We start from the raw sequence: 72,089 nt of genomic DNA, 5'->3' as shown, positions 1-72,089 counted from the left end.
CTAAAAAATTCAATTTATACTTTAGGAATGCGTTGTGGTGACTAAAATTAGGAGGATTCAAATTTATTCAAATCCAAAAGTGCAGCTGCTTCAAAGCCAACGTGATGCTCCATATTTCTATATCTTATCTATTGTGGCAATTATGCACGATGAAGAACATTGGATCATCATCTTAAATTCAAAAGTAACTCTAACAAATTTTAGAAGACTATGGACAACTTTTTAATTTTTAATTTTTTTATCGGACCTTGTTTTAAATTTTGATCATTTTTTAATATATCACAATGTTTAATTATTTAAATATGCACGAACCTTATATTGTAATTTAATTAATGAAAAACATTAGATTCTTAGTAATAAAAATATTACCTATTAACAAATTTATATATATATATATATAACAAAGTAAAATGCACGTTACTTTCACCTAGTGTTATAAAAAAAAAATTGATCAATCTTAAGTGTAGATTTAAATTTGATAAATTTTAAAAAAATAAAAATAATTATGAGTATTTTTTTATAAAATAAATTGTAAATCCTATAATTGGCATTTTTATAGAAATATCTTTTTCGTAAAAGATAAAATTAGTTGAATTAGTTGTTTCCCTTTATTATAATATTCAGAAATGTTTGTTTCCCTTTATTATTCTTTTCGGAAATATTTGTTTCCCTTTTGGTGAATTTTGGACAATAATATGCTTCCTTATTTAGCATATATTGTCTCTTTTTGTTTATGAAGGAAACAAAGTATATTGCAAATATTCGGTTCTTACCCAAAGTTATTTTTGGATAATTTGCTGATATATTTTCGTGCAGCTCAAGGATTGCAATCAGGAAACTGGTTCTTAATGTCATTAATTGTTGTTTCCTTTATGAGCTTATTTTGATCCAACACAGGTCTGAGCTGTCCCCACCGATATCGCATCTGTCGGATCAACATCTTCTAAATAAGGCAACTCTTCGACAATCAAGAATAACTTCTATGATTCTTACCTTTATTAGAAGAATTCTTTCTCTGCCTTTGTGAGCACGAAAACGACTCTATAAATAGGGCTCTAAAGGCAGTGAGAAAAGTGAACTCTTTGGTGCATTATTCGTGAGCTTTATTGTAATATTTGTGAGAATTTCTCTTTGTATTCAAGATCATAAGTATTCACGTGATCTTGTAGAATTATGTGTGTTTAGTTTTTAGTGGTGAGTTTATACCATATTCATGATTTAATACACATTGTAATTTGAACACAACATTTATAGTCTTCGGGAGAAGATTTTTACAAGCCTTGCATCGGGAGGATGCAAGCACTCGCTGGCCATTGAAGGGAGTTCAAGTGGTTGAGCGTTTCAATCAAGATCAGATTAGTGAAGAGAAGTACAACAAGTTGCGGCAAATCTCAAGAGGGAGTCTTGTTTTGTTTAAGTCAATGTTTTTGTACTTGTGATTCTTTATTAATTGGTTTTATTCTCTGGGCGTGGCCCCAAGGAGTAGATTATCCGAAAGGGTTTCTGAACCTTGTAAAAATTCGTTGTGTTCTTTATTGTTTTGCACTGTCTTTTTATTGTGTTCAGTTTTCGTCGTGATAAGTTTGGTTTCTGTCCCGACAGAACTGTAATATGTGTAAACAGTTAATTACCATTCTGCACTTTAATTAATTTACTTGGTTTAATTAATTTGGTAATTACTAAAAACGGAATTTCAATTGGTATCAGGGTGGGTCACTCATTTCTGAGTGTGATCTTGGTTTATTCCGTTTGTTGTTCTTGTTCTTGCAATGCCTTTTTTCACAGAAGGAGGTTCCATAACTCGCCGCTCTTTACTCAACGATTCAAACTATCCATATTGGAAAGTTAGAATGAGAGCCTTTATCAAATCTCAAGATGAAAAGGCTTGGAGAGCTGTTTTAAGTGGTTGGACTCCTCCAGCAGAAAGCGATGATATAACTAAGGTAAAATATGAACTTGAATGGACTGATGCTGAAGATAAACTGTCCAGTTACAACAATAAAGCATTACATGCTATTTTTAATGGTGTTGGTGAAGGTTACATTAAATTGATTTCTTCATGTGTTTCAGCCAAAGATGCTTGGCAAATTCTTCAAACTCAATTTGAAGGAGCTGCTGATGTCAAGCGTTCTAGGCTTGTTATGCTCACAACAAAATTTGAAAATTTGAAAATGAATGAATATGAAACCCTCACTAAATTTTATGAGAAATTGTCAGATATTGCTAACGAATATCTGCAATTGAAGAAGAATTGTTAGTGAATGTTTTGGTTCGAAAAATTGTTAGAGTTCTCCCTGACAGGTTTCAAACAAAGCCAACTGCAATTGAAGAAGCAAAAGATCTGGACAAAATAAAAGTAGAGGAACTGATGGGTTCACTTCGAACTTTTGAACTAAACCAACAAATTAGACAAAAAGGTAAGACAGAGTAAATCAAGGAAAAATCAATTGCCTTGAAATCCTCTAAAGAAAAGAACGAAAGCTCGGATGATGAGATGGCTCTGTTGACAAAAAATTTCCAAAAATACATAAAGAAATTAGGAAACAAAAAGGCCATATCCAAAAACCCAAAAGGTAATTTTTCTAAACCCTTTGAGACTAATAAAAAGGGTATTCAGTGCAGGGAATGTGAAAGATTCGGACACATTCAATCTGAGTGTGCAAATACCTTAAAGAAAAAGAAATTCATGATAGACAACCACATGGAGTGATCAAGACTCTGAACAGAGTGATGAGGAGGAAAATAGTGTTGCCTTAACCTCTGTTCACAAAGGTATTGTTTTTTCTTCAGTTGATTACAAGGATGTATTATGCCTTAATAATTCTGTTCAGAATAATGAGAATTATGACAGTGATTCTGATGATTCTGACTTAGATGAGGAGTCATTGAAAGAGTCTTATAAAATAATGTATGATCAATGGCTCAAAGTGTGTTATGAGAATCGTCTAATGGCTGGCAATAATAAAAATTTTGTTGAAAAAATTGAAAAACTTGAGATGATTATTTCTTCCAAAAATGATGAAATTATTTCTTTGAATATAGAAATTGAGCTTTTGCAAAAAGGTGTCAAAATGCTTAATCATATATCTGGAATTTTGGATGATATTCTTTCTGTAGGAAAAAAGGTTGGTGACTACAGTGGATTAGGATCTAATGGATCTGAGTTCTCAAGAAAAATGGTTTTTGTAAAATCTATGAATTATCCGTCTGTTGTGTCAACTAACCGTGTTGCAGGAACAAATCACACTGCTAAGAGGACAAAGTTGTCATCTGTTGCAACAGATCTACAACTAAAGAAAATTTCTCCAAAAAGAAACATTGAACATTTTGTACCAGTTTGTCATTTTTGTGGGATGAAAGGACACATAAGACCTAAGTGTTTTTCTCTGTTAAACTTGTTCAAAAAGAATTATGATAAACACTTTGGTAGTATGAATCAATTCTTGACCAAAAGAAATTCAAAATAAACAGTATGGGTCAAGAAAGTTAACTCTATTTGCTTGGCTACTTTTACCTGTCACAAAATGCATGCATCTAGTTCATGGTACTTTGATAGCGGTTGTTCAAGACATATGACAGGTAATGCCAACATACTTACCAACTTCAAATCCTTGAAGTGTAGAGTAGTAACTTTTGGGGATGGAATGACAGGGAATATTTTAGGTAAAGGTACTCTAAACATTGAAGGGTTACCGAAACTGAAAAATGTGCTTCTTGTTGATGGGCTGAAAGCCAACTTAATTAGCATAAGTCAAATTTGTGACCAAGGTTTTTATGTTAATTTTTCACATGATGAGTGTAATGTTTTAAATAAAAATGGTGATATTGTTCTCAAAGGTTCTCGTTCCTTGGATAATTGTTACACTCTCACACAAAAATTCACATGTCATGCATCTTCATCAAGTTTTAATATTACTGACTTGTGGCATGAAAAACTTATTGGTCATATAAATTTAAAAAACTTGAAAAAGATTGCTAATGAAGGTCTCATCCGTTGTATACCCAAGTTGGGTAAAGAATCACTTGGTAAGTGTTAATCATGCCAATTGGGAAAACAGTTGAAAATTTCCCATAAAACATTATCTGATATTAATACTTCAAATGTGTTAGAATTATTGCCTATGGATCTCATGGGTTCTATACAAGTTGAAAGTATTAATGGTAAGAGATACATTTTTGTTTGTGTTGATGATTTTTCTAGATTTACTTGGGTAGATTTCTTAAGAGAAAAATCAAATACATTTGAAGCTTTTCAAACTCTATGTACAAGATTGAGAGTTGAAAAAAATTGTAACATTGGAAAGATTGTACGAATAAGGAGTGATCATGGTAAGGAGTTTGAAAATTCTGTTTATGATGAATATTGTAAATCGTTTGGAATTTTGAATGAATTTTCTTCTCCCAAAACCCCTGAACAAAATGTGGTAGTGGAATGGAAAAATCGTACCTTGCAAGAAATGGCTAGAGTTATGCTTAACAGCAAAAAACTCACAAAGAAATTGTGGGCAGAAGCTATTAATACAGCTTGTTACACAATTAATCGTGTTTTTCTGCGTCCAGGTACAGACAAAAGTCGTTATGAAATCTGGAAAGGTAGAAAACCCAATGTTAACTACTTTCATTTTTTTGGGTGTCTATGCTATATTCTTAGAGATCGTGAGAATCTAGGCAAATTTGATGCCAAGAGTGATATGGGAGTTTTTCTTGATTATTCCACTAATAGTAGGGCTTATCGAGTCTATAATATGAGAACCCAAACTATTATGGAATCAGCTAATGTGGTTGTAGATGATTGAAAAGATTTTTCTGAGTACTCCCATGAGGAGGAAATTGACAGGCTCATTGATGTTCAACATCATAAAGAAATGGCGGATCCAACATCACAGCCTTCAGAGGGGACAACAGTCACTGCCGACGTCTTAAATGCCAATTCTGTCGAACACAACAACTGGGCAAACAGAAAAAGAAAATCCAGTTACTTCCTCTGACTCAGTTCAAAAAGAACCATCAACCAGAGTAAAAAAGAATCACCCTTCTGACCTTATTTTGGGAAATTTTGAAGAGAGTATGGTCACTCGAAAGAGGTATGTAAATTTGGTTCAATTTGTTTGTTTTACTTCCACTTTAGAACCTAAAAATGTGAAGGAGGCCTTAAATGATGAATAATGGATCAATGATATGCAAGAAGAGTTAGATCAATTCAAAAGGAATGAGGTATGGATTCTTGTCCTTAGACCGAGTCATACCAATGTTATAGGTACAAAGTGGATATTTAAAAATAAATCTGATGAATTTGGGACCATAATAAGAAATAAAGCTAGATTAGTTACACATGGGTACACTCAAGTTGAAGGAATTGATTTTGATGAGACATTTGCCCCTGTTGCAAGACTTGAATCCATAAGATTATTACTAGCTATTTCATGTGTTCTTGGTTTTAAATTGTTCCAAATGGATGTAAAATCTGCCTTTTTAAATGGATTTTTGAATGAGGAAGCTTATGTGGAACAACCTAAAGGGTTTGAGGATCCTTACAATCCTAATCATGTTTTAAATTGCAAAAAACTTTGTATGGGCTGAAACAAGCCCCACGGGCTTAGTATGAGAGACTAACTCATTTTTTGGTCTCAAAGGGGTACAAGAGAGGGGGAGTAGACAAAACACTGTTTATCAAAAATGTTGATGAAAATATTATGATAGCACAAATCTATGATGATGATATAGTGTTCGGTTCTACTAATGATTCTCTAGTGCAGGAATATGTGAAACAAATGCAGGAAGAGTTTGAGATGAGCATGGTAGGAGAACTCAATTTCTTCCTAGGACTTCAAGTGAAGCAGTCTGATAAAGGAATTTTCATTTCACAAAGCAAGTATGCAAAAAGTCTAGTGAAAAGATTTGGACTCGATGCATCTAAACCTGCTAAAACTCCCATGGGTACTACGGTCAAATTGTCTAAAGATGAAAGTGTGAAGAAAGTTGATCCAAATCTTTACAGGAGTATTATTGGGAGTCTTCTTTACTTAACTGCAAGTCGCCCTGACATAAGTTACAGTGTTGGAGTGTGTGCTCGTTTCCAAGGGAACCCCATGGAGTCTCATGTGACTGCTGTAAAAAGAATTATTCGTTACATCAATAATACTCTTGATTTAGGCATTTGGTACTCCAAAGAAACAAATTCTAACCTTGTGTGTTATAGTGATGCAGATTGGCCAGGAGACACTAATGATCGCAAAAGCACAAGTGGTGGTTGTTTTTACTTAGGAAACAATTTGGTCTCCTGGCATAGTAAAAAACAAAACTCCATCTCCTTGTCAACAGCCGAAGCTGAGTACATTGTTGTTGGAAGCTGTTGTACTCAACTTTTGTGGATGAAACAAATGTTGGCAGACTATGGGTTTGATGTTAATACTTTAACCATTTTTTGTGATAATACAAGTGCTATTAATATCTCCAAAAATCCTGTTCAGCACTCTCGCACCAAACTTATTGACATTCGTCATCATTTTATTAGGGAACTTGTTGAAAACAAAACATTGATTTTAGAATATGTTGAGACTAACAAACAAATTGCAGATATCTTTACTAACAAACAAATTGCTCCTCATCGTGTTTTTGGGGTATTGCTTCCTTTAGAGGAAAGAGGTTGGTTGCGATCCTTGTCTGGGTTTGATGGGTTTGTGCCTCAGGTTGTTATAGAATTTTATGAAAATTTGAATGATGAGTTATTAGAACAATATTCTTTTATGTTCCATAAATTTTATGTTAGGGGTCATTGGTATAATTTTAGTCCGTTCGAAATTGCTAAGGCTCTCAATCTCGTCCCTGTGGAGATTGATGATTCTATTGAATTTGCAAAGGACCAAGTTTTGTCTGAACTAGTTGGTCAGGCTATGGTGTGGGAACCGAGCACCTCTCTTCGAGTCACAGATCTCACTCATTATTATGGTGCTCTTTTTAAATTTGCTATGTTTAATTGGATGCCTACCACACATTCCTCCACCATCACTCAAGATATGGCCTTCCTGTTGTTCAAATTGGTAATGGAGTTGCCATAGATCTTGGAGCTGTTATTTTTTACCAAATCATGTCTCTAAGTGGTGCCAAACATAAGGGGCAACACTTGATGTTTCCACGGGTCATTTACAAACTTTTGGACTCTCAACGTCCTCTGAAGAAGTCTCATGAGACCTTGACTTCTCCCTTGGTTGGTCCCACCTATACAGTCAAAGATGATCATCCTCCATCCACAGCTCGGAAAGTCAAAGGAATTAATCTTGCTGGTCCTGCTTCTCGCAATGTTGTGACTGACTCACCTGCTGTCCCGACAGATCTTGCTGCTGTCCAGACAGGGATTCAAAGTCTTTCTGACCGGTTCTCTCAAATGGAGGAGACTCAGCGCAACATTCTCGATTCCTTGTCCATTTTCAATGCATCCAACTCTCCTGCCCCATGATGATCCTAGTACCTTTGATCTATTTTACTTTTGTTAGTTGTAAAGGAACACTTAATGTGTCTTTCTTTTGGTTTCATTTCCTTGTTCTTTGGCATTTTTTTTCAGACAATGAGGGGGAGAGAGTAACTCTATTTGTTTGGTACTTTGATTATGTTGATCTGCTGTTTCATATTGGTTTTTGTTAATTGTGCTTTGGTTATCTATCGCAGGGGGAGTCATTTTGTTTTGATCATTTTGTGACTCATATATTTTTTGAGCACTTACTTGTGTTTTGCAGGGATCTTTTAAAAATAGATATTCCTTGTCTATAAAATTGCCAAAGGGGGAGATTGTAAATCCTATAATTGGCATTTTTATAGAAATATCCTTTTCTTAAAAGATAAAATTTGTTGAATTAGTTGTTTCCCTTTATTATAATATTTGGAAATGTTTGTTTCCCTTTATTATTCTTTTCAGAAATATTTGTTTCCCTTTCGGTGAATTTTGGACAATAATGTGCTTCCTTATTTAGCCTATATTGTCTCTTTTTGTTTATAAAGGAAACAAAGTATATTGCAAATATTTGGTACTTACCCAAAGTTGTTTTTGGATTATTTGCTGATATATTTTCGTGCAACTCAAGGATTGCAATAAGAAAACTGTTTCTTAATGTCATTAATTGTTGTTTCCTTTTTGAGCTTGTTTTGATCCGACACAGGTCTGAGCTGTCCCCACCGATATCGCATTTGTCGGATCAGCATCTTCTAAATAAGGCAACTCTTCGAAAATCAAGTGTAACTTCTATGATTCTTGCCTTTATTAGAAGAATTCTTTCTCTGCCTTTGTGAGCACGAAAAAGACTCTATAAATAGGGTTCTAAAGGCAGTGAGAAAAGTGAACTCTTTGGTGCATTATTCGTGAGCTTTATTGTAATATTTGTGAGAGTTCCTCTTTGTATTCAAGATCATAAGTATTCACGTGATCTTGTAGAATTATGTGTGTTTAGTTTTTAGTGGTTTGTTTATACCATATTCATGAGTGAATACACATTGTAATTTGAAACACAACATTTATAGTCTTTGGGAGAAGATTTTTACAAGCCTTGCATCGGGAGGATGCAAGCACTCACTGGCCATTGAAGGGAGTTCATGTTGTTGAGCGTTTCAATCAAGATCGGATTAGTGAAGAGAAGTACAACAAGTTGCGGCAAATCCCAAGAGGGAGTCTTATTTTGTTTAAGTCAATGTTTTTGTACTTGTGATTCTTTATTAATTGGTTTTATTCTCTGGGCGTGGCCCTAAGGAGTAGGTTATCCGAAAGGGTTTCTGAACCTTGTAAAAATTCGTTGTGTTCTTTATTGTTTTTCACTGTCTTTTTATTGTGTTTAGTTTCTGTCGTGACAAGTTTGGTTTCTGTCCTGACAGAACTGTAATCTGTGTAAACAGTTAATTACCATTCCGCACTTTAATTAATTTACTTGATTTAATTAATTTGGTAATTACTAAAAATGGAATTTCATAAATTATTCAAGCTCGTCCAGCTAAAAATACTAATATGACCAAAATACTATATATTATAAAAAAAAAATATAATATTAAATAGGACTTTTATCTCTCGAACTATTATCACTATCAAATCGTGCTCCCCAAATTTGTTTGGTTGTTAAGAATTCCATTTGAACTATTACCAGTAGTAAATCGTGTCTCCTGTTCAAAATTTGGGGGGCAAGTTTTGGCAGTGGTAATTGTTCAGGAGCACAACTCTTAGGAGATACAACTCTAAAGTGATGATACTTCAGGGGGTGTGAAAAGGTTACGTGTCAATTCTTTAGCAAGCTACGTCAGCTCTTTTGGATATGGGGGCACAATTTGGTAGTAGCAGTAATAGTTCGAGGAGCATTTTTAACACAAAAAATCGGAGGACATAATATGGGGGAAAAATCCTATGTAATAAAAAATATAATACTTGTATGTCAAAAAAAAAAAAAAAATGTGAGATCACCTTGTTTTCAATCACCTTGTTTTCTTGCAATTCTACTCCTTAAGAATACAATCTCAAATTTTATAATAAATTGGAAAATAATTTATCCACTGGCCCTTACCTTGCACTCCAGAGAATAACCTATCCACCATAAAAATATTGTTTGTTACTAGTTGACTTAATTGTTAATTTTTTCAAGAATAAAATATTAGCGGCAAAAAAAAAGTCTTTTTGTTAAAAGTTATAGTTGTGTACTAAATTAAAATATTTGACGAATAAAATAGAGGGAAATTTTATAAATAAAGGAAAATTATAGGAAATTGCTTAATTTTAAAAAATCTTGTATTTCTCACAACCATTTGTTTCTTTTATCCCTCACAATAAACAAAGACGTCTCCACCGTTCAACTACCATCGATGAACATGCTCCATGGACATATCCCTTTTGCCAAATGAGCCTAACCCCATGGGGCATCTAGTTTGAAAGAGAGATTGGTTAGTCACCTTCTGTTCATTCTTACTCCCAACTATCGGACCCTATTGGTTAAGTTGGGGCAGGAATAGCTATTGGGCTACGATCATAGGGCAAGCCGACCCTCTTTTATTCTAGTCCATTTGGAGAGAGAAAAACCCTATTCGTTCAAGAAATTGGGATTTCATTGGATGATAACTTGTTGTGGATGAAAGTGGAGATTTTATCATTCATATGAGTTATTTCATCTAATCGCTAACGACAACAATGTGTCTTGCCAACACCAAGTCATATGAATTTTACCATTGACTAGAGCATGATCCATCCTTTGAATCAACTTCAATGATCATTGGAGAAGACAAAATATGGTTGCTAGGAAACCTCAAAATCGAAAACTTCTTTTCCTTATTCTACTTTTCTATTTGGGGTTAAACCATATTGCCTCCACATTGATACCATCATAAACATGGGCATTAAAACCTAATACTTCACTTCTACAATCGTCGAACTTTGCGGTGTTTTGAATCTCATTAAAATATATATATTGCCTCCACACTGATACCATCATAAACATGGGCATTAAAACCTAATACTTCACTTCTACAATCGTCGAAATTTGCGGTGTTTTGAATCTCATTAAAATATATATATAATCATTTTGTCTAATTTTCAATAAGAAACTACTACAATAAACCAACCAATAACACATTTATATATTTTACTTGCTAAAAGTGGTATAACAAACTAGTCAGGACCCTTTTTTTTATTGTTGTCTAACTTGCTTGTTCAAATTAGTATAAAATACCCATCAAAAGTTATTGGTTACTCACAGTTAAAAAAAATATTAATTTTAAGAGAATTATCATTTATGCAACCACCCAGTAATCTTCATTTATGATTTTCTTGCATAAACTTTAATAAAAAACCACTCGGTAACCATTTTACTCTTGTTGAATAAATGGCTTAAAAATACAGTGGTTGTTCAATCATTGCCAACTCTTTGCCAAATTTTGACAAAGAAAATAATGATTCAACAAAATGAGTCACCTAATAAATTAGGCAACCAACCATTTGTATGTCATGTCATGTTCACATATGAATGGGGTTCTATAAATTGAGCTTCATCCCTTCCATTTTGTAAGGGGCAAGAATAATAAATGTAGAGAGAGAACATAGACAAAATTTAGAAAGAAAATGCTGAGTGAGTGAGAGAGTTTCCTGTGAGTTTGGGAAACACCTGAGAGATATTATTAGTAAGTAAATATGTATCTGTATTCTGTATATTTCCTACCCAGAACAATAATATCTACAGCCTCCCGTGGACATAGGCAAATTGGCGAACTACGTAAATTTGTGTGTTTTATTTTACCAATTTGATATAATCTTATACTGCTATTTATTTCCGCATACAACAAATTGGTATCAGAGCCAAATATAGCGGTATTATATATCAAATCGAAGCTCTCAACGAGGCAAATCCAACACCACAAGAATTGTTCAAATCGGAGGTTGGACGCACCGCCAAGAAACGCCAGAGTGCTGCTGCCATTAACTGAGTCAACTTATCGAGTTGGAAAGAGTCAACTCACTGAGTTAAGCCACCAAGTTGTTGATTGAGCCATGAAGTTGTTGAGCAAGCTATTTGACCAAGCCGTCAAAGCCATTTGGTCGAGCCGTTGACCAAATTGTTTCGTCACTTTGACCGAGTCACTTAGCCGTTGACTTTCTTTGACCGAGTCATGGACTATTAACCAGCGAGTCAACTTAGTCAAAGTGAATTTTGGGCTGTTTTAGTACGTTTTTCATCTCTTTTCAACCGAGTTGAACCTATTCCTAGCTAATTGGACCATTTTGGATTCAACTACAACCTTCGTTTTTTTAAATAAGGTATAAAATTTTGGAAAAACCATATTTTAAGTTATAAGTACAAAAATTTTGTTATCTGTTTTTACTTATGGCTGACACCAGAGAGACCGAGGATGGTGCACAAATGGAGATTAGAAGTTATAAAGATGAACAATGTGAAATTAGAAGTTATGGCGAAATAAGCGATTCTACTCGAAGAACCATGTTATCCAACACAGAGTTTGAGGTGGAGAAATTTGATGGTACCAATAACTTTTATATGTGGCAATGTGAAGTGTTATATCTATTGTTCAAAGAGGGATCTAATATTGCCTTGGAGAGCAGGTTAGAAGATTATTCCAATGAAGACTGGAATTATGTCAACTGACAAGCTTGTGGCCCCATTCGATTGGATTTGGGAAAATATCAGAAGTACTTTTTCATGAAAGAGAATGTAGCCAAAGTTCTCTGGAAGAAACTCGAGGACAAGTACATGACGAAAAGTGTAACCGAATCTACCTGAAGAAGAAGCTTTTCTGTTTTCAGTATAAGAAAGGAACCCCTATAATTGAGCACTTAGATAATTTCAATAAAATGTTGGTTGATCTGCAAAATCTAGATGTAGAAATTATTGATGTAGATAAAGCTGTGTTGTTGCTTTATTCATTACCTGAGAGCTATGATCATTTAATAACAACTCTGTTATATGGAAAAGATGAAGTTAAATTCATTGATGTTTTTAATGCTTTTGTGAATAATGAGTGTTGGAATAAGGATCAACATGTTCACAGAGACTCAGCATCCAAAGCACTAACTGCAGCCAGAGGTCGGGCGAACAACAAGAAATTAGGCGGATCAAATAATAAGAGTCGATGTAGATCAAATTCTAGAGGAGAATAATCTAGAAGATGTGTTTGCGAAGGATGAGTGTGCCTATTGCTACCAGAAAGGTCACTAGAAAAAAGATTGTCCAAATAAGGACAAGTCGAATGCAAATGTTGTAATGAAAGTCGATGATGATGAAGAATCTGCCTTTACAATTTCATCATCAGACACATACTTAGACACATGAATCCTTGATTCTGGATGCTCCTATCATATGTGTTCGAACAAACATTGGTTCTCGAGTTTTGAAGAACTTGTTGGAGGAGTTGTGCTTATGGGCAATGAAATTCCTGTTAGACAAAAGGGATTGGAATGATACGATTGAAGATGCATGACGGTACAATCTGATGACATACAAATGTCAGGTACATTTAAGATCTAAAGAAAAACCTTATTTCTTTTGGTGTTCTTGATTTTTGTGGTTACATGGTAACATTGGAAAATGGATTCTTAATAGTTGTACAAGGTGCCTTTGTATCTATGAAGGGTACACAAAAGGCAAATTTATACTTCCTAGATTGGAGTATAGTTATAGGAAGAGCAGCTATCTCTATCAGTTCTACATAGAAGACGTTTGATTATTCCTGCCTTTGGCACATGCGCTTATGGCATGTCGGAGAGAAGGGTTTTCAAGGCCTAGTGAATCAATGTCTACTTAAAGGTGAAAAAACTAGAAAGTTTGATTTCTGCAAGCATTGTGTACTGTGAAAACAAATGAGAGTCAAGTTTGACACCATTATTCATTGCACTAAGGGAACATTGGATTACATTCACAGGAATGTTGGGGACTGTCCAAGAATGCTTCACTTGGAGGTAACACTAGTGTGTGACTTTTATTGATGATTTCTCTAGATATGTCTGGGTCTATACCATGAGTCAGATGAAGTTATGGATATCTTTCTTAAATGGAAGAAAATGATCGAGACTCAGATGGGAAGGAAGATCAAGAGACTCAGATCTGATAACTCTTAAAAGTCTGTCAAGATGAAGGGACAATAAGACACTTATCAGTTCTGTGTACGCCACAGCAGAATGGAGTTGTAGGATAGATAAATTGTTCTTTGGTTGAGAAAGTTAGATGTATGTTATCTTAATCCAAACTGAGCAAGGAATTTTGGCTCGAGGCTTTGTCATATGCAACAATTATCATCAACAGACTTCCTGCGACTGCACTAGATGGGAAAACTCCTAAAGAGGTATGGTCTGGACAACCTGCTTCTGATTATGATTCATTACAAATATTTTGATGCCCTGCAAATTTTCATGTTAGTGAATCCAAAATGGACCCTAGAGCAAATAAATTTGTGTTCTTAGGCTTTAATGAATGAGTTAATTAAAGGTTTTCGACTTTTGTGTGGTGAATCCAAGAAAATTGTCTTGATCCGAGTGTCACATTTGACAAGTTTGTCATGCTGAGATAGACAACTTAAGAGAAAGAGAATGAAAATATGAATGCTCTTTCTATGGTGGAGCTTGAAACACCAGAAATTCCAAAAAAAAAATAGTTCCAATTGCCAATATTGGTGAAGATGAAAGTGAAGATCCAGAGGAGATCTCATTCGAGGTGGAGGTTCCCTCAAATTTGTTCTGATTAATCAGCAGCTAGAATCTATTGTCGCCTTTCGAATGAGAAGGGAGATTAGAAAGTCGGCAAAATACACAAACATGGTAGCATGCACACTTCTAGTAATTGATGATGATGTCCCATACATACAAAAAAGTTGTGCAAAGAGTTGATAGTCAAAAGTGGAAGATGGCAATTGATGAAGAGATGAAGTCTCTACACTAGAGTCAGACTTGGGAGTTAGCTCAACTTCCCAAAGGAAAGAAAACTATTGGCTGCAAGTGGGTCTATGCCGAGAAGGAAGGATTTCCAAGTAATGACAACATCCAATACAAAGCCAGACTGATAGCCAAAGGCTATGCTTAGAAAGAAGGAATAGAATACAATGAGGTATTCTCACCTCTTGTTAAGCATTCATTTATTCGAATCTTGTTGGCTTTGGCAGCGTAGTTTGACCACGAGTTAGCTCGACTTGATGTCCAGACAAATTTTCTCCATGGTACTTTGAAAAAGGAGATCTACATGTATCAATCTGTTGGCTTTAAAGATCCAAGACGTGAGAATTGGGCTTGCAAGCTGAGCAAGTATTGTATGGTTTGATGTAATCACTGCGACAATGGTATAAGCATTTTGACAGATTCACCAAAGAGCAAAAGTACACCCGCAACCAGTTTGATCAATGTGTTTATTTTTAGAAACTCCAAAATGTTACTTTCATTTATTTGCACATATATATATATGTTATTGATATGTTAATTGCAAAGAAGAAGAAGGTAGACATTGACAGGCTGAAGGCTCTGTTGAGTTCAAAATTTGAAATGAAAGATCTGAGAAAATCTAAGAAAATTATTGGGATGGAGATCACAAGAGATAGAGTTGCAAGCACAGTCTATCTGACATAGACTCTGTATTTAAAGAAAGTACTTCAAAGGTTTGACATCGATGAGAAGACCAAACCAATAAGTACACTTCTTGCTCCTCACTTTCATTTAAGTGCATTAATGTCACCCAGCATTGCCAATGAGAAAAAAAAACAAAGGGAGAGTATTCCATATGCAAATGTGGTTGGTGCCCTGATTTATGCAATGGTGTGCACCAGACCTGATATTTCGCATGTCGTTAGTATGGTGAGTCGATACATGAACAATCTGAATAAAGGGCACTGGCAAGTAGTGGAATGGATTCTACGGTACATCCATCTTATGATTGGTTAAATACAAAGTGAAATTGGCTAGGCATGAAGAGGTGCAAAAACCATAACGGTTTCACTAAAGTCAACATGCGAGAGTTGACTTTTGGTATAGGCATTTATAAATAAACTTTTGGGGACGAAAGTGTTACTTTGGAGTCTATAAGAGTACCCAAAAAGTTTGGAGGCATTTAGGGATGTTTTGTGACAAGTATTGGTGTGCCAAGTCAAGGGGACCTACATGGCATCGTCTCTGGAAGGCGATGCATCACAGGCACTACTAAACCCTACACAGGCGACACGTCGATTGGGTAGTGTCTCCTGGGTCGTTTGTACGAGTTTGTACATTGACGTGTTTTTGGCTCCAAAAAATAAAACAAAAGCTTTAATCTCATTTGTTGTCCCTAATGAGGGTTGCTATACTATTTAAAGGGGCCACTTCAATTTTTGGTTAATTTATCACTGACATCTCTCTCTCTCTCTAGCTCTCAAGATTACTAGTTTTCTCCAAGATCTTCATCAAGAAAGTTTGAATTGTATGAAGATTCAAGGCTTGTGAATCCCAATCTCATTCCAAAGTAGTAGATTCAAGCAATCTCAAGGAGAAAGCTAGGAATAGAGATTTTTGGACAATAAATCTTCATTTGTGCCAAGCCTTTGTTTCATTTTGTGTTTCACATAAAATCATAGACTTGTGATTTTATGTATCAAGGTTCTTCAATAGCAAATTTCAATTCAATCACCTTTTTATTTGTGTTACGTTCTTTGTGTTATTCCCCAATTAGAGTACATATTGTTCTTGTTTAGTCTATTGAGTTGTTATATACAAAACTTGATTTATCTAGCCTAACCCCCAACAATAAAAAATATCTAACCCCAAACCTAAGTTTTATACAAAAGATTGTCCGTCTCTAAGGTTTATCTACTTGCCAAGACTATGGAAGAAAGCTCCTCAATCTCAGCCCTCAAGTTCATGTCACAAGATCTTGTGAGATTAGATCAATTTGATGGCTCAAAATTTGTCCGATGGCTAGATAATATAAAATTCCTCCTCACAACATTTAAGGTTCACTACATCCTTGACAAATATTTGAAGGCTTTGGATGCTCCAAACTATGATGATACTCAAGAGGCAATCAAAGAGAGGAAGAAAAGAGAAGAAGATGAGCTAATATGTAGAGGACACACAGTCAACACTCTCTTGGATCGTCTTTATGATCTCTACACCAATAAAAATTGGCAAAGGAGATATGGTATGCACTTGAGAAGAGGTACAAAACCAAGAAGAAAGTGTTGGGGTTTTATTCCCTAATTAAAACCCAATTTCTTTGTCATCTCATTTTATTTTCAATAAAAGAATAGAAATCATTTTTTGACTTGGTCAATCACTTTGCTCACATGTTTTATTTTCATGATTATTTATTTATTATAAACTTTTGTTAAATCCTGAGCATATAGCTAATTATATTTATAGTGACGTAATCATAGTGGAATATAAATATGATTATATGTTTAAACTTATGTTAGTCCTAAGATTAGTCAGTTCACATGATTTACACTGACATGACAATCTACAATATCATCTACTTACACATTGTAGTGTTATGTTCTTTCCAAAACATTAGAAAAGTAGGTAAGATCGGATGTATTTGTTACATCGGATTGGACCGATATTGACAGTAGATAAAATAAGTAAACATACTGTTATTATCTATTCTAGTCATATCATATAGTTGACCATATGTCAATTCAATCTAAATTCTGAGTGGTTAGTATTCTAATTGATTGTATTATTTGAGTTATTTGATTTGTTCGTTGCCAACTTACCTTACGTTATAGCCCATACTTACTTCTTGGGAACTCGGTAGTATAATTGAGTGGGAGTGTTAATCATAGATATGAACATCTATAACTTCTAATGAAGAAGTAAAATGATGGATTCCTTTTAATTTGGTTCAAGGTACTAAATGATAGAGATCTCATTTCAGTAATTAATATTAGTTTACTGAAATATCATTTACAAGGAACTAAGTGTTTAAAGGATAAAATACAATGAGGGGTAAAATGATATTTTAGTCCCATCTCATTATAGCCCGTCTATAGAGGATTGTGTGAAGATTATGATTGTAACAATGGATAATTAATAACGTATCTATATTGGCTATAGAGCGTTCTATGAATTCAAGTGTGTGATTCCGAGTCTTTAGTGGAGTCACGAGGAATTAATAAGTTAGTAAATTTATTTGTTAAATTTATGATAACTTATTGGAGCTTGATTTCATAGGCCCATGGTCCCCACTGTACCTTAGATAAAATCATCTATATAGTCTCAATTAATTGATTTAATTATCAGGTAGAATTATCAACGTTGACCAAGTCAATTTTGGATAGTTTCACAAAGTTATGCAATTTAGAGAAGAAAATAGATTTTATGGCAAATTTATTAATTAAGAAAAATTGGTGTTTTAATTAATAAATAAGTTTAAATCAAGGTTCAAATTATGTATAATTAATTTGATAAAATATTTAAATAATTAATTAATTAATTAATCAATAGAAAATAATACAAACCTTGATTTTTAGTCCAACGTGCTTATAATTAAATGTGAAATTTAACGGGCCTAAAGCCCATGATAATTTTGACCTAATGGGTGATATTACATATTGATTATTTAATTAAATAAATGACCTAATTAATCCTATAAAAGGAATGCTAAGTGAGAATTGAAAAAAAAAAAGATGAACAAAAGAACAAAACATCTAGTTTTGATCATCTCGGTCTTTAGATTCTCTCTATAGCAAAGAGTCATTTTCTAAGCCTCTAAATTCTCTTGTCTTCTTCTCTTCGTATCTATTTCACGTGTTGAGAATTTCCCACTTTAGTCTAGGAGATTCTAAGGATACTTTGGAAAGCTGTGAAGAAATTTGAAGATCAGTTCATTTTCTTGGTTGTACCTTGCGACAGAAAGGATTCAAGGGTTAGAGAAGTTGAATGAATGACTAATGCATTCATCTGCGTATAATGTAAGTGTTCTTATCATTATCTCTGTTTAAAATTCAATTGTAGATACATGTTCTTAGTTGTCTTATATTAATTTATTTAATATAAGATTTCCATGAAAATAAACAAGATCCTCTATAAGTTTTCCCAACAACTGGCCTCAAAGCCTTCGGTAATCTTTATTTTCTTGCACAAACATGTTAAAAAAATTGAATTATTTGATATGTTGAGCAATTTGATGGATTTCAAGTTTTTTATGAAGCATAATGATTCTTATGTGATTATTATTATCAAATTTTGGTTATTTTGTTGCGTTTTCTATTAAATTAATTTTTATAAATGCTTTATTTGATATAAAACATGGTAAAAATTATTTAGAAAATGTTTTTGGATTGAAAAATTACACGGAATTTTATTGAATTTATTTTTTCGGCTTGTTTTCACTGGTCGTGCCTTGGGTATTTGAGGCTAGTGGCCGCAACCACCATAAACCCCTGGTCGTGGCCTGTGCACGTATTTTTCCCAGAAAAGTCCCGTGGCCGCGGCCACCAACTTTCACTGGCCGCGGCCTGCGATAAATTTTTTCTTAAAATTTGAATTTTGAAAGTATTTTTAATGGGTTATTACAAAAATATCATATTTTTTCTATCATTTAAAAATATATATTTTTTAAATATGATATTTTTGTTTGAACTTTAACAAATAGATTTTTTTGTACAAAGATTCAAATTTAAAAATAAGTTAACTAATTAATTTTTAATATTTTTATATATTAAAATATTAGAATTAAGTTATCAGATATTAAATCTATATTTTTTTAAATACTTGATATTTTAAAATCTTTTATTTGAAAATAATAATATCTGATTATTCTATGGATTTTAATATTTAAATAATTTACAATTTGAAAATTTGTTGACTTGATATTTTTATTGATATTTGAATTTATTTAAGATATTTTTTCAAAAACAGCTAAGGATATTTGTTTTAAAAATTTATAAGTAATTTTTTTTTTATATTATCACGTTTTGCAAACCAATTAATAAAATATTTTTTTAATAAATGAGTTTTAAATTAACTTTGGTTAATTGTTGATAAATTCTATTTAAGTTAAATTATGATTTTTCAAAATGACCTAAACTAAGTTGATTGTTGATAAATGAAATTTAAATTAACTTTTGTTAATTTTTGATAAATTTCATATAAATGGACTTATTTATTTTTGCAAAAATGTCATTATTTCAAATTTTGGATAAATTATAGAAAATCAATTATGGTATTTTTTCATAAATTCATAAACTTGCTCATATAGTAACATGATTAGGCCCATCCAATTATAACATGTCTGTTTGCACTATATGTGGTATTTTTGCAATTGAGCTTAGATGCATATAGTGGCCCATATGTTTTCTTTATTTATGGATTTTGTTCAATAAAACATTCATAAAATGATTGGTTTTATTTGGGCCCATTAGAAAATGTAAAGTTTAAAGTCATCTCTTGTTGGTGGTTCCACTTGTGAAGACCCATTTTCTTTCCATGAATATACTGGGCCTAATCAATTAAAAAAATGAAGGTTTAAATTATTTCCTTTTGGACCTTGTATGGAAGTATGGAGGTCTTAGTAGTGGGAACGACATACTGGACCCAACCTTCTTCCATACAAGCCCAATTGTTAAGGCCTATTTGCATGAGTTGGACTTACTTGTATAAGTTCAATGTAATATTTAAACCTAAATATTGATTAGCAACAAAATAATTCTAATTTAGTTTAATTTTTTTCAACGTGACACTTTAGAATTAATAGAAAATTGTAGGACTTTGGTTTTAAAAATTTAATTTTACAATTTTATGGAGAACCATAGTCATATATTTTCGAAAAATAATAATAAAAATATTATTTTAATAATGAGCTTATTTTAAGAATTATATTCGAACTCCACCGTTAGTTTAACAAGGTCAATAGCTTAATGGGAGCTCGAGACGCTTTGATTCATCTCCCTACGGAAGGTGTTCATTAGTTATTTTGACAAGATTAGATTTCGAAAGATAGATAATTACATGTCAAATTCTACTAGACTCACCCATATGGTGACTACTAGGACTAAATCTATGATTATCGAAACCGTGGTTCTAGCTCATAAAATAAGAGATTTTTTTTTCTTATTTTGATCGAATAGTAGGTTGTTAATAATGGTGTCAATTATTAAATTAGTTTACAACTCTATTTAACTAATGATATTTTTTGAAACTCGCCAACTGGGACAACAATATCATATATTGGTTAAAAACCTACAGAAATAGAGATATTATTATTTTGGTATTTTCTCCATATCTTACATATTTATGGTATATGTTGTGCAATTTCTTGAAATTAGAGTGAATAGAAGTTTTATTGAGCAAAAGTGATTGATGTCTATTTTATTGATAACTGGTAGTTTTAAGTAGGGCTGTGTCTGTGTCTACTCCCATCCTTTTTCAACTTTCTTTGGAGAAACTCACTGGATAAAACTTCCTTAAGTGGAAGCAAAACATCAACATAGTGTTGATTAGTGACAACTCCAAGTTTGTCATGACTGAGGAATCCTCAGAAGTTCCAGCTAAAGGAGCTACCAAGTCTGTAAGAGACAAATATGAACGTTGGCAGGCAGCCAATAACAAGCCATGGTACTACATGTTGACTAGTATGGTCGACATTCTCGCTACTTTTCTACGAATGTTGAACATTACTTCTACGAATGCTACTTTTCTGGAAAATAATTATGTCCAAAATTTCAAATCGCGCAACAAAGTAGTTTTAGAGGAGATGGTTGAAGAATTGACTCCAACCAATGTTCCATTTTCATCAATGCAAGTTGATGATGAAATTCCCACTCTTCATGTCCAACTGACGCAAGTCAATTTAAATGAAGAAAGTACCACTGTTCATGAGCAAACAGTCACAAAACCTTGTCATAGTGGGAGGGTTTCTAGGAACCTAGTTTGCTATGGTTGTTGATGACAGTAGCGACGATGATATGTTGTCTTTCAAACAGGCAATAGCTAGCCCTAAAAAGGAACTATGGCTCAAAGCCATGAAACAGGAAATGGAGTCCATGTACTCAAATTCTGTATGGGATCTTGTGGAAGCACCTAGTGACTTTAGGTCCATTGGGTGCAATTGGATCTACAAGAAGAAACGAGGTGTTGATGGAAATATCAAAACTTATAAAGCTCGATTAGTGGCAAAGGGTTATACCCAAAGAGATGGTGTGGACTATGAGGAAACTTTTAGTTCTGTAGCCATGCTCAAGTCCATTCGCGTCCTCCTATCCATAGCAGCCGCTCTCGACTATGGAATCTGGCAACTGGACGTTAAGACAACTTTTCTTAATGCGAAGCTTGACAAAGTAATTTATATGGATCAACTAGAAGGATTTAAAGTAGTTGGGCAAGAAGGAAAAGTTTGCAGGTTGAATAGGTCCATTTATGGACTTAAGCAAGCTTTTTGTTCCTAGACCCTTAGGTTTGATGAAATAATCAAATCCTATGGCTTTGAACAATATATTGATGAGCCTTGTGATTACCAACTGATGGAAAATCAAATAGTGGTATTCCTGGTTCTTTATGTAGATGATATATTACTCATTGGAAACAATGTTAAGAAATTGTCAGATGTGAAGAATTGGTTGAGCACTTAATTCCACATTAAGGATTTTGGTGAAGCAAGTTATGTTTAAGTATCCAGATCATTAGGGATAGAAAGAACATACTCTTAGCTCTATCTCAAGCATCTTACATTGATAAAGTGCTTGAACGTTTCTCAATGAAAAATTCTAAGAAAAGACGTCTACCGTCCCGCCATGGAATTCATCTTTCAAAGAAGCAGTTTCCCCAGACTCCTGAAGAGAAAGATGCAATGAGAAAAGTTCCTTACGCATCTGTAGTTGGAAGTCTAATGTATGCCATGTTGTGTACTAGACCAGATATTTGCTATGAAGTGAGAGTAGTGAGCAGGTATCAGTCAAACCCAGGACTAGAACATTGGATAGCAGTTAAGCATATTCTAAAGTATTTAAGACAGACTAGGAATTATATGTTAGTCTACAAGAGTTGCATTCTGAACACTTGAGGCTACACCAATTCAGATTTTTAGATTGATGTTAATGACATAAAGTCTACTATTGGAATGGTGTTTACTCTTGGGGATAAAGCTATGATATGAAGAAGCATAAAGCAGTTTGCGATCTCGGATTCCACCATGGAGGCTGAATACATAGTTGCGTCTAAAGCAGCTAAGGAAATAGTCTGGCTAATGAAGTTCTATTCAGATCTTGGTGACATTCCAAATATGGTTAAACCGCTTGTGTTATTTTGTGACAATACAGGAGTGATAGCCAACTCAAAAGAACCTCGAAGTCACAAGAGATGTAAGCATATAGAAAGGAAGTATCACATAATTCGAGAATATGTGGCCAGGGGAGATGTGAAGGTTATGAAGATTGCCTCTGAAGACAATCTTGCATATTCGTTTACAAAGACACTACCGGAAGCTACATTTGATAAGCATATCAATGAAATAGATGAGTAGAATTAAGGCATTTGTTTCAATTAGTGCAAGTGGGAGATTGTTGGGGTTTTATGCCCTAATTAAAACACAATTTCTTTGTAATCTCATTTTATTATCAATAAAAGAATATAAATCATTTTTGGACTTGGTCAATCACTTTGCTCACATGTTTTATTTTCATGATTATTTGTTTAATATAAATTTCTGTTAATTCCTGAGCATATAGCTAATTGTATTTATTAGTCAGTGTACAGGATCTGCACTGACTTGCCAATCTACGATATGATCTACTTACACATTGTAGTGTCATGTTCTTTCCAGACTATTAGCAAAGTAGATAAGATCTGATGTATTTGTTACATCGGATTGGACCAATATTGACAGTAGATAAGATAAGTAAACATACTATTATTATCTATTCTAGTCATATCATATAGTTGACCATAGGTCAATTCAATCTCAATTCTAAGTGGTTAGTATTCTAACTGATTGTATTATTTGAGTTCTTTGACTTGTTCGTTACCGGCTTACCCTACGAACTAGCACATACTTACATCTTGGGAACTTAGTAGTATAATTGAGTGGGAGTGTTAATCATAGATATGAACAACTATAACTTCTAATGAAGAAGTAAAAGGAAGAATTCCTTTTAGTTTGGTTCAAGGTGCTAAATGATAGAGATCTCATTTCAGTAATTAATATTAGTTTACTGAAATATCATCTACAAGGAACTAAGTGTTTTAAGGATAAAATACAATGAGGGATAAAACGATATTTTAGTCCCATCTCATTGTAGACAAACTATAGAGGATTGAGTGACAATTATGGTTGTAAGAATAAATAATTAATAACATATATATATTTTTTATAGAGTGTTCTATCAATTAAAGAGTGAAATTCTGAGTCTTTAGTGGAGTCACAAGGAATTACTAAGTTAGTAAATTTATTTGTTAAATTTATGATAAATTATTGGAGCTTGATTTTATAGGCCCATGGTCCCCATTGTACCTTGGATAAAATAATCTAGATAGTCTCAATTAATTGATTTAATTATCTGTTAGAATTATCAAAGTTGACCAAGTTAATTTTGGATAATTTCACAGAGTTATGCAATTTAGAGAAGGAAATATATTTTAGGGCAAGTTTATTAATTAAGAAAAATTGGTGTCTAAATTAATAATTAAGTTTAAATCAAGGTTCAAATTATCCATAATTTATTTGATAAAGGATTTAAATAATTATATAATTAATTAATCAATAGAAAATAATACATGTCTTGATTTTAAGTCCAACAGACTTATAATTAAATGGGAAATTTCACTAGCCTAAAGCCCATGATAATTTCGTCCTAATGGTTGATATTACCTATTTTTTTGTTGATTTTTTTTTAAATAAATGACCTAATTGAGCCTATTAAAGGAGTGCTAAGTGAGAGTGGAAAAAAAAAAGTTGAACAAGAGAATAGAAAATCTAGTTTTTATTCTCTATGTTATTAGATTCACTCTACAACAAAAAGTCCTTTTCTAAGCCTCTAAATTCTCTTCTCTTTTTCATTTTGTATCTATCTCATGTGTTTAGAATTTCCCACTCTAGTCTAGGTGATTCTAAGAATACTGTGGAAGGGTGTGAAGAAATTTGAAGGCCAATTTAGTTTCTTGGTGATACCCTGCGACAGAAAGGATTCAAGGGTTAGAAAAACTGAAGGAAGGACTAATACATTCCGCTGCATATAATGTAAGTGTTCTTATCATTATCTCTGTTTAAATTCAATTGTAGAAACATATTCTAGGTTGTCTTATATTAGTTTGTTTAATATAAGATTTACATGAAAATAAACAAGATTGTGTGTAAGTTTTCCCAACAGAGAGTACCAAGAAATTCCTCATAACACATGGAATTTAAATTCTTTGATGGAAAGCCCTTACTCCCCCAAGCACATGAGCTACAAGTTATTGTGAATAACTTATCTACCTTGAAGATGACATTTTTAGGGTCCTTCATTGTGTGTGGGATGATAGCCAAGTTGCCTCCATTATTGAGGGGCTATAGAAAGAAGATTCTCCATAAGAATGAGGAGATATCTTTCGAGGAGATCCTAAAGCACCTAAGGATTGAAGAGGAGAGTTGTTCTAGAGACAAGTGTATGAATGAGTCCAATGTTGGCATCTTCAAGGCTAACACCATAGAGAAGATCTCTCAATCCAAGGGAAAGACCCCCAAAAGATCCCATTAAAAGAAGGACAACTTCCTAGCTCCAAGAAAGAATGATGGGCAATTCAAGGGTGTGGGAGTCCCTTGTTTTGTTTGTGGCAAGAGTGGTCGCATGGCTAGGGAGTGAAAATTCCTAAAGTTGAACAACTATGGATCTAAGGTCAACATAACCAAAGAGGAGTTGGTCGCTACCTTAAGTGAGGTGAATGACATCCAAGACAAAGTGCAAGGATGGTGGCATGACACTTGTGCCACCATTCATGTAACTTGTGATAGAGAGGTCATCAAAACTTTCGAACAATCAAAGGATAGACATGTGATCCAAATGAGCAATGAGTATAGATCCAAAGTATTGGGCAAGGGGAATGTTGATCTCTACTTCACATATGGAAAGAAGGTTCTTTTTACCAATGTATTGTATGTTCCGGATATGAGTAGGAATCTTGCGAGTGGGAACTACTTGAGCAAACTGGGTATCAAAGTTGTGTTTGAGTTGGACAAGCTAATGTTGTCCAAGGGGAACAAATTTTTGAGGAAAGGGTATATGTGTGATGGAATGATAAAATTGTGTACCAAAGACTATTTTTTTGATGAATGTTCTAGATTCAGATATGTGTACTTGCTTAAGAATAAGGATGAGGCCTTTAGCATGTTTAAGATCTATAAGCCAAAGTTGAAAATAAATTGAAAAAGAAATGTGAAGTGCTTAGAAGTGATAGCAGCGGTGAATACTTTTCCAATGATTTCCAAGTGTTTTGTGAGATGCATGATATAATACATGAATGTACAACCCTTTGTAAACCCCAACAAAATGGTATAGCAGAAAGAAAGAGTAGAAGATATGTTGAAATGATAAATGATATGCTATTACTTGCTAATTTGAGTTTCACATTATGGGGAGAAGCCTTTCCATCGACATCTCATATTCTAAAATCGAATTCCTCTAAAGAAGAATCAAATTTAACCATATGAGATATGGAAAGGAAATAGGCCCAACCTAGGGTATCTCAATGTATGGGGTGCCTTGCCTATTGCAAGATCACGTGGCCTAAAAGAACCAAGTTGGGTCCAAGGGTCATCTATGCCTCAAATAGCAAGCATATACGCTATTATACTTGGAGACTAATGTGATAATTGATTTAAGAGAATTGGAGTTCTTTGAGAATCTATTATATAGTGACAATAAGCCTCAAGAGCCAATCTCATTAAGAAGGAACTTAAGAGGAGTAGCCCTCAAGGGCTGTATAGCAACCAAAATTTCCTAGAAGAAGCCAAAGGCTTAAAGAGAGTGGATCCCAAAATGAAACCTCTCAAGTGGAGACTCTTTACCTAGTCGAGGGAAATCAAGAGGGAGACACTTTGGAGTATCCAATGGTACTTCAAGTGGATACTGATCTTAAAACTTTCCAAGAAGCTATGTCCTCAAGGGACTCTACCTTTTGGAAAGAGGCAATAAATGATGAGATGGATTCAATTATATCAAACCACACTTGGGATATTGTTGATCTACCACAATGATCAAAACCAATAGGTTGTAAGTGGGTATTTTGAAGAAATATCACACTAATGGGACCACTCAAGCCCTTAAGGCAAGGCTAGTCGCCAAAGGGTTTAGACAAAAGGAAGGCATAGATTATTTTGATACCCATGCACCAGTAGCAAGGACAACATCAATAAGATTGTTGCTTGCCTTATCATCAATACATAACCTATATGTTCATCATATGGATGTCAAAATGACATTCCTAAATGGTAATGGAACAACTGGACGTGTATGTTCTAAAGGGAAATGAACATATGGTGTGTAAGCTTGTTAAATCATTATATGGTTTAAAACAAGCACAAAAGCAATGACATGAGAAGTTTGATGAACCCATTGTTTCAGACGGGTTTAGACGCAATAATGCTAACAAGTGCTTATATTCTAAGACTTGTGATGACTATGTCATCTTGGTGTGTCTATATGTTGATGATATGTTGATATTAAGTGATGACATGAAAGGCATATTAGAAACAAAGAGGTTCCTATCTTCCACTTTCAAAATGAAAGACCCTAGAGAGGTCTCTACCATACTAGGTATCAAGATTAGAGGAAATGTTGATAGATATACCTTAGGTCAAGCTCATTATATTGAGATGATGTTTGATAAGTTTGGTCATCTTAATATCATAGGGGAAAACACACAATTTTATTTAAGTCTAAAGCTTGAAAATAATGAAGGGAGAGTGGTTGCTCAACTAAAGTATGCATGTGCAATTGGAAGTTTGGTGTATGCTTCACATTAAACTGGAGCGGATATTGCATTTGCAGTTAGTAAACTTAGTAGGTTTAACAACAATCCAAGTATCAAACATTGGAAGGTCGTGAAAAGAGTATTTGGATACCTTAAAAGGACCAAAGATTTATGCCTCCTATATTCTAAGTTTCCTAAGATACTTGAAGGATATTGTGACACAAGTTGAATATATTGTGTAGGAGACAATCTCTCCACAACCGGTTGGGTTTTCACCCTTGGTGGGGGTGTTGTTTTTTGGGGATCCAAGAAACAGACATGTATATGTCACTCAACCATGGAGTCCGAGTTTGTAGCCCTAGCGGGAACAAGAAAAGAGGTCGAGTGGCTAAGAGATCTCATGATAGAGATACCAAAAACCGCAGTGGATGTATCAACAATCTCGATGCATTGTGATAATCAAGCCACTTTGATTAGAGCTTACATCAAAATATACAATGGGAAGCCTGGACATATAAGTCTTTTCAATACTACGTGAGAGAATTGATAGATAAGAGTATCATATCAATTTCGTATTTCAAATATTGTGAGAACAAAGTGGGGGAATGTTATGATTGATTAAATACAAAGTGAAATTGGTTAGGCACGAAGAGGTGCAAAAACCATTACGTTTTCACTAAAGTCAACACGCAAGACTTGACTTTTTGTATAGGCATTTATAAATCATCTTTTTGGGTCCAAAGTGTTTTTTTGAAATGTATAAGAGTACCGAAAAAGTTTGGAGGCATTTGGGGATGTTTTGTGACAAGTTTTGGTATGCCAAGTCAGGGGGACCTGTGTTGCAACACATCTGGGAGGCGATGCATCACTGGTACTATGAAACCCTACAAAGGCGATGCATCGCCTGATTGGTAGCGATGCATCACCTTCATGGTGGTGATGCATCACTTTCTAGGCGAGGCATCGCTTAGGTGCAGGCGACGTATCACCTAGGCTGTCAGTACGAGCCTGTATAGTAACGTGTTTTTGTGGCTCAAAAATTTAAAAAAAATGCTTTAATCTCATTGGTTGAGCCTCATGAGGGTTCATATACTATTTAAAGGGGTCACTTGAGTTTTTAGTGAATTTATCACTTACCTAACTCTCTATAAAACCTCTATCTCTCTATTGCTCTCAAGCTTACTAGTTTTTTCCAATATCATCATCAAGAAAGCTTGACTTGTATGAAGATTCAAGACTTGTAAATCTCAATCTCATTCCAAAGCAATAGTTTCAAGCTATCATCAGGAGGATGCTAGGAATATATATTTTTGGACAAAAAATCTTCATTTGTGTCAAGCCTTGGTTCCATTTTATGTTTCAAATGAAATCATAGACTTGTGATTTTATGTATCAAGGTTCTTCAATACCAAAGATCAATTCTATCACTTTTTTATTTGTGTTATGTTCTTTGTGTTATTTCCCCATTAGAGTAGAGATTATTCTTTTTTATTTTCTTGAGTTGTAATATATAAAACTTGGTTTATATAGCGTAATGCCCAAAAATCCATGGTACTGTGGATATTGGTTTGAAGTTTGAGAGAGATTAAACTAATGGTAAGCACCTAGTTGGATATGTGGATTCTCATTATGCTGGATATCTAAATAAGCATCGATCTACATCTGGTTAAGTGTTCACAATGAAAAGAGGACCAATATACTAGAGATCAACATTACCGTCTATTGTAGCTTTGTCTACTATATAGGCATAGTATATGGTTGTAACAGAAGAATTCAAAGAAGCATTTTGGCTTCTTGAGTTGACCAATGATTCAGTTATTTTTCAGAAGAACGTGGAGATTTTCTACAATAGCTAGAGTGCCATTTGTTTGGAGAAGAAACAAGTCCATCACGGTCGCACCAAGCACATGGATGTGAGATTTCATTTTTTTTTTTCATTAGAAAAACATCATTGAAGGGAATCTAATTCTCCAGATAATTGAGACTGCAGATAACCCTGCAGTTATGCTTACAAAGGTGGTTACAAGGATCAAGTTTCAACAACTGTTTGAACTTGATCAACATCTCTCGAGCTTAGGGCGCCTTTGGAGGCAGCGGTATGAATTTTTTTGCCAAGGTGGAGATTAAAGTAGGGTGGCTATTCAACCTTTGCCAACTCTTTGCCAAACTTTGAAAAAGAAAATAAAGATTCAACAAAATGAGGCACCTAATAAATTAATCAACAAACCATTGTATGTCATATTCACATATAAGTGGAGTTCTATAAATTGAGTTCCATCCCTTCCATTTTGTAAGAGGCAAGAATCAGAAATTCAGAGAGAGGGCATATGCAAACTCTAGAGAGAAAATACTCAGTGAGTGAGAGAGTTTTCTGTGTGTTTTGGAAACACTTTACGAAACACCTAAGAGATATTATTAGTGAGGAAATCTTTATCTGTATTTTGTATATTTCCTACTTAGTTCAATAATATTTGCTGCCTCTCGTGGACATAGGCAAATTGTCAAACCACATAAATCTGTGTGTTTTATATTACCAATTTGATATGTTCCTATATTGCTATTTATTGCTTCCGTTCACAACAAGTCTAATTTACTTGCTGAAAATGGCATAAATAAATCCTCAAAGGTTACAGATAACTCATCAAAGGTTACATGTTACTCAAATAAAATTTGTTTTTGAAAGAATTATAACTTACACAACCACCTAGTAACCATCATATTTGATTTTCTTGTTGAAATCGAAATATATATATATAAAGAGGGGGGGGGGGGGGGGGGGGGGGGAGAGAACTAGCTAACAAACTTTGTGTCTAATTACTTAAGACAAAAATGTATACATTAAATAAAGTTCCAATCAAGGCTATTTCTAAAATTCCATTTAAGTTAAGGTTGGAAATTTAAATTGCACCATATACACATTTGGGGATATTGTTGGGCATAGTTCCCTTAAAGCAATGAAAGTATTTTGTTACTTATGAAATTTATAAATAAAGTATTTCTATATATTTAATGTTTACTATTATTGAATAATATTTAGATAATTATCTAAAAATTCCTAATTTATTAATGTAGCTTTAACCTTGTATGCGTACGAGGATATTAAGATTATAAATAAGGAATTAAATTGTCTGTAATTTATATTAAAGTTATGGGATCTTTAATCAAACACTACTAGTATTGTCCACTAGTATTATGAATATATGTGATCTAGATTTGGATCACCGATGTAGATAGACATTTTAGTAGAGGTGCATTATATAATAATTATTATATAGGACTAGACCCAATATTCTTTTAACTCTATACTAAATCATGTTATTGTCATATGAATTGTTGATATGCAAAAAATTAAAGAGCTATAATCATATCTGAAATTTCGTTTTTAGTAATTACCAAATTAATTCAACCAAGTGAATTAATTAAACTGCGGAATGGTAATTAATTGTTTACACAGAATACAATTCTGTAGGGATAGAAACCACACTTGTCACGACAGAAACTGAACAAAATAAAAAGACAGTACAAAACAATAAAGAACACAACGAATTTTTACAAGGTTCAGAAACCCTTTCGGATAACCTACTCCTTAGGGCCACGCCCAGAGAATAAAACCAATTAATAAAGATTCACAAGTACAAAAACATTGACTTAAACAAAACAAGACTCCCTTTTGAGATTTGCCACAACTTGTTGTACTTCTCTTCACTAATCTGATCTTGATTGAAACACTCAACCACTTGAACTCCCTTCAATGGCCAACAAGTGCTTGCATCCTCCCGACGCAAGGCTTGTAAAAATCTTCTCCCGAAGACTACAAACGTTGTGTTCAAATTACAATGTGTATTCACTCATGAACATGGTATAAACTCACCACTAAAAACTAAACACACATATTTCTACAAGATCACGTGAATACTTATGATCTTGAATACAAAGAGGAACTCTCACAAATATTACAATTATGCTCACAAATTATGCATCTAAGAGTTCACTTTTCTCAATGCCTTTAGAGCCCTATTTATAGAGTCCTTTTTCATGCTCACAAAGGCTGAGAAAGAATTTTTCTAATAAAGGAAAGAATCATAGAAGTAATTCTTGATTGTCGAAGAGTTGCCTTATTTAGAAGATGCTGATTCGACAGATGCGATATCGGTGGGGACAGCTCAGACCTGTGTCGGATCAAAACAATCTCAAAAAAGGAAACAACAATTAATGACATTAAGAACCAGTTTCCTAATTGATATCCTTGAGCTGCACGAAAATATATAAGCAAATAATCCAAAAACAACTTTGGGTAAGTACCGAATATTTGCAATATACTTTTTCCCTTTATAAAAAAAATGAGACAATATAGGCTAAATAAGGGAGCATATTATTGTCCGAAATTCACACACAAAAGGAAAGTGAATTTCCGAAAAATGTAATAAAGGAAAACAAACATTTCCGAATATTATAATAAAGAGAAACAACTAATTCAACCATTTTTATCTTTTAAGAAAAAGATATTTCTATAAAAATGTCAATTATAGGATTTACAATCTCCCCCTTTGGCAATTTTATAGACAAGGAATATCTATTTTTAAAAGATCCCTGCAAAACACAAGTAAGTGCTAAAAACCATAAGAGTCACAAAATGATCAAAACAAAGTGACTCCCCCTGCGATAGATAACCAAAGCACAGTTAACAAAAACCAATATGAAACAGCAGGTCAACATAATCAAAGTACCAAAAATATAGAGTTACTCTCTCCCCCTCATTGTCTGAAAAAATGCCAAAGAAAGACAAAAGGACAAGTAAATGAAAGAACAAGGAAATGAAACCAAAAGACAGACACATTAAGTGTTCTTTTACAACTAACAAAAGAAAAATAGAGCAAAGATACTGAGATCATCATGGGGCAGGAGAGTTGGATGCATTGAGAATGTCCAATGAAGCGAGAATGTTGCGCTGAGTCTCCTCCATTTGAGAGAACCGGTCAGAAAGACTTTGAATCCCTATCTGGACTGCAGCAAGATCTGTCGGGACAGCAAGTGAGTCGGTCACAACATTGCCAGAAGCAGGACCGGCAAGATCAATTCCTTTGACTTTTCGAGCTGTGGATGGAGGATGATCTTCTTTGACTGTATAGGTGGGACCAACCAAGGGAGAAGTCAAGGTCTCATGAGACTTCTTCAGAGGACGTTGAGAGTCCAAAAGTTTGGAAATGACCTGTGGAAACATCAAGTGTTGCCCCTTACGTTTGGCACCACCTAGAGACATGGTTTGGTCAAAAATAACAGCTCCAAGATCTATGGCAACTCCAGTACCAATTTTGAACAACAGGAAGGCCATATCTTGAGTGATGGTGGAGGAATGTGTGGTAGGCATCCAATTAAACATAGCAAATTTAAAAAGAGCACCATAAAAATGAGGAATGTGTGGTCAATCTTGGTTCCCACACCATAGCTTGACCAACCAGTTCAGACAAGACTTGGTCCTTTGCAAATTCAACAGAGTCATCAATGTCAACATGGACGAGATTGAGGGCCTTAGCAATTTCGGACGGGCTAAAATTATACCAATGACCCCTAACAAAAACTTTATGGAACATAAAAGAAGATTGGTCTAATAACTCATCATTCAAATTTGCATAAAATTCTTAAACAACCCGAGGCACAAACCCATCAAACCCAGACAATGATCGCAACCAACCTCTTTCCTCTAAAGTAAGCAATACCCCAAAAACACGATGAGGACCAAAAAGAAAATTGCGCTCACTTATAAAATGACGATGGTCATAAAATTGCATGTTCTTCTCATTATCATTAAAACAGAATGGGCTTTGAAAGAACCTGAGGTAAAGACAGGAGCACCTTTTTGCTTTGCAAGTTTGGAAAACAATTCGGGAAATACCAATGGAGTGGTGCCTTTTGGGTCAGATGCAACAGGAGAGGCTTCAGATGAGTATTCTTCAGATTCAGTTTCCTCAGCCAAATCATCAAGAGGGACTTCAGGATTTGGCTCGGTCAAAGAAGGATATAACTAAGGCTGAGAGTCTTCCATCTCGAGAGAGACATCCTCCGATGAGGTGCATGGAGAAGGATTGATTTTGGCCTTTAATTTAAAACGAGATAAAGGTTATGAATCAGAGATGGAGCTGGTACCTTTAGATTGAGTCACTTTGGCCTTCTTCCCTTTCTTCGTTCCACCAGCTTTGGTTTTGCGTTTGCCCTTTGCCTTGGGTGTCAACACATCAGGAGAAAGCGAGGATTCCGAATCATGATCAGATGGATCAGACAAAGCTTTAGTGGAAATAGATTTGGACTGACTAGTTGCCAAGGCCGGTTTGGCTTTTATTTGACCTTCAGGAGAGGCGAGTGAAACCGCTGAGGCTAGGATTGGCTCAGCATCCAAATTCGGGAACGTAACTCCTTTGCTAGAAGCACCAAGAACAGGTGAACTTATAGGACCTGAAAGAGCAAGAACCTTCTTTCTTGCTGTGGTTTTAGAGAGACGGCCTAGAGTAGGAGAGACAACAGGGATTGATGCTGGGACCGAAGGAGTGGCAGTGGGAACAGATTCAGGAAGTGTCTCCTGCTGAGACTTCACGGACTTGGAAGATGAACCACGGCCTCAAGTCTTCATGGCTGCTAAGAGAGAAACAAGTGAAACACACAAAGAAAGAAACCCTAAACTCTTCAGTTATATGTGAGAGATTTAACAAGAAAACACTGATTATAAAACAACCAAAGGGAATCCAAATATATAAAGTATTCGGTACACAAATGAGGCAAGTTCAAAAATGGGTAACCAAAAATGGGTAACCAGATTTTAAGTGATAAATGCAAAAATATCTCCTTTTTTTAAAACAAATTCTTTCACACCTCATAATTGGAAACTTTTTGAATATTTTTAGAATATATTGAGATAAAAAAAATAAATTGTATCAATTAATTTTTCAAACCTTTTTTAAGTACACGGTACAAACAGATTTTATTTTTCAAATTTTTTTTATTTTATTTTATTACAAAATTGCCGAAAATAGAGTGTAAATTGCCATTCCATATGTGTCCATGTAAATGCCAAGTCCTGTTCAAAAGAAACAAGATAACCATATTTTTTACAAATTAGAGAAATGAGTTATAAATAAAAAACTAAGAGACCATAATTCGAAAAATATACCAATCGCAAAACATATTTGAATCAAGTCATTATATGTATGAGTCTTACAACCATCTTACACAGTCTAGAACAGGCATATGTGTGTGCATGTGTAAGCAATTTGGCGATTCTTTTGGGCCTTTTAAAGCTAGGGTCATTGCCCATATTTGGCGATTTTAGCCCTTTTCCAATTTGTAACCATAATGGAGGCTATAACTCTTATACTGATGGTAGCCCTTTACACTGCTAGAGTATCCTCAAATATAATTGCTAATTACCTGGTACCAACTTACTCAGTGTCGGCTTTAATGCATCAGTATAGGTAGCTCTTTTCCAAAATGGAGCCTGAAAAAGAAACTGGATTAGGAATGCTCATACAATGATAATGATTTGATCAAATATGAATTGGGTGGTCTATAATTTTTCAAATATGGTTTTTTTATTCCAACTTAGTATAGGACTTATAACGATCATTTTCTAAAATACAAAAAAATATGCTCATCAAATTTCTTCCAATCAGGACAAGAGATTTACAAAAAACACACATGTAAGGCAAGATAATCAATTTATTGGCAATTTCAAATAAAACAAACCCCCAAGGATTTTCTGAGGGAATCAAATCTGATCGTGTCTAAGGCTTTAGTAAAGATATCTGCAATTTGTTTGTTATTCTCAACATATTCTAATATCAATGTTTTGTTTTCAACAAGTTCCCTAATAAAATGATGACGAATGTCAATACGTTTGGTGCGAGAGTGCTGAACAGGATTTTTGGAGATATTAATAGCACTTGTATTATCACAAAAAATGGTTAAAGTTTTAATATCAAACCCATAGTCTGCCAACATTTGTTTCATCCACAAAAGTTGAGTACAACAGCTTCCAGCACGATGTACTCAGCTTCGGCTGTTGAAAAGGAGATGGAGTTTTGTTTTTTACTATGCCAGGAGACCAAATTGTTTCCTAAGTAAAAACAACCACCACTTGTGCTTTTGCGATCATCAGTGTCTCCTGGCCAATCTGCATCACTATAACAGACAAGGTTAGAATTTGTTTCTTTGGAGTACCAAATGCCTAAATCAAGAGTATTATTGATGTAACGAATAATTCTTTTTACAACAGTCACATGAGACTCCATGGGGTTCCCTTGGAAACGAGCACACACTCCAACACTGTAACTTATGTCAGGGCGACTTGCAGTTAAGTAAAGGAGACTCCCAATCATACTCCTGTAAATAGTTGGATCAACTTTCTTCCCATTTTCATCTTTAGACAATTTGACCATAGTACCCATGGGAGTTTTAGCAGGTTTAGATGCATCGAGTCCAAATCTTTTCACTAGACTTTTTGCATACTTGCTTTGTGAAATGAAAATTCCTTCATCAGACTGCTTCACTTGAATTCCTAGGAAGAAATTGAGTTCTCCTACCATGCTCATCTCAAACTCTTCCTGCATTTGTTTCACATATTCCTGCACTAGAGAATCATTAGTAGAACCGAACACTATATCATCAACATAGGTTTGTGCTATCATAATATTTTCATCAACATTTTTGATAAAACAGTGTTTTGTCTACTCCCCTTTTCTTGTACCCATTTGAGACCAAAAAATGAGTTAGTCTCTCATACCAAGCCCGTGGGGCTTGTTTCAGCCCATACAAAGCTTTTTGCAATTTAAAAACATGATTAGGATTGTAAGGATCCTCAAACCTTTTGGGTTGTTCCACATAAGCTTCCTCATTCAAAAATCCATTTAAAAAGGCAGATTTTACATCCATTTGGAACAATTTAAAACCAAGAACACATGAAATAGCTAGTAATAATCTTATGGATTCAAGTCTTGCAACAGGGGCAAATGTCTCATCAAAATCAATTCCTTCAACTTGAGTGTACCCTTGTGCAACTAGTCTAGCTTTATTTCTTATTATGGTCCGAAATTCATCAGTTTTATTTTTAAATATCCACTTTGTACCTATAACATTGGTATGACTCGGTCTAGGGACAAGAATCCATACCTCATTCCTTGTGAATTGATCTAACTCTTCTTGCATAGCATTGATCCATGATTCATCATTTAAGGCCTCCTTCACATTTTTAGGTTCCAAAGTGGAAGTAAAACAAACAAATTGAACCAAATTTACATACCTCTTTCGAGTGACCATACTATCTTCAAGATTTCCCAAAATAAGGTCAGAAGGGTGATTCTTTTTTACTCTGGTTGATGGTTCTTTTTGAACGGAGTCAGAGGAAGTAACTGGATTTTCTTTTTCTGTTTGCCCAGTTGTTGTATCGACAGAATTGGCATTTGATACGTCAGCAGTGATTGTTGTCCCCTCTGAAGGCTGTGCTGTCGAATCCGCCATTTCTTTATGATGTTGAACATCAATGAGCCTGTCAATTTCCTTCTCATGGGAGTACTCAGAAAAATATTTTAAATCATCTACAACCACATTAGCTGATTCAATAATAGTTTGGGTTCTCATATTATAGACACGATAAGCCCTACTATTAGTGGAATAACCAAGAAAAACTCCCATATCACTCTTAGCATCAAATTTTCCTAGATTCTCACGATCTCTAAGAATGTAGCATAGACACCCAAAAACATGAAAGTAATTAACATTGGGTTTTCTCCCTTTCCAGATTTCATAAGGACTTTTGTTTGTACCTGGACACAGAAAAACATGATTAATTGTGTAACAAGCTATATTAATAGCTTCTGCCCACAATTTCTTTGTGAGTTTTTTGCTGTTAAGCATAACTCTGGCCATTTCCTGCAAGGTACGATTTTTCCGTTCCACTACCCCATTTTGTTCAGGGGTTTTGGGAGCAGAAAATTCATGCAAAATTCCAAACGATTTACAATATTCATCATAAACAGAATTTTCAAACTCCTTACCATGATCACTCCTTATTCGTACAATCTTTCCAATGTTACAATTTTTTTCAACTCTTAATCTTGTACATAGAGTTTGAAAAGCTTCAAATGTATTTGATTTTTCTCTTAAGAAATCTACCCAAGTAAATCTAGAAAAATCATCAACACAAACAAAAATGTATCTCTTACCATTAATACTTTCAACTTGTATAGAACCCATGAGATCCATAGGCAATAATTCTAACACATTTGAAGTATTAATATCAGATAATGTTTTATGGGAAATTTTCAACTGTTTTCCCAATTGGCATGATTAACACTTACCAAGTGATTCTTTACCCAACTTGGGTATACAACGGATGAGACCTTCATTAGCAATCTTTTTCAAGTTTTTTAAATTTATATGACCAATAAGTTTTTCATGCCACAAGTCAGTAATATTAAAACTTGATGAAGATGCATGACATGTGAATTTTTGTGTGAGAGTGTAACAATTATCCAAGGAACGAGAACCTTTGAGAACAATATCACCATTTTTATTTAAAACATTACACTCATCATGTGAAAAATTAACATAAAAACCTTGGTCACAAATTTGACTTATGCTAATTAAGTTGGCTTTCAGCCCATCAACAAGAAGCACATTTTTCAGTTTCGGTAACCCTTCAATGTTTAGAGTACCTTTACCTAAAATATTCCCTGTCATTCCATCCCCAAAAGTTACTACTCTACACTTCAAGGATTTGAAGTTGGTAAGTATGTTGGCATTACCTGTCATATGTCTTGAACAACCACTATCAAAATACCATGAACTAGATGCATGCATTTTGTGACAGGTAAAAGTAGCCAAGCAAACAGAGTTAACTTTCTTGACCCGTCCAGTGTTTCATTTTGAATTTCTTTTGGTCAAGAATTGATTCATACTACCAAAGTGTTTATCATAATTCTTTTTGAACAAGTTTAATAGAGAAAAACACTAGGTCTTATGTGTCCTTTCATCCCACAAAAAATGACAAACTGGTACAAAATGTTCAATGTTTCTTTTTGGAAAAATTTTCTTTAGTTGTAGATCTGTTGCAACAGATGAGAACTTTGTCCTCTCAGCAGCGTGACTTGTTCCTGCAACACGGTTAGTTGACACAATAGACGAATAATTCATAGATTTTACAAAAACCGTTTTTCTTGAGGACTCAGATCCATTAGATCCTAATCCACTGTAGTCACCAACCTTTATTCCTACAGAAAGAAGATCATCCAAAATTCCAGATCTAGGATTAAGAATTTTGACACCTTTTTGCAGAAACTTAATTTCTTTATTCAAAGAAATAATTTCATCATTTTTGGAAGCAATAATCATCTCAAGTTTTTCAATTTTTTTAACAAAATTTTTATTATTGCTAGCCATTAGACGATTCTCAGAACACACTTTCATCCATTGATCATACATTATTTTATAAGACTCTTTCAATGACTCCTCATCTAAGTCAGAATCATCAGAATCACTGTCAGAATTCTCATTATTCTGAACAGAATTATTAAGGCATAACACATCCTTGTAATCGTCTGAAGAAAGAAAAATACCTTTGTGAACAGAGGTTAAGGCAACACTATTTTCCTCCTCATCACTCTGTTCAGAGTCTTGATCACTCCATGTGGCTGTCATGACTTTATTTTTCTTTAAGGTATTTGCACACTCAGATTGAATGTGTCCAAATCCTTCACATTCCCTGCACTGAATACCCATTTTATTAGTCTCAAAGGGTTTCGAAAAATTACCTTTTGGGTTTTTGGATATGGCCTTTTTGTTTCCCAATTTCTTTATGTATTTTTGGAAAAAAAAATTCAACAGAGCCATCTCATCATCCTCATCATCCGAACTTTCCTTCTTTTCTTTAGAAGATTTCAAGGCAATAGATTTTTCCTTGATTTCCTCTGTCTTACCTTTTTGTCTAATTTGTTGGTTTAGTTCAAAAGTTCGAAGTGAACCCATCAGTTCCTCTACTTTTATTTTGTCCAGATCTTTTGCTTCTTCAATTGCAATTAGCTTTGTCTGAAACCTGTCAGGGAGAACTCTAACAATTTTTCGAACCAAAACATTCTCTTCAAGTTTTTCACCAAGAGCAAAATATTCGTTAGCAATATCTGGCAATTTCTCATAAAATTCAGTGAGAGTTTCATTTTCATTCATTTTCAATTTTTCAAATTTTGTTGTGAGCATAACTAGCCTAGAACGCTTGACATCAGCTGTTCCTTCAAATTGAGTTTGAAGAATTGGCCAAGCATCTTTGGCCAAAACACATGAAGAAATCAATTTAATGTAACCTTCACCAACACCATTAAAAATAGCATGTAATGCTTTATTGTTGTAACTGGACAGTTTATCTTCAGCATCAGTCCATTCAAGTTCAGATTTTACCTTAGTTATATCATCGCTTTCTACTGGAGGAGTCCAACCACTTAAAATAGCTCTCCAAGCCTTTTCATCTTGAGATTTGATAATGGCTCTCATTCTAACTTTCCAATATGGATAGTTTGAATCGTTGAGTAAAGGGCGGTGAGTTATGGAACCTCCTTCTGTGAAAAAAGACATTGCAAGAACAAGAACAACAAATGGAATAAACCAAGATCACACTCAGAAATGAGTGACCCGCTTTGATACCAATTGAAATTCCATTTTTATAAATTACCAAATTAATTAAACCAAGTGAATTAATTAAAGTGCGGAATGGTAATTAACTGTTTACACAGAATACAATTCTGTCGGGACAGAAACCACACTTGTCATGACAGAAACTGAACAAAATAAAAAGACAGTGCAAAACAATAAAGAACACAACGAATTTTTACAAGGTTCAGAAACCCTTTCGGATAACTTACTCCTTGGGGCCACGCCCAGAGAATAAAAGCAATTAATAAAGAATCACAAGTACAAAAACATTGACTTAAACAAAACAAGACTCCCTCTTGAGATTTGCCGCAACTTGTTGTACTTCTCTTCACTAATCTGATCTTGATTGAAACGCTTAACCACTTGAACTCCCTTCAACGGCCAATGAGTGTTTGCATCCTCCCGATGCAAGGCTTGTAAAAATCTTCTCCCGAAGACTACAAACGTTGTGTTCAAATTACAATGTGTATTCACTCATGAACATGGTATAAACTCACCACTAAAAACTAAACACACATATTTCGACAAGATCACGTGAATACTTATGATCTTGAATACAAAGAGGAACTCTCACAAATATTAAAATTATGCTCACAAATTATGCATCTAAGAGTTCACTTTTCTCACTGCCTTTAGAGCCCTATTTATAGAGTCCTTTTTCGTGCTCACAAAGGCTGAGAAAGAATTTTTCTAATAAAGGCAAGAATCATAGAAGTCACTGCCTTTAGAGCCTTATTTATAGAGTCCTTTTTCGTGCTCACAAAGGCTGAGAAAGATTTTTTCTAATAAAGGCAAGAATCATAAAAGTTATTCTTGATTGTCGAAGAGTTGCCTTATTTAGAAGATGTTGATTCGACAGATGCGATATCTGTGGGGACAGCTCAGACCTGTGTCGGCTGAAAACAATCTCAAAAAAGGAAACAACAATTAATGACATTAAGAACCAGTTTCCTAATTGCAATCCTTGAGCTGCACGAAAATATATAAGCAAATAATCAAAAAACAACTTTGGGTAAGTACCGAATATTTGCAATATACTTTTTCCCTTTATAAACAAAATGAGACAATATAGGCTAAATAAGGAAGCATATTATTGTCTGAAATTCACACACAAAAGGAAAGTGAATTTTGAAAAATGTAATAAAGGAAAACAAACATTTCCGAATATTATAATAAAGAGAAACAACTAATTCAACCATTTTTATCTTTTAAGAAAAAGATATTTCTATAAAAAAATTCCAATTATAGGATTTACAATATCATTCAATGATCATATGTAAATCGATCTAAATTCTAAAAATATCATGAACTCATATTTATGTTATTGGGCTCCTTTGATTAACTCGTTAGGGTTTGTCAGAATGATCATGCTAAAAAGTTTTGTTTTTGGGGCTCATTGATGTAGATGGTTGGAGACATGATTTATAGATATGGAATCCAAGTCTTCTTCATAAGATGATTGAATAATTCTTATTTTAAACAGTTTGAGGCCTTTAATTTATTAAAGGTTTATAAATTAATTGCTCGCTAGTGAATTAATGATACTTAAGGATAAAGAGGTAATTAGAGGGGTTAATAAGGTAAGTTAACCTAGCTCTAATTATGAACCAATTATTGGAGGAGTGAATTGCATGAAGTAATTATATCTTTGGACACTTAATAAAGTACTCAATAAATATAAGTCTATAATTACAAGAGTGTTGTTGACTGACTTTTTCGCTATCAACCTTACAACGAGAGATCAAAGAAATAAAAAACACGAACGCAATGGTTTTTAAGTGGTTCAGGCTATAAAAGAGCCTTAGTCCACGAGTCTCTAGTAGTAAGAGGATTGGAAGCTTGTGGTGGCAAGTTCCAATGGTATATTCTTAGGCAGCATTTAGAATGCTCTATGTATAAGATATTTTTCTCTCTAAAAATCTGAACCCTGTACAATGAGACTCTCAACCTTATTTATAGAGGCTGGGGTAATTAATACTAATCATCAGTAATTAATACACATTCTTCCCATTATTGGGGGATTAACACCAATTTAATGCATTAGACTGTATTGAATAAAGACCATGACCTAATCGAGATCAGCATGGTCCACTACAGAAAGGTACATACTTTATGAGGAACATGCCCTAGGTATTGTCAGGGCGTGCTGCAAGTATCTCCATGTCAGACAATGTAGTGGGAGTGTGAATTGTCAAGTTGTACACTCGACAACACTGTGGACGAATCACCAAACAAGTTTTCAGATGATCCTTTGGTGCTGCAAACTCGCATCGGCTGACACCTAGCGCCTATCTTAGGTCCGAGAACCAGAACCTTGGACCTGGGGGGCGACTGAGGGAGAACTATTGTCGAAGTTGCTTCACCTTGAGAACCCCTAACTCCGAGGGCAATCCTCGGGGGTAATGTACAATTAGGGCACCCACGGTTTACCACCTAGCGAAGACAAATGACCTCAACTGAAAGGATCCTCACCCCGAAGAGAGACCTTAGGGGATAACATATCCTTAAGATGTCTGCAAGTGTCCAAGCCATTCACTGTGAGTTGCCATGTGTCGGGAGGTGAAAATACAGAAAATATTTTCCCCCTAAGTCTCTACTTGCTCTCGAGCAGTGAAGACTTAAATTAGGAGGAGTGGTTTGGAAAAACGGAGGGAAAAATGTTTGGGCTTTCCTTTGACATCACTCTGAAAAGAAAATCCATGTCTCAACACCCTATTGTTGGGCCCGTTAATCCACGAATTTAATTAGGGGTCAAAATCGCGATCCCAAACGTCCACTCTGCACCCGAGCCATCTTTTCTCAAAGAAACAATGATCATGATCTCCACCTTTTTGAACCCTGACCATCGGATCGCCCTCGTGATCTCATCCAGGTAAGCAATCCGGCGGTCATGGGGAGATGGCTTCCCCCTGAAGCCTTACTGGGTATAAGACCCAAATAAATCCATCTTCAGTTTCACACTAGCCACAAGAAAATCAAAAACCCTTACAGAAACCTCTCTTCTTTCTCACCCTTATCTTTAATAATTTTTTCATGAAGCTCTGGATGATTGGCATGAATCGTCATATTTGTGGGTCGACGGTAGGAGTTACTTCAAAGTCAAGACTCACCTTAGCACTTACCTACATTTCATCTTGAGTAAGTACCCCTGACTTGTCTTTTTTTTTTTTTGTGTATGCTTGAGGGTTTTTGGTATATGTCTAGGAATGCCAAGGGTATGGTATTGAAGAGTCTGTTTTTTGTTTTCACGAGTCACTTTAGGCACATTTCGATAGTAGGGATGTTCAAAATGGCTCTCAAATTTTTTTTTGTCACTTCCGCGTTTTTGGGCCTGTGACCGGAATCTAGGGAATTCCTAGATTCTAGTAGGTTGATCCCCTACAGTCTGTCTTTAGGTGTCGAGGATACCCATATTTCTAAAATCTTCCTCTTCTCTCCGAGCAGTATCCTTATAGACTTCCGTTTTTTGGCCATCCTTCCTTCGGTCAGAACACTAACTGCTTGGTTTTTGTTTCAGATGTCCGAGGAACTCCGACAACTTCCCGAACACAAATTCTATCTCTTTGACTAGGAGATTCTAACATGGCCTACGAACAAGGCATTTCTGGGGACAATGCGAGGGTGGGAGCCTGAGAACCAACTAGGGAGTTGGTCGTTCGTCTTGACAGCCAAATAGCGGAGGGGCCTGAAATGCCCGACGGCAGGGGTTGACTGTGGAAGAAGTCAACAGAGCTCCGATTCCACACCCTACCTAGACATATGAGGGTGATGGGTTTGAAGCGAAGTATTACCATGCCCTGCTTCGACACCCCGATGCCATAGAGACCATCATGAGGCACTATTTGGTTGGGGACAAGTGCCTCATCTGCCTCTATCGGGAGTTTGAAAGAGCACGTCACAGCGTTGACGGCCTGGGCGCCTGGAGCTAGGCCCACCGGATGGCAGGGGCTACCCTACTCGTCAAGCAATATTTCGTGAACTTTTGGAAGTTTGTGGGGATAGCCCCTTTCCAGATTTCTCCCAATGCCTACAGAGTTCTCGTGGGGATATACATTATATATTGGAAACAGAAGTGGACTGAGCCTTCGCCAGGGGAGATTATTTATTTCTACAGCTACCGAACCACTCCAAGGAAAAAAGAAAACCAACTGAGATGGGTACTATGCTCTGGCGAAGTACGCGGCCTTGTCACTCGACTAAAAGGCTCCTCATCACAATGAGAATCATTCTTGGGACTACAAGGATGCCTTCTTCTTCACGAACGACTTCCCCACTCTAAGCAATCCGACCATGATTCTCGACTTAGCCAAGGTTAGTGAGTATCCTTCCAACCATTCTATCTTTCATGTTTTTAGGTCTCATTTGTGTTTGATACTTAGTCATTCTTTTCAATAGGCCCTTTCTGCCAAACCCATTATGTCCAACTCTTTAAAGATCATCTTCCGGCGATGAAGTCTCTTCGTGATTGAGATTCAGACCTTAGCATCCTGGTAATGGAAGCCAATCTCATTAGGTCAAGCCTCCACAGCGTGGAATAAAGAATCAGCTACCTGAAGTTGACCAACTATTGCCTGTCCAAGAAGTCTTTGGAATTGGCATCCCGTCATATCAACTACATAGACGGGCTTGCTTGGAGGGCTTTACAAAAGCGACTTGTGGAAGAACGACTGGAGAACATGTGTGTCGCGGAAGAAGCTCGAGAATCCCAGAGGGATCGGGAGCTTGAGGAAGAGCTTCAGGCAGGGATTGAAGCCTCTCACGTTGCTCTAGGTAAACTACCTCTCATCCTATATTATGCTCCTCGGGTAGGGGACAAGATAAGTCCCGAGCACGTTTGGGCCTCTCAAACTTTCCTTCGTTGTGGTCAGATTTCACATTGGCTCTGGACTAGGGAAGAATTTCAAGATTATTTGGATTTAATAGATGTGTATCTCCACAACCCGATGATACAGTGAACTCCTCAAGGCTTCGTACCCCTAGAACAAGTGATGTCTTTCAACTCTAACTGGTTTTTCCAATAGGGCGCCAACATGAGTTGTGAGGTCGGAAATAGGATAAGACACCCTCACTGCCTAAATTGAGGCTTAACTCATGGTGGACCTTCAAGTAGCTTATGTTATTGCACTACCAGCTCACATGGGATGAGCTAATATTGCCCGATCTGCCTTGAGGCTAGGAGCACCCCCAAGCTCTTCGGCAGGAAAGGGGTTGTCACGTCCTCGGGAGAATCCAGAACCCTCTCCTCCAACCAAGAGGCAGAGAGTTCCTACTCCCTTTGCAGCAATTCCTGCTATTGACTTGCCCCCAGTTTTGGAGATCCCAGCTTCACCCGGGCTAGAAAAGGTGGTCCAAGAATGTAATGACCCAACTAATTCTAAGACCTTGGACCATTGAAACTACTAGACTTAGCTACTATTTTTGAGAAAACATACATAAGAAATATTCACAACTTTATTAAAAACTCCAAAGTAAATATTGAAATACATAAATGCGGGGTATGGGATCCCATTGTTTTAAAATAAAACATAACTTTAAACTAACGGAAATTGTTTACAAAGCTAAGTGCGGAAAAATGCATAAAAACATAATTTAAATAGACTAAAAATAATGTCATCCTCGAATCGTCACGCAGTCCATCGAATCCCTTCATCCTTAATACACAAACCAAGCTACCACGAATTCTTCCGCCGCCATAACTATTTTCCTGCATACATAAAAAAAAATAATGGAATGAGCCTAATGCCCAGCAAGGAAAATCTACTAGCACATACAACATTAAACATAAATATAAGACTACAAAACATATACTATAAAACATATATCACAACTCTGACCCATGTACATTGTAACCATTAGGGTTTGCTAGCTAAGCAACTATAAGCCTCAAAATACATTGAGGTTTGCAAGCTAAGCAACTATAAGTCCTAGATAACATAAAAACATTGGGGTGTACTAGCTAAGCAACTATTAGCCTCAAAATACATTGAGGTTTGCTAGCTAAGAAACTATGAGCCCCAAAGACTACAAAACATATTCATATATATCATAACATATCATAACATAACATAAACATATCATAACATATAAGCATGTAAAAACTATCCTATTTTCCTTACCAACACTGGGATATTTGAGAACAAGGATGGGATTTGGAACACTCCTAAAACCAACAATAAGAATGGTGAGTATTTCTAAAGATAAGAGATGATAAAGAAGAGAACTAAACCACCAAGACGAAGCTTACCGAGAAGAAACCTTAAGTTCAAAGAACTTAAATACCTAACCAAGAATTGAAAACAACGAGTTAGGATATGAATGAAAACTAAAGAAAACTAAGGAATTAAACAGAAATGAACTTAAGAATAAGAATACCTTTTGATATACTAGAACTGATCTACACCTCGATATTGAAAACACACTCTATATCTCACTACCCAAGTGTTTATAAAGCTTTGAATGATAAAGCTTTTATCCCAACCCAAGTATTTATCACTCTATAGTAACCCTAGCAGCTTGAAGGCTCTGAACACAGCTTGAAGAATGAGAAAAATGGCTGGGTACTATGTCCTATTTATAGATTTCAAGGAGTGAACTATCTCCTTTAAGCTTGAATAAAAATAATGAGTATTAATTGAAAAATATTTGAATATTTGGTCAACAGGTGCTGAAGACTCGGTCAAAACATTCAGAGGCTAGTCAAGAGGTTAAGGAATAAATCAAGCTCGGTTTCTAAAACATTTGAAAAAGTGGTCCTAGGGCTGATATATCACCCACCCTAGGCGATATATCGCCTGGCCCTATGTCCCAAGTGCTCATGGTTTCGATCGTGGGAAGTTGACGTGTTTTTCGTATCTCCCGTGTGGCGATATATCGCCCCTATAGCTGCGATATATCGACATATGTTGAAATATTAGACACATAATTGTACTTTATCAACTTAATTTGGATTGATTAATTAGCTTTGACTGAGTAATACATGATTCCAGCAAGTTTTGGAAGGGTCTAGAGCTTCTAGAAACTTATTTTTTTGAATTATCCACTTAAAAATGCTTAAATCCTCAAATAAACAAGATTGTGACAAGTTCCATGATCTTATTAATTCTATCTAAACCTTATAGTATAATAGATGACATCTTTATAATCAACTATATTAATCATACCTTATGTTATAATTAATATTCTTAAACTATAGGTTAAACTTATAAAATCTATAAGTGTTGCCATGAGTATTCAACTAAGTCCCGGCTTGAACCAAAAACCATAGCTACTACTACTACTAGAGTCCAAGAGGCGGCGCTACCCCAGGTTCGTCTTCTGGTGTACCCCGAGTAGTACGAGCTGGCCCTGCTGGAGCAATACGAGATGATGCTTTAGCATTTCAAAGCAAGGCTGGAGGAAGGCAACAAGGCTCTTCACGAAATAGCTAAGGCCCTTCGCCAACTAAAGCCACCCCAAGAGAGGCCAGCCATTCCTTCAATAGGTTGGGTTGAGCCAGAGACTGTATTCTCCGCCAAGCTAGGGGAGATTGTCACCCTTGTCGGCGTCAAGCTCCTTCAGGGGGTCAGCTCCACTTTGTGCGAGCTGACCGCTTGAAGTTTTGCCCAATTGGGTGACAACAGCGAGGCTTTCCTCATGGCCTCATGTCATTATGCTTCTGTCCAGGTAATTAATTTATTCTCAACATTCTAATTTAATTTAGCAATGCTTTGGGCTAACCTTTTCCTTTTCTATAGTCTGCATTGGCTTGCCAACGCTTGGGAGACATCATCATGGAGAATTCATATGAACTCCAGAGGTCCCGGGACAAGATAACCTCCCTTAAGGAAGAAAATCCAAAATCTCATATTGGTATGAGAGGATCGAGATTAAGATAATAAACTTACAACAGTTCGCAGTAAAATAATGTTATGGAATCTTTAGATTAATTACTACTAGTAAGGTTTGTTAGTATTATGAATACAAGTGACCTAGATCTGGGTCACTAGTGTAGTAGGACACTTTATTTAAAGTGCTTAATATATAGTGATATAAAGAACTGGACCAGATGTAATTTGTTGATGCTTGTTTAAACACCGTTTCATAGATTTAATCAAACACGTCAAACAATGAGTATACACAATGAACTTAATCCTGAGGTTGCTATGAACTCCTATACATGTCATCTGATCCTTTGATTCATGCGTTAAGGTTTGTTAGAATGATCATGCTAAAAACAATTGTTTTGGGGACTCAATGATGTCAATGGCTAGGGATGTAGTTTAACAGACATGGAATCTATACCATCTTATAGATTGAATACTAGTTCCCTATTGGGTTGACTTTTGGAACTGAAAAGGTTATGAGCGCTCACGTCGCAAACTTGTTGTGACACAACCTTCACTAGTAAAGTTAATGGTACTCTAGGAACAAGATATAGCTAAAAGGGTAAAAAAATAATTTTATTCCCTTTTAAATATGAACCGTTAATAGAAGATTATTTTATTTGAGTTGGAGAAAATAAAATTGGTAAGTCAAAAATAGTTTTTGATTTATTGAATTTTAAAAGATGATGATAATGATGATCATCAATTTGAATTTTGAATTTTGAATTTAAAATTTAAATTTTGAAATATGGTTGTCATCTTTTCCTTAAAAAGTTAAATACCTTATTTTGTGGGAGATTGATTTTAGTTAAATAAATAAATAAAAGAAAATGCAATATCCCTGAAAAATGATATAGCAGTACACGCATGACACAGTCCAAGGACTGTGCCATGCATGTACCAACGACACTATCATTGTATGAGTGTTGTTTTTATTTTATATATTTAATTAATTAATAATTTGAAAATAATTTTATGAAATTTGGTAAGTTAGATATTTACCTAAATCAAATTCTATCATCATTATGATATTATTATTAGGAATAATATATATGATATAGAATAATAAGAAGAAACAACATAACAACACAATACACAATTCATAATAGTTCTCAGAATTTTTGTCAAACAAAAACTCTTTCTTCTTCTTCTTTATTCTAGCCATTCTCAGACCATAATCCAAGTTATCATGTGTTGAGAAATACTTGTTATTCCTAAAATTGCAAACTCATGTTTTCTATATGCCCATACACATCTTGACGTGTATAGAACACTGCGGATGATTGTGGTTTGAGTACTGAAAGCATTGGATAGGAATATTGATAAATATACGAAAAGATTCAAGGACGCTTGATAGACTTCAAGAGGTATTTGTTCATGTTCTTGAATATTCATATGTTTATGTATTTATAAGTTATATATAAATATATTGTATATTTATATATATGTTTCATGATTCATAATATTGTATGTTAATGTTTCTGTCTGGACGTTTTCTTGTTCATATAAACAGTTTATATGAATAATGAATTTTTTTTATTGTTGTACCCAATAGGCCCACCATGATAATTTCACTGCGTGCTCTGAATGTTTTTCCAACACCAAGCTCCTCGAGTGTAATGTCCACAAGAGGCATCCCAAGTTTCCCCTGGGACCAAGTACGGGGTTCTCGACCTTCCGTTCGCATCTCAAGATTAAGAGACTTGGTCAGAGCTCCTCGAGCTCGGTGACCACGGGAGGTGAAAAAAGTCTATTCTCGCACTACAAAGATTATCTAGCTCCTAGGTGCTAAGCCTTGTTCTTCCTAGAACAAGCAACAAGATTAGTCTTCTAGGTTACTCAATTAGTTTCCTTGGATTTTCTATTCTTGGAGTGGTGACGCTAGGCTTATACCACTTGACAAGCTTAGTTTACTAGGACGTTCCCTAACTCCATGCCCCCAAGTGATTAGAGAATCGTCTGTGATCACTTGTCCAGGAAAGCGAGTGCTCTTGCATAACATTAATATAATAAAGGAAACCAAAAAATATAAGCAGACAATAAATTTCTTACCGTGTTTTACATACACGGTTTCCATTAAATGTGCATGAATGCTATAAGGGGTATTACACAAATAAATAATGTTTTCTGCTCATATCACTGGTAATACCAGCAAAAATGCTCGGCATTCTAGGTGTGAGGAATTAGCTCCCCACTTAGTCGGGCTAACTTGTATGTTCCCGAACACACAACACTCTCGACTTGGTATGGGCCTTCCCAGTTAGGTCCCAACACTCATACACAAGGGCCTTGTGTGGCTAGGAAAACTATTTGCAACACCATGTCACTGACCCCAAAATTTCTATCTTTCATCTTAGAGTTAAAATACCTGGCTACCTTCTATTAGTAGGATGCTACCCGAAGCTGAGAAGCTTCACCAAACTCCTCACGCAACATGTAGTAATGCATGGTTCGTGGTCGGGTCATACGTATCCCATTGGTGTGTGGAGATTGTTGCCTCAACTGGGAGCATAGCCTCATACCCATAGGCCATCGAAAAGGGTGAATGGCTGGTGGAGGTCCTGGCAGTGGTGTAGTAGCTCCACAATGCCCTAGGTATCTCCTCGGGCCAAGCTCCTTTTTCTTGCTCCAGCCTTTTCTTCAAAGTGGACTTGAGTGCCTTGTTAACTAATTCTACTTGGCTTAGCCCGCGGATGGGCCACGAAGGAAAAGATTTTGATAACTCCATGGTGTTGACAGAAGTCTGTGAACACTTCACTATCAAACCGCAATCCATTATCAGAGACTATCTTCCTTGGGAGCCCATACTGGCAAACTATGTTTTAATGACAAAGTCCAAGGCCTTTTTGGAGGTGATCGTAGCGAGTGGCTCAACCTCAAACCACTTCATGAAGTATTCGACGACCACTATGGCATATTTCACTCCTCCCTTCCTTGTTGGCAGGGGCTCGATAAGATCAATACCCCAGTCAGCGAAAGGCCATAGGCTAGTCATCTTTGTAAGCTCATTTGGAGGTGCTCGGGGGATGTTAGCGAAGCGCTGAAACTTTTCACATTTTTTGACATAATTCATCGCGTTTCCATTCATGATGAGCCAAAAGTATCCTTGCCTTAAGATATTTTTGGAAAGGCTTTGCCCCCAGCATGATCTCCGCAAAAATCCTCGTGTACTTCTTGGAGTATCAGACTAGCTTTCTTGCTTAGACACACACCGAAGTAAAGGCAATGAGTACCCTCGCTGATAAAGCCTATTTTCCATGATTATGTACATGGGTGCTTGATAAATTAACTTCCGAGCTTCCTTCTTATCTTGGGGCTGTTCCTCGGAGACGAGATATTTTATAATTGGCTCCATCCAACCATCTTGGGCTTGTATAGATTCCACCCTGTCTGGAGTTGAGATACTCGGAGACTCCAAGATCAATGGGGACCACATTGATCAACTCAGCGTCTTTGGTTGTGGCCAACTTAACCAAGGCGTCAACATTGGAATTTTGCTCTCGTGGCACCTGCTGAATAGTGAATCTTCTGAAGTTATGTAGCATTTCCTAAGCGTTGGCCAGATAGTCTGCCATCTTTGTCTCCTGGGCCTGGTACACTCCGAGTACCTGGTTCATAATGAGTTGGGAATCGCTAAAAATCTCTCAGCCCTCGGCCTTGAGCTCTGTTGCCATGCAGAGCCCAGCGATTAAGGCTTCATACTCCACTTCATTGATAGAGGCGCTGGACCCAAAGCGAAGGACACTATGCTCTCTGAGCCCCTTGGGGGAAACCAAAATAAGTCCAGCCCTGTCACCATTTTCGTTTGAATATCCGTCCACAAACAGCTTCCAGGCTGATCTAACTGCTAGGGTACCATCAACCTTTTCCTGATTCCCTGCACACTCGATGATAAAATCAGTGAGTGCCTAACCTTTTATGGTGGTCCTCTGATGGTAGGTGATGTCAAACTGACTCAACTTCACTGACCACTTAAAGAGTCTTCCCATTGACTCTAGTTTTTGAAGGAGTTGTCTAAGGGGATGGATTGTGAGGACCTTAATCGGATGCGCCTGGAAGTAGAGCCTCAGCTTTTGAGAAGCCATCATTAGGCGAAAATTTAATTTCTCCATCAAAAGGTACCTAGATTTTGCACCGAGGAGTCTTTTGCTAACATAATAGACGGGGTGCTGAACACAGACTTCCTCCCACACCAACACAGAATTGATAGCATTCTCCAAGACGACCATATAGAGCAGAAGAGGCTCTCAGTCTACTGGTTTGGATAAAATCAGAGGATTTTCCATGTGCGCCTTGAGTTGCTGGAATGCCTGTTCGCACTCTTCCGACCATTCAAATCTCTAACTTCCTCGGAGGACATTAAAGAAAGGGATGCACTTATCTGTCGCTGTGGATACAAAACGACTCAAAGTTGCAATCCTCCGTGTCAGGCTCTGCACGTCTTTATGCTTCGAAGCAGGCGGCATCTCAATTAGGGCCTTGATCTTCTTGGGGTTTGCCTCAATTCCCCTAGCACTGACAATGAAGCCTAGGAATTTATCGGAGGCAACCCCAAATGTTCACTTTTGGGGGTTTAATTTCATTTCAAACCATCGGAGCACTGTGAAAACCTTTGCCAAGTTGCCCACATGGTTTGGGGCTATCCTAGATTTGAACAGCATGTCATCCACGTAAACCTCCATGTTTTGCCCCAACTTGTTCTTGAAAATCTTATTAACTAGCCTCTAGTAGATGGCACTGGCATTCTTTAGTCTGAAGGGCCTCATGATGTAACAGTAGACACCCTTATCGGTCCAAAAACTAGTATGCTCCTGGTCCGCGACATGCATGGATATTTGGTTATATCTTGAGTACGCATCCATGAACAACATCAACTCGTAGCCAGAGGTGGTGTCGACCATTTGATCTATCTTGGGGAGCAAAAAGTTGTCCTTCAGACAAGCCTTGTTAAGGTCAGAGAAATTGATGCACGTTCTCCAGGTGCCATTTGGCTTTGGCATGAGAACAAGATTGGATAGCCACCTAGGGTTCTGGGCTTCTCGGATAAATTTGTTGGAGAGGAGCTTGTCTACTTCGGCCTTAAGAGCCTCTTTACGAGTTTGATCAAATGTTCGTTACATCTGTTGGATGGGAGCAAAGTTAAGATCGACATTCAAGGCATGGAATATGATGTTCGGATCAATGCTGGTCATGTCAAAAGGAAACCATGCGAACACGTCTTGGTTTTCTCAAATGAAGCCCACCAATGCCTCTCGGACATCCATTTTCAAGCTTCCCCAACTTTTATTTTTCTATCGGGGGTGGAGGTATCGAGAACTACCTCCTCCACCTCCTCTATTGGTTTAATGGACCTCTCCTCTTGAACCCTGAGATCCAATCTGTCTGGCCCGATCTCCTGGACAGCTTGACCTCCGATGCCTCGGGCTTCTCAGGGCCTTCTTCCTCCACCACAATCACGAGGGTTTTGAGGGAGACATTGTAACATTGTCTCACCTCTTTCTAGTCTCCACGAACCATACTAATTCCTACTTCCGTGAGGAACTTCATGCACAGATGGCATATGGAAGTGACGGCTCCGAACTCCAGCAGTGCAGGTCGTCCCAAGATGGCTTTATACGTTGAGAAACAGTCCAACACCACAAAGGTGTAGTATTTGAAGGCCTGGCGAAGCACCTCTCCAAGCGTTATGGGGAGATTTATCTGTCCCATTGGGATGAGGGCCCCTTTCGAGAATCTGTAGAGAGTCGAGGAACACGGGGACAAATCTGCCGTGGTAAGCCCTATTTTCTCGAAGGCTGACATAAATAGGATGCTCACCAAACTCCCGTTGTCAACTAGAATCCACACCACCATTTTTTTGGAGACTTGGCTCTCAATTACAAATAGGTCATGGTGCGGGAAATGCACTCTCCGAGCATCATCTTCAAAGAATGTTATGACTTGGTCAGTCATTCGAGGCATTTGAGCATGTAAATGATCCAAAACCATCACCTCATCATCATGATTCAAGGCTCATGTGTACCTATTCAGAGAGCTTTGGGAGGCACCCCCCAAGTGAGGCCCTCTTGAGATGGTTCCTACTTGCCTGTTCACCAGAGGAGGTCCTTGTGCCACTGGATGTTGTGGGACCGAAGGAGCAACTGCTGGAGCTTGCGGAACATCAGGTGGCATGAGAGGTCCTATGTAAAACGCCCTGAACTAGTACATAATAAAACATTCATATTTTCAATGGTTTATAATAGAAAGCCATTATTATAAAGGTTTCAGTGGGGTCTCGCTTAAAACATGCAAGTTGGGCCCAAAAGTTTAAAAAGAAAATATCAATTTTATGCAAAGTTCTAAAATAAACAAAAGTTTAAGTCACACTGACAATTTTAAGAAAAATCCTATTAAACATAACATTATTAAAAATGGTGTTTAAAGTTGATCGTTTCTCGTCCATAGGATGCCCCACGCCATACACACCAGGACGACAGAACTCCCCACATCACCACGCATGCCATAGAGAAACCTATTTGCTACCTGGAAGGGAAAGTAATGGGGGTGAGCTAAAATCCCAGTAAGGAAGTACAAACAATAAGCAAGCAAGATACAACAATTTACAAACACTATCATTCATCTTTATACATCATAGCAACATCATAAAATTGGCATCAATATCATAAACATAAACATAATGCCACCATCATATCATAAACATCATAACATCATAACAAAATCATAAACATCACCAAACATCATAACATAATCATAAACATCACCAAACATCATAACATAATCATGAACAATTTCATGTGAATATGGCCCACTAACTTGTCCATGCCACCCTTTGAGTAAACAAGAGTCTATGGTCCTTAAATAACCTTGGCGCGTCCGCCCATGGAGTTACGTCTTCATATCCTTAGTAACTCGGGTTACGTCTTCTTTATCCTTAGCAACTCATTTTGATGTGTCGCATTCATCACGCTAACATTCATTCATACCATACAATATTCATACAAGCCAACATATCATCACATTATGGCATTCATAATTCATAGCATTTCATTCACACAACAGTCTTACCATTCATAATATAACATTCACAAATTTTATCAAACTTCCTTACCTCAGGTCCAAGCTAAGTAAAACCACAACTTCTCAACGAGCCTATACCATAATCAAAATGACATTCCTTAGCTTTACATAATTACTATTTTGCCCTCTCATATAACTCATGTGTGCATGGGTCATGCACACATGGTAGGAGTTACACACAACATACAAATATGCTTAATTACACATAAGGTCATAAAAGAATAATGATCATTCTACCTATATTGCATGCATGATCTTTCTATAAAAACTACATGGTTGCATAATAGACATTATTTTGGACGTAAAAGTGAATTTTCTTGTAACATGCATACGTGGAAACGTTGTGTAAATGTGGCGTTTAAAACGATAATTCCATGCGTCTTACTTCTATCGTTTTAAAATAATAGACTTGTAGCATGTTTTTGTTTTACCATTGTTTATCTTCTTAAAATTACTCGGTTGATTAAATCTCCCAAGACATTCTTTTTATTTCATAAAAACAATTTTATTTAGCCATTAATAATATATAAAAGACGCATTTATTATTTTTTAAAATTACAAAGAAAAGCAAGGGCATTGGAAATTATTTCAAAAAATAAAATACCTATGATTATCATGTCCCCTTAGAAAATAATAATTTAATTTAAGTTAATAGAATTTCATAATTTGATGTGAGAAAAATAATAATTTTAAGTGTGGAAAAATATATTTTTACTTGAATTATTTATGGCTTAATTTTAAGTAACATAAATTCATAAGTGACAATTAAATAATTATTTTAAACTTTTTAAACTAAACTTTCAGCCACCATTTAATTTCTTTAAAAATCACAAATAAATTAAATTTAATATTTTTTTTAATCAAAATAAAGAAAATCATAACTATTAAAATAAACACTCATACCATATTAAAAATACCATTTGTAATATTACCATAGTTTAGGATTTTTAATTTATTTCAAATACTAATCAAATTCCTCTTATTAAAACACATATCATATTTTTTTTTACAAAAATTCCAGCAATCAAATTTATTATTAAAATCACTATTTCCATTTTTTAAAAACTCATATTTTCATCAAAATATACAAAAAAAATCTGTAGGTATTTATTTACTCAAAATATCATCTCAAAGCATAATTAAATTTCCCATTAAATTTTTTAAAACATCAAAACATTTGCAAACTTCATTTAAGCATTCAAAACATTATTCTCATAATAAACAACATCATTTCTGCATAAAAATCAGCAAGCACGTTAAATCATGAAATTCATTTTTTTCATTATATTCGCAAAATCCATGCTTATTTATGCACAATATTTCAACACAAACCCTAGCATGCTTCTAACCTCTTTAACCATTTTAATCACACCATGAGTATATAATAATTCATCAGTCACCTTAGAACTTATTCACAAGTCATGAACAAATAACCACCCTTTATCTTGTGTTAAATATACTCTCAATATATTATTACTATGCAATTATTCCAAAGATCACAACCATCATAACCTCAGACAAGATCACAACCTATCAAGATTTCTAAGATTAAATTGACATTAAACACACACACAAAAAAAATAACCAACATACTTGAGCATTACCCTAGGCCGAAACACATTTAATAAAAAATAACCCATTCTTTTCATGTATTTTAAATATTCATCATCACTTTTCATAGATCACAAATTTAAACCCTTGTACAATTTCACATAAATTCTTTAAGCCAAAACATACCTGTCATTTAACTATAGAAAAGCTTTGAACAACATATCATAATCACCATATTTCAATAATCATCTCACTACACATATTTTTAATACACAACCATAAAAATCAAACCCAAACAACATAAACCCATGCCCATGCCTAGGTCTATTTTCCCATGCATCATAATATAAGAAAAACATTCCATCAACATAACATATTATCCTATTACAAACAAACCCACTTTCAGCCATAGTCTCTCCAAAACATCAATCATCAAATACCAATAACCAAAAGATTGAGGGGAAAATTCAATACCTCTTTTGATAGAAATCAAGAACCGAACTAGGACCACCTCCTTGGTCAAAACCTAGGGGTTTTCTTTTGAAAATCAAGTTGGAGAAGAAGTAGAACAACACAGTTAAAAACAACTCAAATCAATCATACTAAAAATTTAAAAGAAAGAAAACATAAAACAAAATCAAAGACCATACCCTAAGATTGATCCTTTCTCCTTCTCCTTCTTCTTCTTCTTCTTCTTCTTCTTCTTCTTCTTCTTCTTCTTCTTCCTTTCTTTCTTCTTCTTCTCTCTCTATCACGCCACACTCTCTCTCTCTAGAACACGACAGCCAAGAGCAAAAATGGCCCTTCCCAATTTTTCCTTCCCCCTTTATCTTAATTCTCTCAATAAAGCCTAATCAAATAAAATGGTAAGTTTCCTTTCTCTTTTTATTTTATTTTAATTTCTTATTATTTTCTTTTATCAAAATTAATTGGAGATAAAATGGTGATCACATTCCTTTCCCAAAATGGCTATCTTCTTCAAATTTTGACTTTATTTGCCTTAGATAATAAATGGAAAATTTTCACTTCCTTTCCCACTACACCACACGTCCAACACATGGTTTCCCATTCCCTTTTAATTTTTTGTAAATAAATCAATTAAATCTAATATATGGAAACTATATAATGTGTAGGAAATTCTACACATGTGCATCATGCTACCATGCACTAGCACACACTAAATTACTAGGGTACATCACTATCTACCATGCACCTTAGTGCATTCAACCAAATCTCACATAATCACATTTTTAAAATAAAAAATAAATAAATATCATTTAACAAAGAATTTCACAAAAATATTTAACAAACGATTCTTACAATTAAATAAAATAACAAACAATTAAATAAAATAAACAACAAGTAAATAAAATAAAAAATATTTAAATAAAAAAATTCACCACACTTAACACTTAAATAAAATAAAACACCAAAAAATTTTAATAACTAAAAAAAAAAATTGGTGCACTACATCCTCCTGCGGAGGGTTGTGCCTAACACGCTCCACCCTTAGCATATTGGTGAAGATGTCCCAACTTGATGAGGTTCTCAATCTCATCCTTGAGCTGGCAACACTCATTGGTGTGGCGCCCTATGTCGTTATGGAAACAACAAAATTTTCCAGGATCCCACTGTTCCTTGTCTCAACGAATGGGCTGCAGCTTCCTGCAGTGAACATGTACGAATATATTTTCTTGGGTGTCTACCATGTCAGTATACTCAGAGTATTGCGAGACATACCTCTCACCAGAGGAAGCTCCCTGCTCAGCATGTGTTATTCCATTCCCTTGGGCTTCCGGCCCTTGCCCTTTCCCCCATGTCTATTGTTGTCGGGGGCTTGACTGGATTCAGAAGGCTAGGATGGTGCAGTGATGGGTGTCGTATGCCGTATCAAATTTATATATATTTATTCCTTATTACTCACTAAATTATTAGTAAAGTTGTAGTAAGGTTCGAACCCACGAGGACTATTATTCAATTTATCATTCAAAGTAAAAACAAGAATTAAATAGAAGATTAATATAAAGTAATAAAAAAAGAACAATGGATAATACGATCTTAAAAAAAAGTTAAGAATTATTCTCCACCTTCGACAATCAATTTGTCAACAATGATGAATAATATTCCATATTCCAATTAAACTATTAACCACGCAGATAATACTTAAGCAGTTAATAATCCCAGTTTCCCTAATCTTATTAATTAAAGCTAAGGGCTCTTAATTAATCCTTTTTACCCAGCAATAAACCCCTTAATCATGCGATCTATTTAACCTAGTAAAAGCATTACACTCTATGAAACAGGTTAATCTGGGCAACAAATTTATTAAGCATGCAATTCATTTAACCTAGGTTCTATTTTTCATCACAATCAAAATATCTGTCACAATATCCTAATTGTAATTTATCACTCTACTTAGAATCCTAAACTATTAGGTGAATAGCAATCCTAAGATGATAGTAGAACAATGCAAAACCGGAATTAGTGGTCGTCTAAACAAGATTTTACAAGATTCATAACATTCAAATAGAAAAATTGAAGCAATTTAATATAAGGGAATAGAAGGAATAAAATTCATCAACGCATTCAAGATCTCATGTATAGGGTTTTGAAATAATCCTCAAATATAAAGAAAACTACTCAATAATCACATTCATATTCATAAACATAAATTTTCAATGAAAATAAAAGAGTTTTGAGAAGAAAGAAAAACTAGATTGAAGAATGTTGATGATGATATCTTTTCTCCTCCTCTGCTGCTCTAGCCTCTAAAATTCGCAATCCAAAATTATTATCAAAGTTATCCCTAACCTCTTGAATATCCTTTTCAAAAATACATTTAAATTTCAAAAATTATGGAAAAATCAATAGCCGTCCGCGGCCTATGTTTCTTGGCGGTAGCGGCCACTATAACATGTATTTTCTAGAAAATTGAGCTCCGGCCGAGGCCTGGGACATTGCTGGCTAAGGCCACTAGGTTCTGTCCCCTAGGTCACGGCCTGAAATAAGGTTGGCCGCGGCTGTAGCAATTTTTCCATTTTTCGGTTTTCTTTAGCTGCAGCCATTGACAATATTTTAACCATAATTTCCTCGATATAGATCGTAATTGGATGATTCAAAAAGCTATGGAAATCTAAGAAAAACATCTAAAACTTTTTTTTCAAGGTAGATTCCCCAAAGAGTAATGGAAAATTATCAAAATAAAGTGTGAAGTTTCAGACTTATAATTCCGAGCTTAACCATTGCTTGTAAAATATCCCAAATTCATTCTTTTTCATCCACAAGTCTTGAAAATCCTAAAAATAACAAAATAAACTCAATAAACATATATAAATAAATAATAAAATGCATAGTTATAGAAGAATAATGAATTAAAATAGACAAATTCAGTACTTATCATGCATAAACTCCAGCACTAAATGTAGGATGGAAAGCACTATATCGAGTGGGCGTTGCTTCGTATCCTGTCGGAGCCATCCTGAATCTAGGAGTGGGTATAGCACCAAAACCAGACAGAACACTTTGGCTGGGCTAAACTCCCCCCAGCCCTGGTTGGACGGAAGCGTAAGGGGAATATTGGATTCTCGAAGCCAAAGGGCTAGGCGTGGTCAAAGTGGGGAAAGCGACGAGTACTCCAAACGCCCCAATTTGGGCATCCTCCCAGTTGATGTACTCTTGTGCTTGACGAATGAAGTTGTCGAGCTGTCGACATCCTCTACGCTGGAGGTCATACCAAAGCAGGGAACCTGCACGGATGCCAGCCTGCATGGCCATCAACTGCTGGCCATCATCAACCCTCTTGGTTCTCACCGCCTCCTCCTTGAACCATTTGATGTATGCCTTATTTAATGTTGGCCAAAGCATTGACCTTGAAGCTCACCTTCCGAGCTTCTATGAATTGCCAGATGGAAGATGACAGCTGGTGCCATGAATGAATGGTTCCTGGCCGATGCTTCTTGAACCATTCGTCTGCTGGACCCATTAGAGTGATCGGGAACACGTGACATTTAGTGTTGCCAGAGACACGGTGACCCGAAATCCATCAGTTGAACTTGGAATGGTCTTCGGTGGGATCCCAGCCGCCATCACAGGGAGGGATGGCCAACATCTTGAAACCCTGTGGAAAATGGGGTTTCCACTATGTGGGGAGCACATGGCTCCACCTCTTCGTCTTCTGAGTCTGAGTTGTAGCCTTGTCGTCTGACCATCCTTAGCATGATCTTTTTAAAACTCTCTAGCTCTACACAGAGAGGATCTTGGTCTTGGTTGATGCTCTATGCCAGATAATCTCTTCTTTGGGCATTGAGGTTATCCCGCAGGTCAGATAGACCATTTTTGGCGGGCCCACGCCCATTGGACTTATTGCACCTTCGGGTGTTAAGGTTATCTCGTAGGTCAGCCTGACCTCGGAACGCGCCGTTATCCTCGGGAAGAGCCACTTCAGTTTCTCCGTCAAACACGATATTTTCGTTTACCGAGATACTGACACCACATTCTTAGTTCTGCGGGGCATTCTTTGGGCAGATCCATGGACCGTTGTTCCTACGGGGTTGGTGATGTCCCAAGGGGACACTACCTCTAGGCCTTGTGCGGTTTGTATGGGCGCGTCGAGGCGGAATGCCCCGAGCTCCACGGACACTGACAGCCTGGCAATGTCCTCGGGCCTCTCGATCATTGCCCTTACCAAACTTCGGGGGAACCTGGTGGCCCTCAGGATCTTGATGAGCCTTATTATGCTTTGGAGTAGGATTATCGTCAACCTTTCCTTTACCACGATCTTGTGGTGGCATCGAGGTTCCAACTCCTACTGAGTGCCCGGTGGGCACCCTAGCAAGCGAATCTCGTGCCTCTGTAGCCGAGTGCTCAGGAGGCACTCCAACTGTATTGATAGGTGGCACTCCAACAGGGTGCGAAGGTGGCACGCCAGTTGGGTGCCCAGCTGGTACATTGCCATCAGGGTCTACTTGCAGTCCCTGGGCTGTAAGAGTGGACTTCATGGCAAGTACCATCTCCTATAGGGTGACAATATTACCCTCTTAAGCATCAAACTTTTGTTGTTGGGTGGCCACCTGCTCACGGAGCACCACCACCTCTAGTGTCTCCTCCGCGTCCATGGGCTGAGGATATTCTTCCTCATAATACCCCTAGTCGACACCATCATCTTCGCCATCTTACTCGACGTCTTCGTCATAATCCTCCACAATTTAAGGCATGTCATGAGGTGGCTGTCGACTGGGTTCCCCTCTTTCAAATCTTGTAGGAGGAAGTACGTCATATGTAACATTTTTTTTCGAGTAGTTACCATGGCTGTAAGTGTTCTGAATGCTTTCTTCAAACTCTCAATGAAAGCACAAAAATGTTGACTGCCTTTTTCACTATCAATCTTAAAATGAGAGATCAAAGAAATAAGTAACACGAACGCAAAGGTTTTTACGTGATTCAGGCTATTAAAGAGCCCTAGTCCACGAGTCTCTCATAGTAAGAGGATTGGAAGCTTGTGGTGGCAAGTTCCAATGGTATATTCTCAAGCCGCGTATAGATTACTCTGAGTACAAGGTATTTTTCTCTCTAAAAAATTGAACCCTTTACAATGAGAAACCCAATCCTATTTATAGAGGTTGTGGTCATTAATACTAATCATCAGTAATTAATACACATTCTTCCCATTATTGGAGGATTAATACCAATTCAATGCATTAGGTTGCATTGAATAGAGAGCACGACTCAAGCGAGATCCGCAAGGCCCACTGCAGAAAAGTAGCTACTTTATGGGGAACATGCCCTAGGTACTGTCAGGGCGTGCTGTAAGTATCACCATGTCAGACGGCGTAGTGGGAGTGTGAATTGTCAAGTCTTACACTCGACAACACGGTGGACGAATCACCAAAAAGGTTGTCAAACGATCCTCTTGCACTGTAAACCTGCATTAGCTGACACCTAGCGCCTACCTTATGTCTGAGAACCAGAACCTCGGACCTGGGGGACGACTAAGGGAGAACTATTGTCGTAGTTGCTTGACCTTGAAAAACCCTAACTCTGAGGGCAATCCTCATGGGGTAATCTACCTTTAGGGCACCCACGGTTTACCACCTGGCGAAGACAAATGACCTCAACTAGAGGGATCCTTGCCCCGAAGAGATACCTAGGGGGATAACATATCCCGAAGATGTCTGCGAGCGTCCGAGCCATTCATTGTGAGTTGCCACGTGTCGGGGGGTGAAAATACTGACAACAAGTGCAATCCCATATTTTTAGTAGAATAATATTGGGATTAATAAATAAGAATATTGTATTAAAGAGTTTAATTAATAATATAAATTTATTGGAGTCTGAAATCATAGGTCCGTAGGTCCCATAATCGGCATTATAGGGTAAGAATAGAAACAAGACAAGTATGGGTATATTTGTGACGAAAATTAGTTTTCAGTCAAATACATAATTATGAGATAATTATGGAAAGTATATTTATTATTTTTAATAGTTATTTTCAAAATTATTAATTAAATAAATAAAATAATTGGTTTTGAATTACTTATTTCATCTTATTTTAAATTACTTTGAGAAATTAATTTAATATTTATTTTTTGGAAATTTAAATTGAACCAATCATATTTTATTTTGGTCAATAGATTAATTTTGAATCAATTTAAATAAAATTAAATATATTTTAAATATAATAATAGAAAAGATCTATTTTAATTCAATTAATTAAAAAAATTAGAAAAATATGTCTTGTAATTGTACAAGAATTACTCACCACTTGTTCCTAGATTGTGTCTGCCACAGACCAAGTGCAAGGGGCATTGTGGTATTTTTCCTGTTTTATTTTATTTTTAATTAATTAAAAATGTTTTAATTAATGAAACTATAGATGACAACAACAAAAATGTGATATTCATTTTTTACTGAAAGAGAGTTTTCTCATAGATAAAAATAAATAGAGAAAAGAAATTCTTTCAACCATTTTCTTTACCTAAACTCCATTGATCTCATGTGTTGAGAATATCAATGGAGTCTTAGATTGTCCTATTGAATGTCTACGTCCTCATGCATGTCCTGTTGTGTTGAGACTGTTGTGTTGAGATTATAATATGGAAGACTTTGGAGGAGTCTTATATGTTTGGATAAGATGATCGTTTATTATACTAGAAGATAGCAATGACACTTGATAGACTTCAAGAGGTAAATCTTCTTCTGTTAGAATAATATATACATACCAAATGATCTTATATTTAAAATGGTTTTAAATATATTTTTTTTGTAATTAACTGAGCCAATATATTGCATTCCGTTGCACCCTCAGGATAAATATTTTCCAACACATATATCTATCTAAAGTTTGGATTTATAACCCACAAGAGAAGATTCTAGGCTCAAGGACCATTTGGAAATGTTGAAATGTCTAAAGATTACAAATTTTATTGAGGAAATTATACAAATATGGTTTTTTTTTTTACAATTTTACAAAAATATTGTAGTTTAACTTTTCCCAAAATATATGACTTTTTTTAAAAAAATTAAATACGTGGGAGTAAATTTCTCATATTTTTGTATGATTTTAAAATAATGCCATATATTTTGGTTAAGTTTCTAGTTTTTTTTAATATTTTTAAGATTTATTTTATATTCTAAAAGAAAAGAAAGGGAAAAGGTAAAAAGAGTTATTTGTGATTAATAAGATTTTTATATTTTTAAGGATTTAATTAATATTTTAAAGAAAAAATATATTTTTTTGGATAAAAATGGCAAAATTTGTTAGTGGTTAAATTTATGGGGATGGGGGCACAAAATTGATGATTATTCTACACATGACACTCTTATATCAACAAACAATTGTCACATCATCAATCTGTTAGGCTCCTAGGAGATATCTAACACGAGTCCCATATTTCAGTAACGTGTATTGCTTGAGAGAAATTTTTAACACCGCGAATCATTCGGGGACACGATTATTTATTGGTCATAGTTCCATAGCAAAATTCTATTTATTCTATAATTATATACATATATATTAATGTTTTTTAATATTTTTATATTACATAATTGTTCTATTTTTTAATTTTTTATCTTTGGCCTTATTATGTTTATAATTTTTTTTCTTCCTTTGCTTTTACTCTATCTATTCCTTTTGCCAATTTTTTGTAGTTTACGTAATTTTTTAGAATCACTTTTTTGCTTATTTTTTTACTATGCATATTTTTCTCCAATTTTTTTAGTCTATCTATATTTTTTAGATATCACTTCTATTTTTTAATTTTTTTACTGTACATATTATTATTTTTATATTATAAAATTATTTTCATTTATAATTTAATTTTCTTTCCTTTACTGTGTTTACAATCTATTTTCTTCTTCTTTTTTTACTATGAAAATTAATTTTTCCAATTTTTTTCACTTCTCGTTCTTCTTTATTTTTTTTTTCTTTTTTTACCACACACATTATTTGTCTTTCAATTTTTTTTATCTAATTATTTTATATTTTTTTTACGATATCTTTTTAGGTCTTGGTTAGGTATCTTTTCTTTTCTTTTCTTTTCATTTTCATTTTTATTTTTATTTTATTCCTTTATCTTTGTTTAATGGGTGAGAGAATAAATAACTGAATTGGAGAGGTGGTTCGATCCATCATTGAGTTAGTTGGATCTTCTAGTAATTTAGAGAATGATGCAAAGATGTCATTGTACGGGCTTTACAAGAATGCTACTCAAAGGCATTGCTTACATCACCAACTAATGTTATTGAAATTTTTCGCAAGAGCAAAATGATTAAATATCATCAACCTTAATCTCATTAAGCATGAATGTACACATTAATATATATATTTATATATATATATATATATTGATCAAAAGATTATATAGAGGTATCTTAATAGTCAATCGATTTTTGCATTATTAAATGAGCTCTTTGGAATGTTCTGCTAAGGAGAAATATTTTGTGTTATAACATATGTAAAATATCCATTAGGTTGAAAAATGTGTTGATCAGTTCTTAGCTAACAACATGCACGAGTCTGTTGGATGTTAACTAGTTATTTAGCTAGGATATATAAGGATAAATGTAAGTTTGTGGTATCTGGTTACCATAGCATTTGTAACTGGTTACCCTTAAGACAGTAACAAGTTATCATGATGGTAACCATTTACTTATAATATATAGGTAACTAGCATCCCCTACGATGGTAGCATGTTATCCTAATGGTTGCCTATTGCTTAAATTATAGGTAACTGATTATTCCTAAGATAGTGGTAACCGATTACTTATAATGTAGGTAACTGGTTACCCCTAAGATGGTAACATGTTACTTTGATTGGAAAAACTAAATTTGAAAAAGAAAGATATAAAATGAGAAAAATAATCTATCAGGTAACTAGTTACACAACCAAATATTAAAAAATGATCTGACAAAAAAAAAAAACAATGTGAAATGAAAATGTAGAAAAAACAGATTTGATTTTTTTTACATATAGTAGAAGAAATTGTAAAACAAAATGTACAATAATAAATGATGATAAATAATACAATAGTAAAATAATTATGTAATATTAAAATATATGTGAAAAAAAAGAAAAAATGAAAAGGAAAAATAAAATGGAAGGAGAACAGAAAAAGTAGAAGAAATATAAATTAAAAAGAGGAATAAAAGGAAAAAAAATGGAAGGAAAAAATAAGAAAGGGAAAAAACGAAAGAAAGAAAACTGAAAAAAAAAATAGTGAAGGAAAAAAATGAAAGAAAGAAAAAAAGCAAAAAAATGGAAAGAAAAAAAAAAGATAAAGGTTAAAAAATGGTTGAAAAGGAAAAGAGAGAGAGAGAAAAAAGAAGGAAAGAAAATAGAAGAAATGAAAGAAAAAAAAACAAATGATGAAGGAAAATAATAATAAAATAAAAAAAAGTGGAAAGAAAAGGAAAAAAAGAAGGAAAAAAATGAAAAATTGGAAAAATATGGAAAAAGTAAATAAAAATTTGTAAAAATATATAAAAAAATTATGTCAAAATCAAAGAAAACATAACTATCATTAAAAATATTACATAATTATATTTATATATATTCAATTTTATGGGAAAGAAAATCTCGTAAATATGAAATTTCAAGTCTAAAATGTCATAAAAAGGTGGAAAAGTTAAATGTTCATATTTTTGTAAAACAACCTAAAAATTTCATAACTAAGAAGAAAAAAAACTCAATTTATAATCCATCACATATCACTAGATTTGTGGAATCGATAAGCGCAAACTTTCTCAATAATGAGTTAATTAGTCGGAATGATCAATCTAGGAACATAAATTCTAAAAAATAATGTGATACTTAACGTTCCACATCAAATGATAAATAAATTGTGATTTACAATACCCCTCAAGTACAAACAAATGTTGTACATCCATAACCAACATAGAAAATGCATAAGTACCTAATGGGTTTCTAATAGGTCAAGTTGTATAGATGTTGCCTACAATTGTTGAACATCATGTCAAATCAATTACTCTTAAAGAGTTTGTTGATACAATATTAAGAAAATTACATTATGATACTAATATGTTAATCAAACAGAGTTTATAAGGATATTACAATAGGAAAAATAGGGGAAGGATACCTCGGGAGGGAACCTAACTCGTTGGGCAAGCTACCTACATGTCTTCTCCTTCTCGAGGAGTTCGAGACTTCTACTGAGCTGGCAATGCATTGTGAATATGCGTAAAGTTCTCAGGTGGTCGTTGCGCATATTCCAAGGACGATGAATTTTTTTTCCCCGTTATCCATTTTGTTGGGTGTACGGGTGGCACATATGTTCGATGAGCTGCCACTATTGTAAAAAGTAGTGAGCACACTTGTTTGTGGTTCTAACACGCTCTGAAGATTACATGTGGAGGAAAACTCCTAATCGACAGTAGGAATTGGAAAATTCCTGATAGAGGGTTCCCCATCTTCTTGGGGACTTGATACTTATAGTTCCCATTCCGAGAGAGTGAGGGGAATCGCCTGATTCTCCTCCCTCCTTGGACTCTGCTCCCTAAGTACGTGTGTTAATGGGTCAAGAAAACATGGACAACAAAACTAATTAACTGTTTTGAGAATGTACCAATGTTATGAATTTAATCAATGTGTTTTTATTTTATTTTATTTAACTAAATTTATCGCTAACATTAAATTTAATATCATATAGATGTTAAAAAAATAAATTTTATTAAATTAAGATACTTTTTATTTTTTTCCACCAATCACTTATTCATTTTTTTTAACTAAAAAACAATGCAACCAACCACATCTTCAAAAGCATGTTTTCAAGCAATGAATTATGATTCTTATTTCATATTCATATTTTAAAAAAATATATTTTCCAATCCCCAATAAATTTGTGCTTAAAAATCAATAATATAGTTGTAATTGACAATAAGCAAGGTCAAATCGAGAACTTTGTAAGGTTAAATTAACTAGAATTTCTATTTAGAGCCATGCAACTTCTGTTCAACTAGGGAGTCCAACTTTTCGGCCATCTCGGGTGTCAAATAAATCATCCAATTTGCTACTTCACCTCATCCGAAAAACACCTTATTGCCCTTGTCTGGAGACAATTTTCCAGTCTTCTTCACCTCCAGATTACTCTTATTATTAAAACTACACAATACACAACTCCAAGATACGTTCCACGTCACTATTGTCCTCTTCTTCAAAAGAGAAGGGAAATCCTAGGAACTCAGCTAACTTTCTCACATGGGAATGGGTTCTTTCCTGACCTGATCATAATTAAAAAGAAAAACACCTTCGCAGGCCTCTCCAAACTCACTTTCCAATACCCCAAAGAAGATTGATCCTAAAACAGCCTGCAAAGTGATGTTTTGATTGAGTCAGTGAGAGAAATGTACAGTGAGTGAATGGAAAAAAGATTTGGATTATCAGAAGTCGCTTTGAAAATAGAAGAAGGGATGGGGATCATATCGTAGTTACTCTTACTAAGGATGTAGAGATTCTATATGTAGGGTACAAGGGCGTGATGGTTGGTGGTGAGTAAAGGGTTGTTGTGTTTGGTGTCTGGGAAAGTCAACCAATTCACCGAAGAGAAAATGATGGCTTTGAGCCATGTGGTGCTTGATTTGGGAGTGCTCACAAATAGGATATCGTTGTTAATAGATTTGAAGTGTATTTGATACGAGAGAAGGCCTTGAGTATGTTTTGTTTGTATGCCAAAACCATTCGTATAGATAGATATAGGAACCAATTGCATCCTTTTCTCTTGATAGAGAAAGAATCAAGTCTTTGAATTCTTCCACACTGTCATTTTGTTGGAGGTATTCTGTGAGATAGAATAGTTGAAGAGGATTGATGATCTTTATCATTCGATATGATAGACATGATAAAAATATATTTGTTGACTGCCTTTTTCGTTGTCAATCTAAAGATGAGAGATTAAAGAAATAAACAACAAGAACACAACTTTTTTTTTACGTGGTTGAGGCTATAAAAGAGCCCTAGTCCGCGAGTCTCTGGTATTAAGGAGATTTGAAGCTTGTTAGGGCAAGCTCCAATGGAGTTTTCTCAGGCAACGTTTATATTGCTCTGAGTACAAGATTATCTTTCTCTAAAAAGTCTGAACCCTTTACAATGAGACTCCCAACCCTATTTATAGAGGTTGGGGTCATTAATGCAAATTATCTATAATTAATACATATTATCCCCATTATTGGGGTATTAATACCACTTTAATGCATTGGGCTGCATTAACTAGAGACCATGGCTCAAGCAATATACGTGGGGCCCACTGCAGAAAGTTACCGACTTTATTGGGAACATACCCCTGGCACTATCAGGGCATGTCGCACATATTTCCTTGTTAGGAGGTGTAGTGGGAGTGTGAATTAGGGAGTCATACAATTGATAACACTGTGGACAGATTGCCAAAAAGGTTGTTAGACGATCCTCTGACGCTACAAACCTGCATTGATTGATACCTGGCTAGCCTTCTAGGTCCCGAGGACAAGATCCTTATCCTGAAAGGCAACTAGTTGTAAAGAGTTTGAGGACTACTAACTAGTCCTCGGGGCATGGCCTCAAAAAGAGAGAAGTTCATGCCCTATATCTTAGGGATGCTACCTTTAGTCAAGACATCTACCCTCCGAGGACTGACCCTCGATGTAACGCCCCAAAATCCCTAATGCAATTTAATGGTTGGATTAGTAGGCCGGGAGGGCCATAATTGATTTATTATGTCATAAATGATTATGTGCATGTTTATGTGAATTATATTATTATATGATGATAAATGCATGCATGTGGGTCCACATTTCATCATAAGGTCATTTTGGTAATTTAGCCCGTTGAGGGCGTAATTGTATATTTGTATGCATGTCGGTGAACTATTGTTGAGGTCGTGTTATAATATGGATTTGTTCGAGCTATTCGGCATGAGACGATATGTGAATACAAATTATCGGTTTGGTCATAATTGGGTTGGATTTGGGGCTCGGGTGATTTGATGATTAGAGCATTACTGGGAATTAAAGGGTAATGGGATATGATTTTATTAGTATTTGAAAATAACAGGAATTGGAGGGTGTTAATTATGATTAACGAGATAGGTGGGAAATGATGGTTTTGCCCTCGGGGGCTGTTAAGAGATGAATTAAGCATGGAGGGTATTTTGGTCATTTGACCTAGGCTATATATAAGCTGAAGGTTGTAGAAAATAGAACAAAAATAGAGACTCCTTTCTACCTTCCTCATGATCATCATTTCTCTTCTCTTTCCTTGGAATTTTTGAAGCATGTTTGGGGATTCAAACTTGGAGATTGAAGCTTAAGGTCTTAGGCTAGTGTTCAGCCATTGAAAAGGTTTCAATTCAAGCTTAAGGTAAGGTTTTAGTTCAAATTTATGGTTCCTTGCTCAATTTTTATGTTAGTTTTGTGATTGGAGTTTTGATCATTGAAATGGGAATTTGATGAAGTTTTGATTGGTTTAAGGCTTAGGTTTTGATGGTTATATGCTAGGTAAGTTATAGTAATAGTTGGTGGCTTTGCTTTGTGATATCAGGAGTGTTTTAATAAGGTTTTGAAATGAGTTCGAAGGGGAAAAACAGGGGTTTTTGGCTGGGTTTCAGGTGGGGTGGCGGCTCTGTTCTAGAGCGTCGCGGCCCAAACTTGCTAAAGAAGAAGGGAGGAGTTGTAGGGTCGTTAAGCCGTGACATGGTGAAGGAGGGTCGCGGCCCGTGTTGGGGTTTGGAAGGGTGGCCGCTTCTGTTTGAGGAGGCTGTCCGCAACATGGTGGTGTAGGGTCGCAGCCCTTAGTGGCATTTTGGCCAAAATTGAGTTTTTGGCTTGGGGAAGCAAACCTTAGGCTTCGGGATCGTTCCTACTACCCGATTTAGTAAAATTCGATGTCTCGGAGGCTAGGTTTTGGCCCAAGATCCTTTTGTGATTCATTTTATTGATGGAATCCCATAATTTGTTATGACCAGGTGACCGTCAAGGAACTAAAAGGTTGATCGTTCTCAAGGGTCGTTCTTTTACTAATTCTCGCTCAAACCAGATGTAAGAAAACTGCACCCTATATGTGACATGATGGTTATAATTGAAGCATGTTGAGTGTTTAAATGTGGACAGTGATTGCATATCAAATGCTTAACAAATCTTGCTTACTTGTGCATGGCACTGACTTACTAGTCAGAATCCGTAATGGTGTCAGATCCGTTTGTGAAGCTGTGACTTACTAATCATGTTCGGTAGCAGTACTGAGCACTGGTCGTATGTTACTAACCTATGACTCAGGAATGGCATATGCATCATGAACGCAGAGCCAATAAAGATTAGATCTAATCGACAACAGCATTGAATGACTCATCATGAGCATTAATGCCAGACCGACCCCAAGTTCGATGAAAACTAAAAGCGCTTGCCTAGTTCCATGACTAGTTACTCGAAGCCAGAGCCAGAAGGCCCAGGTGACCGTATCGTCACATGGCTAAGGGTACAGAACCCACATTAGTGACTCCATGGTCACTCAGTTGGTTTACATTGGTGACTTGCTCATCAGTCACTTATCCTGTTTAAGCTAGTGACTCGATCACTCATTTGTAAAGGGTACGGAGCCCACATTCGTGACTTTTACAACTATCACTCCTCTATTTAGGGCTATAAGTCCTGGATGGTTATTATGATCATCATTTGAAATTATATTCATCCAGTATTGAGTTTTCTTTCTGGGCTTTGGCTCATGGGTGCTATGTGGTGCAGGTAAAGGAAAAGAAAATCTCACCCAGCCTTGAATGGAGAGCTTAGGTGGCAATGTGTGCATATGCGGCCGCTTGACCACCACGACCAAGGAGTTTCTCAGAGGAACTAGGGGTTAACCCTACTTTTGGCGCTTAGGTTGGCAGGTTGTAAATTTTACATTGTAATGACCATTTTGTATTGTAAACTTGTATACGTTTTTATGGGTACATGAATAGTATTATGTTTTAAATATAATATATCCTTTCCTTTTTGATTGGTTTTTCACCTTAACCTATTACTAACACCTAGATGCATGTTTATAACCAAAGAACTTGATTAGTGAGTT

The sequence above is a fragment of the Humulus lupulus genome, chromosome 3 (genome assembly GCF_963169125.1).
Source record: "Humulus lupulus chromosome 3, drHumLupu1.1, whole genome shotgun sequence".
NCBI classification, from domain to species: domain Eukaryota; kingdom Viridiplantae; phylum Streptophyta; class Magnoliopsida; order Rosales; family Cannabaceae; genus Humulus; species Humulus lupulus.
This window is presented reverse-complemented; position numbering follows the sequence as displayed.